Raw genomic sequence first — 72089 nt, forward strand, 5'->3', positions numbered from 1 at the left:
AGATTAAAAATTTGTTTTTGCAATAACTTGAAAACCGTGAATCCATTTTCCAATTGGTTTCAGGGGGAGATGCATATGGATGATTGTAACATGGTCATGCAATTTCAGTAAATTCTAGTGCATGGTTTCCAAGAAATCGACCTCCATCACCTTCAGCCATTGTTGCATTTTCTCAATATCTGTGCATCCATTTAAATTTTTTTTTAATGGGGAGATGCATATGGATTATGGTAACATGTACAAGAAATTTGAGCAAATTCCAGTGCATGGTTTCCAAGAAGTAGACTTCAATCACCTTCAACAATTTTTAGCTTTTCTCAAGATCCGTGCATCTATTGACCAAAATTTGTCTATGGGGAGGTGTATAATGATGATGACAACATGCTTAAAAGTTTTTAGCTCAATCTAGTGTACCGTTTGGGAGAAATGGAAAAAGCAAGTTGTTGTCCAGTAAACCTGTAGGATAGAGAACAACACCTACAAGATTAGCAGTGAGCAATTTTAAAAGATATCTAGAGGTCAAAGAAGCTCCTCCAGATTTTAATAGTAGCATCAGGACCATCATGATCACCATCCAACACCTCCACATCAACATCAAGTCAGTAGTAGCATGCATGTCTCTCCAACAACCATCAGGTAGGTACAAGCATGCAATATTCTTGACCTCTTCTCTTGAGCATATTATAGTTAGAAATTTGCTTTCAATGCATGAGAGATGAGATTTTATAAGCTAAGGATGGGTCATCAGTCTCAGTCACCTTCAACTAGTTGATTGCAGCTCACTCCTTCACTCATGCAATGTTGAAAATTCAAATTATGAAGGGTGATGATTTCAGGGAATGAGGACAACAGTTAAAAGAAGAAATTTTTGCAAAGGACAAGGTCACCACAACACTCCAAGCCCTCCATCCACTTCATATTCACTATCCAGTCATTATTCATCCATCCCATTTCATTTTTGAAAAAAAAAAGAAAAAAACAAAGAGAGCATCCTCTCCATTTTCAAGAAATTTCCATTTGCAGGTCAGCAAGAAGGGCGGTCAAAGAGCAAAGGAGGATCACAAAGAGACCCTTGTCACTCACATTTTTATTTTACCACTCATTACCATTCATTCCTCTACCATTTCTGTCATTTTTTCCACTCCTTTACTTCAGTTTACAAAGGGACTGTGTTTTCTACAGGATGATCTCGTAGGAATTACAGTGACCCAGAAATACTACAAGAGGCAGTGCTGAGGCAAATAAATGACTTTCTATGCCAATAAGGGTGTGGAAGACCTTGCCAAACTAAAAAAATATTCAAGAACTCATCTTGAATAAGGGAAAGAAAGCAAGCTAATGGTCTCAAGAAACAATGATTTTTCTTTGAACAAATATGTTTTTGGGCTTGTCCTTGCAGAGCTTACAACCAAGATTCTTAATGCACAAGAGAGAGGCCACCAGGGCCATGGATGAGGCACAATGAGGTCACTAAGTTTCTCAGAGGATGAGCAACACTTTCAGCAGGGGGTTATGATGGGCCTCTAAATTAGACATAAATTAAGGTCCATGCCTCTAACTTAAAACTTAAATTAAGGCCTACGACCATCCTTCATCACATTAAACCTCTCTTTTTGCATTATATAATTTATTTTTAACTTTAATATATTCATTGGGAAGGTTTATGAATAATTGAATATTTGTGCCTAATATTATTTATTTTTTGTGGAATATTATGAGAATATTGGGCAGATTATGAAGAGTTGGAGGAGGAGATAATTTAGGGATTTGTTCTTTACTAATGGAGGATCAATAATAAATAATAAGTCAACAAGATATTATGGAATTATGGCACAAATTTTGGAACTCCAATGATTGAGAAAATCTAGGAATGTGTTCCACTAATCAAGGGAGCAGATCCACTAATCAAGGGATTTTGGTGGTGAAAGCTTCCTCCATTCATGAGGAATGATTCCTAATAATTTTGTATAAGTACCATGTCAAATTTGCCTCTAGGGGGAGATTTTCATTAGTGTTATTGTGGAGAGAGCTTGTATTCTTGCAGCTCCATTTTATTTTCTTGCAGAGAAGTAAAATAATTCTATTGATGAAAATAATGAAGATTGGTGTCATGCTCAGCTTCTAAATCTTTTTATCCTCCATAGGTCTCTGAGTTTCCTTGGGCTTGGCCATCCCAGGAACCTTAGAGCCATTTTGTATCATTTTCTTTCCTTCTTTTCATTGCTTATTCACATGCATCTCTAGTTTTTATTTCTTTTTATTTCTGCATTTAGTATTAATGATTTCTTGTTGTAGGATTGATTTAAATGGTTGACGTAATTTATTTTATAGGATAAAAAGCATTACTTCATCCCTGGAAAATATTTGGAAGTTCATAATAATCATTGATTTTCTTGGATTAGTCTTCTTATTCCAAAATCTAGATTGTTGGACCTCCGTTTTAGCAAGGAACCATAAATTTCTGCTATTTTTTAGAGCATGCTAATGAGCTTCAATTGAATTGAATAAACTTGCATTAGATCAAAAATCATTATAGTTCATAACAAGAATTACCCCATTTCATTTTCACTTTATTTGGTTAGGCATTTTTTAGATTTACTAGCTCACTAGTTCTCGAATTTCTAGATTTTCGACTAGTAATGTTTTTTTATTTTTTTTCATGGGTTAACAGAGAAATTTTTGAGTGATTCCACTTGGAATAGGGACCTAAGACATCCTAGTTAATAAAAAAATTTGTCACATCCAATTTGGATTTGGTCTGTTTGGTCATTAAACCATCACCAATTTCATCATTTCACAGGGAAACTTCTCCAAGCGTTTTGAGCGAATCCATCCATCTCTCGACTTTGGTTTTGAGTTCTGAGTGATCCTAGGAATTTTCCCACTCTATTCCACCCATCACACACCTTTCCTATGCCTCCCATCACCTGCAACAACTCACATTTTTCTCTCAGTTGTATCCTGTAGGTTCACTGTAATTCCTACAAGATCATCCTGTAGGTTTCTAGTACATCTTGTAGGTTTTCCTAAAATGGCATGTTTTGAGGCAAAATTGAGAGAAAAACTCTAAGAAGTCACCAAAATCCTTCCAAGGGTCTCCCACACGATCCAAACATCTACTAACCCTTCCATCCAACCTCCAACATCCTTCATTCACCTGCCACATCACCAAAGGAAATTAGTTTATATACTTGATTTTGCATGAAAAGACAAAAAGTCAAAAATAGATTTATTTCAGTCCCTTTACTTGCACATTAGTGATGTTTGATGCTTCTTACTTCCATTATTAGATAGTAGCATTTGGTTCATGATAATTTAGCATTATTTCAAAGCATATTTTCTTGGGAGTTAATCAGGAAATGGTGTGATTTAACATTGAATTTCCGTCTCTTTCCGTGTGCTTTCTTTCTTTCAATAGGTTAAGGTTGCATTTCAAACATTTCATTTTCTGTAATTAGTTTAGGATTTGACTTCAGTACATGCACTCCATTACATCACGATAGCAAAGGAATGACACATTGTATGTCGCACATATAGTTCCGACACCTCTTAAGTTTGTACGAACCCCGGGTTAATAATTAAAATCGGTAGCCTTGGGAGTTGCATCAATCTTGCTGCAATATCGAGGCTCATCACATGGGACATCAATCTGTGAGTTCCAATGCTCTCCATTGAAAGTTGCAGTTGGTTTATGCATATGGATTTTTACCTCTTTTGTTTGTTTCTACAATATAAACTTGAGGCTTTCTTATTTGGAAGATGAAACATAAATCAAAATTTTGGCTCGGTATTTGATGCATTGGACTTTGATTTAGCTCGTTTCTTTGAGTTTTCAATAGTTGAAGGATGACTTGGAGATTGGGCTCTCTATTCAGTATTTTAATTTTGTATTGAGTGGGAAGTATCCCACATAAAGTAGGTAAAGCAACACGATGGTTTTTATAAATGGAAGCACTCTAATTATTGTTTGATGCATAAAGCACCCATGTCTATCATAGGTTGTTCCCCTTGGTTTGGCGCTTATGCTAGGCTTTGGATTGGTTAGTGACTTGGTACATTGAACTTCAACCCTTGGTGACTTTTAGCATGAAAAATAAGATTAAATATGGGGCCCCAAAGCCCAATATTTTAATAAAAAAAGTATGTATATTAAATATATAGTTTTATAAAATATATATAATATATATTTTTATGAAATCAAATTTAATTAAATTCAAAAGTTTGATTAAAAATGGCTCAGAAAGATGTATATGAACCATTTTTCCATTTCAATTTTCTTATGCCCGAGGGTTTAACAGGTGGACAAACTGGAAAATTTCAAACATTTCTTGGACAAGAAATTGTTACAACATCGTCTCCAAATGGGTACTTCTTCTCATTGTGGGATGCAGAGAACTCGTAGACTAGATGCCTTCTAGCTATTGGGCATGGAGTCACATCATTAAAACAAATTTTGGCTTTCCTTCGAAAACAACAAGATACAGCTTTTAATATGTAACAAGAAACCATACTGCAACTTGAAAAATGAAACATGTGCTCTCCTTAATATAAAACTTCACTGCAAACGTCCACATGTTACAATAGATTGTAAACTAATATATTTGCGAAGAAAAATAAATAAACAAAAATATCTAATTCATTTGGTTGTAAAGACATTTGAAATATACTCTTTCTTGTATTCACCTCCAAATAACTCCATCCATACCTTCTTTTGACTATTGTAGATGGTTATCTTCATTAGCTCCAAAGAACTTGGGAAAATATTGCTTCAATTTTTTATTTTTTTTTCATACTAGTCATATAATTTGGATAATCAATTGTATTTGAAAAAATTAGAGGTGAAAATATTACAAAATTTAGGGAAACAAATGAAAGTGATATTTTGAAATTAATATATGGATTCTTCTATCCATGGAGTCGCCAATAAAATTCTCTAAAATGTCGAACTCTGAAATATTCATATTCATGTCAAACTCCAAACTAAAAACTGCAAAAGATGAATTGATCTATTTGCACACCAACTTCTGAACATGATTTTATTCAAACATACTCTAAACTGGAACTGTATAAACTGCACACTAGAATCAACTGATCTATTGCACACACACCTACTTTGCTAGACTAAAACTCTACATTGTTAAGTGTGTTCATGCTTTTGGTGTAACCAAGTGAGGATTGGGTTACCTGGCAGGTCACCTTGCATGCAACTGAAAATATGACAATAATATATTCTATGAACATTAAATTTCAACAATTACTTATAGTTACAACTGAATTCTAAAGACTACATCCTCTTTAAACATCTAAAACTTTTGACCATTTCCATGAGGAAGAAAAACATGCATTTCAATGTCATTATCGTAGTAAGAGATTCACTTCTCATTTTAAACCAATGGAATTTAGAATCCAGTGTAAACACCAAATAGACCAAGTGGATCTACCAGGTGAAAGATATGAAACCAATATTAATTATCTAATTCTTGTTCACCAAGAAGGAATAGATCTATTCTGTCATCGTTCTCCTAGGGAAATATTTATTCATTATTGTGTTCCTCGAAAATGGTGACAAATGTTGTATATTGTGTTTCTCGAAGGCATTTCTTGGTTGCAAAACTGCACCAAGAAACCTACTCAGCAAACTTTAGGTTCAAGCTAGACCTCGAACCAGAGGGGGCTCCCTCAAATGTTATAAGGCTTTAATGCTGTTCAGTATCATTGAACAACATCCTATTAAGAAAAATGGCCACATCTAGGGTTTGTTATAAAGGTGGTTGATAATGAGTAATATATCCTTGCTTAATAAATAAGGCCTTCTCTTGCAGAGACTTGATCAAAGTGCCAACTTTCAACTATGACAGAAAAACACACCTTCAACGGTTTTGATGGAGGAATGGAGGAGAAATTAAAAGCTTAAATATCCTTCCTAGATGTCTAATTATCTAAATAAGAATATAAAAGTGTGTATGAATCTCTATCATGAGCAAGAATACATATAAGCATAACATAAAAGAGATAATATAGTGATTTTTGGGTGGGTAATTAAACAAATTATTCAATTAATTACTCAGTAGAGAAAATAACACTCATGAGGGACGTCGGGGACGCTGATACTCATCTCATCCCTTCAAAATTTCCTACACTACCTCAAATATATGCATAAAAAGCTATGTAATCACAAGAAAACACTCACATACACATGTTTTGTCATAAAATGGAGCCATAAACCTTTTATTAGAAACTTTGTAATAATAAACTATAAAAGAACATAAGGGTCTTTTTGGGCTCAAAGGTCATCCCTTCTATAATTAAAATGAAAACATATATAGAAAATTATAGTTCTCCAACTATTGTAAGCTTTCGGGAATAAAAATATCAACAATACTCTAAAAATAATATCTACTTTGTTACAAAAATTTTGGAAATAAAATCAATGTATATAAACCAAAAGTGGAATAAATTGATGCAAATTTCCAAAAGATCTAGATTTTTTTTTTAATATCCTCCAATATTGATTTTGAAATGTAGGTACTTCTCTTTAACTGTTTGTTGGGATTCCTTTCAAAATCGAGGATATTTTTTTGATGCCTGCATGAAATTGGGAATGAAATATTTAACAATTGATACACGCTGCTAGATGCCTTATCTAGAAATACTTAAACTACCAATTTGAATGTTCATTTATTTCCTAAAAATATGGGATTGAGCAAATCAAATCCCCTCGAAACCTAAAGTTTGTTTTACCTTCGCTTTGATGTGTTTCTACCGTCTACCTTTGAATCTATAATTCCTTGCTGATATTGTTCCTTGAAATTTGGAATGTTAATTTCCTACCACACATTCTGAAACCTTTGTTGTTAGGTGTCCAACTGTCTCTATCCTTAGGCTTCTTTGCAAATTCATAGAGCACCAAGTGCCAATATCACCTGAGAAATAGTTGGGTTCTACAAGTCTTAATCCAATGAACTTTTAGGTTACCATGTCAATTTATGAAAACCATGATTCTGAGGCACACTCAATTTCTCTTATTATCCATGCTTACACTTGACTTAGATGAATAGAATTGGGAAAAATAAGAAAAATAAGTATTGAAACTACTCTTCATAACTATTTAAGAAGCCAACTCTTCATAAATCCTAATGATGATAGATGGAGGATTCTAGGTACTCCATTTTCATACTTCCGAGGAGACTGCAAATCATTCTTGGAAACAAAATTACAGTCTTCGAACTTTTGACAAGTAGGTTCCCAAGTATTTTCCTTTGCATCTTATAATAGTGTTGTCCTTTGCATCTTATAATAGTGTTGCAGAAGACACTTGAAACAAATAATTATCTTGAATATCCTTTAGGCTATGGAAAAAAATGCATGATTTGAAATCATGCAGTTGATCAAAGTATCCACCTACTAGGACCGGTATACATCCCCACACTTTGACCATTGATTCCCATTAAAGTTATCAAACAAAAGGAAATTAGAAAGGGAATTTGCATTACCCATATTCCAAAAGTAAGAAGGATTTTCATCAAACCATCAAAGCAATGCATCTCTAATTCAAGTCATCATTTTCATGAGAAAATGATCTCGATTCAACAAATAATTGGATGATATTTTCCAAAAATTTCCTTAGGTACATCTTAGCCATTGTGTTGCACCCAGACACTGATCTTGTCAAAAATTGAAGAAATGACCATATGAGGCCTTGAATCATATAGACATTGTCTAATAGTAGACCATAACATGGTTTTCACTTCAATCTGTTTCAGATCCACCTCACCATATATAAACAAATCATAAGAGGCCCAGAGTGAAGTAGAAGCTACTAAATGATTGTGTCTTCTGCAGTGGGAAAGTAATCCTAATATTCAATTTATGTTTTTTCAAACTATATACCTTGATTTAGGACACCCCTAGAATATTGTGTTTAATAGAATTGTAAACTCTACATAATATTTGGTTGATTTGGATTTATTCCTCTCATACTTTTATAGTCATTTTACTAAACTATCTATTGCATCTGTTTCCTCAAGATCTTTCCAATCAGTGTCACTAGATTATATTGATCCACTCTGGCCATTAATTGCAATCCCGGGCTTTACTTTCTCAAGGATGTGATTCAGGGAAGTTGCACTTGACATTTCAGTAGTTGATTTGTAACAAGATAAAATTTCTACTAAGGTAATCATAAGTTCTTCCCCACCAAATTTTAGCAGTGATCCACCAAAAAGACTAGTTAACTTTACAAAAAACTCTGTTGACATGCTACGTATTTGTTCACTTTCTAATTGAAGGAGCCCTTTTAATGCATTCTTGGTCTCATTTAATAGTGGCTTTAATGTCTACAACAAAATTGATGCATGCGGATATTGGTGGCCATTTTCATATTCCACTTAGACCACCAGTGATTTTCATTAATTTCCTTGATTGTAGCAACATTTACTTTTTTAACAGTTTTTCAGGTCCTAAACTTTCGTAGTTGTTTTGATCCCCTAAACAGTGTTTTTTGAGGTCCATAGCAGGACCACAATCATAGGCAGGGGCCTATCACAAGTCTTGTAGTACTCGGAGAGATCTTTCTAATGAGGCATCGTACACATGAAACAAAGATCATATGACCAAGTTACGACCCCATGAACTTACCTTCCCAACTAACTCGAAAGAGGACCACAAAGTCTTGGAATTCCATCTCCTAGGGTTAGGATTTTTGTTGTTGAGGGTTTCCCTTTATTTTTCAATCCTAAAAAGTCCCTTGAGCCTCATTGTAACACAATTAAGAGGCATGTAGCCACCACATCTCTTCTCATAGATAAGATACCATCGCCCAAGCTAGTTTTTTTCAATTCTTCTTTTAAGCATATTTCACTTCTTTGATATTAATGAAATGAAGATTTATTTCTACTACATATTTGTGTTTATGTTTATATTTGTACTTTTTTACATTCCTACATCATTCTTGAGCATTGGTACTAGATTTCTCTACTCTTTTCTTTCTTTTCATGTCCCCAACGAGGTTAGGGTATAAGGAGATCGAGCTCGAACTAGTTTAAAATTTACAAGATCAACCTCACAAACCCCAATTACCTCCCACGATGAAAAAAATGAAAGACAAGGGAGAAGGAGATCAGTTCAAAATATTGCTCAAGGAAGACCTCGAGTGATAGAGGAACACAATGATGCTTAAATTTTCCCAGATCAAAAAGTTAAAGTCCACAAAGAAGTGATGAAGGCACTCCACAAAGAAGAATAAGAGGATAAGGTACTCCACAGTGTAATGAACCTCTAAGAAGGTCAACATGACAGATTCAAACCCTATTAGGTATAAAGATTATGATTTAATGTCTCAAGTAATGACTGTTTTTGAGCCTTTAGATTATGAACAAGCTAAAAATAATAAAGAATGGATGGGAGCTATGAAAGAAGAATATGACTCTATAATGAAAAATGAAACTTCGGAATTAACAAAATTACCGAAAAGTAAAGTCCCTATAGGATAAAAATGGTTGTACAAGAAAAAATTTAATGTAGATGGGCATTGATAAGTATAATGCAAAATTGGTTGCAAAAGGTTATTCGCAAAAGGAAGGTATAGATTATGAATATACCTTTTCTCTGGTTGCAAAAATGAACACTATCAGAATATTGATAGCATTGACCACTAAATATGATTGGAGGCTACATCAATTATATGTGTAGTCATATTTTGTACATGGCAACTTAAAAGAGGAGATTTATATTTTTCAACCAAAAGGATTTATAAAGAAGGGAAAAGAACATCTTGTATGCAAGTTAAAAAAGGCCTTATATGGACTAAAAGAGGAACCCAGATCTTGGTATGAGAAAATAGAGAAATTATTCTTTCAACAAGGATTTAACAAAAGCAAAAATGATCCTAATTTGTATGTCAAGTTAGATAGAAATGGAAATATAATATTAATCTCTATATATGTTGATGATCTAATAATAACAGGGACTACTAATAAATTGATTAAAGATATAAAAAGGAAGTTATCACAGGAATTTGAGATGAAGGATCTTGGACAAATGCACTATTGTCTAGGTCTTGAAGTATGGAGAGATGATGGAAGGAATTTAATCACACAAAGAAAATATACAAATGAGGTACTAAAGAGATTTCATATGAAAGGATGTAAAGTAGTGAGTACCTCATTGGAACAAACTATCAAATTGAGAAATGATGATGGAAAAAAATAGGTGAATGGAACATTGTATCAACAATTAGTGGGAAGTCTGAATTATCTCACTACCACTAGATCAAACATTGCTTATGAAGTAAGAATTCTTATTCAATTCATGGCTAAGCCTCATGAAAGTCATTGGATAAATGCAAAAAGGGTCCTTCGATATTTAAAGGGAACTATCAATTTTGGTATTGAATATACTAATGATTGTAAAGTCATTCTGATTTTGACTGTTCTAGAAATACAGATGACAAGAAATCCACCACTGGATAAGTGTTCAATATAGGATCAGGAGCTATATCATGGAGTAGTAAGAAAAAACCAACAATTTCCTTATCATCAACTGAAGCAAAGTATAAAGCATTATGCAGTGCCACCTGCGAAGCAATATGGCTCAAAAGGATACTTGAAGATGTTGGAGAAACTCAACAAGAACCTACAATGATCAGATGTGATAATCAAAGCACCATCAAATTGGAAAACAATCTTGTATGTCATGCAAGGTCAAAGCATATAGACACACAACATCATTTTGTAAGGGAAAAAGTCCAATAAAAGGAAATTGACTTAATATATTGTAATACAAATGAGAATGTGGCTGACATATTCACTAAGCCTCTTGGGAAGGCTAAATTTGAGATTTGTAGAAGTAAGTTATGTGTTGTAGAAAATCCAAATTATGTTGTAAGCCTAGCTGAGACTTAGACCAGTAGGCATGTCAATTCAGAGGTTGTTTTTGTCTTACGTATTGTGCTATATCACATTTTGTGTGTTTGTCTTATGGTTGGAAATAAGTGTGAGTGTTGGAAAACATTAATTCCAACAAAATAGCCTTCCACATCAATTGAGTGAGGTACGAAGTCTCGTGGAAGTCTCGTGGTTTCTGGAGAGTTCAACTAGCTTCTTTAAGATGCCATTGCCACCGACAATCCAGGTGATTTAGAAGATCCATCTCATTTTATAATACAATTTAGTGGTAATAGAGTGATCATGTTTTCTTAGTATGAAAATCTGATTTCGATAATCTGGTAACGACACCCTTATGCCTTAAACGAGTGATTGATAATGGTATGATAATGGTGCAGGAACTAAAATGTCTATGAGATCCTCTATCCATTCTTGAGTCGTTTCGGTTCCTCTCCACACTATTACAATATCCTTGTAGTTTCATGTGATTGCCTTATTGTTAGTGCTTCAAAATATATTTCTTACCAATCATTCGGAAACTCCATAACCACAACCAAATTTTCACAGACATACCCAAGTGGACCTTTGTTTTTTAAACTTATGACATTCCATAACTACAAAACTAATAAAAATATAATCTTATATTTTAGTTTCAATATAAATTGCCTATGTAGACAACTCAAGAATCACTATATTTTGACTAGAAAAGTGTGTGACATATGTAATATGGATGTAAAGAAAGTAAGTCATTCTTCCATCGGGAATAGTATAGAGTTGAAAATAATTAATATTATTTTGTATTAATGGAGAAATGGTTACATAAGTTGTAACGTATCTCCTTAGTTTAGGATTTGTTCCTAGAGTTTAGGAGTTTGTTTGCAACTACCTGATTTCTAGTGATGTACTTAATGATGTAATCTTTCATTCATGAATAGTAGAGTGTACGGAGAGTTCTCTTTGTATGAGTGTAGTCTCCAGGTGAAGTACTCACCTGTGAGATGTAACTCCTTCTTTTTAATTCAAATCTAATTTTTATCTTGGTATCAAAGCACAGAGTAGGGATAGCCTTAATTTTTTTTTAGGATGCATCATTGATTACAAAACTATACTAACGCATTTGTAGATTCAGGTGGGCTGCAGTAACACCTGAAGACAGGTCTCAGATGACTGATCATCTCTGAGCGCAAGAAAGTGTTGGCGCGGTTTTGACGCGAACAGTCACGCCATTTTTGAGCGGAAAGAAGAGCTGGCGCGGGTTTTTAAGGAACAGTCACGCCACTTGGCGCAGTTCTGAGGGTGATAAGTGCGCCAGCACGCCAGAAAGTACAATTGGCGCAGAAAATCAAGGATTAATCGTGCCAATTTCATGCCTCGCATCGATTTTGTTTCTGGCACGGGCATTTTGCTGTCGAAGGAGTGCCAACCTCTTTCTCTTTGAAAAATTTGCGATTTTTGCAGATCGGAGTTGCTCGGTGGTGGCACTTTGAATTTCTGGCTCTGTTCGGTGGTAGCAGAGCGGAGTAGCCTGGTGGTGGCGTATTGGAGTTCCTGATCTACTCGATGGTAGAAGATCGGACTTGCCCGGTGGTGGCGCGTTGAAGTTCCTGATCTACTCAGTGGTAGCAGATCGGACTTGCCCGGTGGTGGCGCATTGGAGTTCCGGATCTGTTTGGTGGCAGCAGATCGGACTTGCCCGGTGGTGGCGCATTGAAGGTACAAATTTTTTTTTTCAGCAAAACAGAGGTTCAGATCTGGTATAAGTCAATATGAATAACAGTTTAGAATCATATCTCCACGAGTCTGGCAAACTCGATGGATCAAATTTTAACAACTCGAAATTCAAGATGCAGACTTTACTTGAAAGTGCAAATGCGTGGTCAATCATGACAGGAAATGAGCTGAGATCGGGATCAGCCACACAAGAACAAGATTGGGATAAAAGGGAGACAAAAGCAAAGGTCATATTGAAGATGTCCATCAAGGACAATGTTATCCCACATATTAGAGACTGTAAATCGGTCGTTGACATTTGGACGACCATTAAAAACCTATACCAAACGTAGAATTCAAACCGTGTCTTGTCACTCAAAGGCAAGCTGTTTGCATTGAAGATGGAGGAGAATGAATCCGCTGCTGGATTCATTGCGAGAGTCAAAGACCTAAAGGACAGATTGGGAGATATCAGAGAGAAAGTTTCCGATTCAAATCTGGTCACGATCACGTTGAATGGAATGATTGATGATTACCAGGCATTTATCATAGGGCTATCAGCAAGGGAGAAAGCCCCTTCATTTGAAGAGTTGAAAGGGATTCTGATACAGGAAGAAGAGCGATGACAAAATTTGAAATCACAGAGCAATGACATTGCTCTGATGGCAAAAAGGAGACAGTTTAAAGGGAAGCAGCATCAGCAACTGTAGCAGCAACAGCAGAGAGGATCCAACACATTTTAGAAGAGACCGTTTAAAGGTATGTCTACTAATAATTTTCCCATCAAGAAATGTTTTTACTGTGGAAAACCTGGACATGAGATTAGAGATTGTTATAAGAGGCAGGCAGACGAAGGAAGAAACAAACAGAGAAAACATAAGGGTTACTTCGTTAAGGAAGAGGAGGATCATAGCCACGAACTTCGACTATTTATAGTCGATTGTGCTCTTTCAGCTTCAAAGGAAGATGAGGACGACATATGGTATGTCGACTTTGGCACATCCTCACATATGATTGGTAAGAAGGATTGGATTGAATTTCTTGAAGAAACTTCATGTGGGTTGAAAATCTATTTAGGAGATGATAGTGGAAATGAGATCAAAGGACATGGTGATATTCCTGTAAAATTACCTAGTGGAGACATTAGACACCTTAAAAATGTATTGTATGTTCCAGGAATTAAGAAAAATTTGGTCTCTGTCTCAATGATTACTGATCAGGACATGCAAGTTCAATTCTTTAAGACTAACTGTGTCATTAAGGATAGCCAGATGGAAACAGTTGCAACAGGAGTGCGCGTGGGGAATTTGTACAGACTAGATGTGAAGAGTATGCCACAGCAAGCAATGGTTGCAGCTGGATCAACAGTCGAAGATCTCTGGCATCAGAGATTCGGCCATCTTAATTTGCAAGACCTCATCCTACTTCAGAGAAAAGGTATGGTCGATGGACTCCCTGTTTTCCATAATGTTAAGCTGGATTGTGATGGATGTGCATTAGGGAAAATGCATAGAGAAGAGTTCCCTTTGCATGTTAATAGAAAGGAAAGAGATATTTTAGAACTGGTGCATACAGACATATGTGGACCCATGCAAACCAGGTCATTAGGAGGAGCATATTACTTTCTCTTATTTATGGATGATTGCATTAGATTTTCATGGGTATACTTTCTGAGCAAAAAGAGTCAAGCTTTTCAGTATTTTAACGAGTTTAAATCCATGGTAGAAAACCAGACAGGAAAAATGATAAAAATTCTCCGCTCATATCAAGGGGGAGAATACAGGTTGGGAGAGTTCATGGATTTCTGCAAGCATCATGGGATTGTGCAACAGTTTACAGTGCCTCACACTCCACAGCAGAATGGAGTGGTAGAACGAAAGAACAGAACTCTTGTGGAGTGCGCAAGGAGCATGCTTCAAGGTAAGGGTCTATCAAATGGTCTTTGGGAAGAAGCTATTAACACTATTGTATATTTAAAGAATAGGAGTCCTACTAGATGTCTAGGCTTTAAAACCCCTTTTGAAGCATTGTTTGGATTCAAACCAGCAGTGAGTCATTTAAGAATATTTGGGTCAAAATCTTATGCTCATATACCTAAGGCAGATAGGAAGAAGTTAGATCCTAAAGCCCTGAAATGTATATTTGTTGGATATGGCACTGAGTTCAAGGCATATAAGTTATTTAATCCTATGACTCACAAGGTTTTTGCAAGCAGAGATGTCATATTTCATGAATAGGTTGAAGAAGGAAAGAATGACTCTAACAGTGAATGGCACATTCCATTGCTATTGGAAGAAAACAGTGAGGAAGATGAAGAGCAGGAGGAGAAACAAGAAGAAGAAGTAACAGACAATGTAATCAATGAAGATGCAAGTCCAGAAAAGGCTGAAATAGACAGAATTGAGGTAAGTCCCCTACCAAGGAGATCAGGTAGGAAGACTCGATTATCTTCTAAATTGAAAGGCTATGCATTAATGTCAAAGATTTTAAACATTGTAGAACCTGCAAATTATGAGGAAGCAAGTAAATCTGATGCATGGAGGGCTGCAATGTATGAAGAAATAGATTCAATAAACAGAAACCATACTTGGGATTTGGTTGAATTGCCTAAAGGTAAAACCCCCATAGGATGTAAATGGCTGTATAAACCAAAAATAAATGCAGATGGGAGTATAGAGAAACTTAAAGCTAGACAGGTAGCAAAGGGTTACTCACATCAAGAGGGAATAGATTTCGATGACACCTTTGCTCCTGTAGCCAAATTAAACACCATTAAAATGCTAATTTCCTTAGCAACAAAACACAAATGGCAGCTACACCAGCTAGATGTTAAGTCTGCATTTCTGAATGGTGACTTGAAAGAAGAAATTTATTTAGCACAGCCTGAAGGTTTTGTGAAAAAGGGAGAGGAACATCTTGTGTGTAAATTGAAAAAGGCACTTTATGGTTTAAAATAGGCACCCAGGTCATGGTATGAGAAAATTGACTCATTTTTTGTTCAGCATGGCTTTCATAGGAGCTTGAATGATCAAAATCTGTATACTAAGTATAATAAACAGAGGCAAATTATTTTGATTTCTTTGTATGTACATGATATGATTATAACATGGAATGCTAACAATATGATCAAAGAAATCAAACAGCAGATGTCACAAGTGTTTGAGATGAAAGATCTTGGAAACCTTCATTATTGTTTGGGATTGGAGGTATGGAGAGACTCTGGACAAGCTTTTCTCACTCAAGGAAAGTATGCCAGAAGCTTGTTTGTAACGTTCAGAATGGAGCAGTGCAGATCAGCAGTAACACCATTACAGCAGAATTTAAAGTTGAGCAATGACGATGGCACTAAAGAGGTGGATGCCACTATGTACAGACAACTAGTTCGTAGTTTGATATATCTGACTACAACTAGACCAGATTTGACATATTCTGTTAGTGTGTTGAGCCAGTTCATGTCAAAACCACTCTAAAGTCACTGGGTCGCGGCAAGAAGTGTGTTGAAGTATCTTAGTGGTACTAGTAATTATGGAATTTTGTACACTGACACTTCTGATTGGTTTTTCAGATTCCGATTGCGCAGGTAACTTGGATGATCGAAGATCTATCACAGATTACACATTCAGCATTGGATCCGGGGTCATAGCATGGAGCAGCAAAAAGGAGCACATTGTAGCTCTATCTTCATGTGAAGTTGAGTACCAAGCATTATGTGCACCCACATGTGAAGCTATCTCGTTGAGAAGACTTCTCAACGATGTAGGAGAAAAGCAGAAAGAATCAACTATGAGTACCATCAAGCTTGCAAACAATCCAGTCTTTCATAAAAATACCAAGCATATCAAGACTCAATTTCATTTTGTTTGAGAGAAAATACAGTTAAAAGAAATATGTGTGGAATATTGTAAAACTTGTGATAACATGGTTGATATTTTTACTAAGCCTCTTGAGCGTGTAAAGTTTGAATTGTTTAGAGGGATGCTAGGAGTTCAGGGTAATCCTTTCTCCATTAAGGGGGGAGTTGAAAATAATTAATATTATTTTGTATTAATGGAGAAATGGTTACATAAGTTGTAACATACCTCCTTAGTTTAGGATTTGTTCCTAGAGTTTAGGAGTTTGTTTGCAACTCCCTGATTTCTAGTGATGTACTTAATGATGTAATCTTTCATTCATGAATAGTAGAGTGTATGGAGAGTTTTCTTTGTATGAGTGTAGTCTCCAGGGGCAGCACTCACCTGTGAGCTGTAACTCCTTTTTAATTCAAATCTGATTTTTATCTTATAGGTACACAACTCCAAATGTCACATGATCTATAATCATAGAAATTGTTTCTCTCCCCGCTCAAAAGTTAAAACCACTCCCACCCGCGATTAAGAGTAATACACACCTGGTAAAACATGTGACTACGTAATGATACAATCTTGTAACACTGTTATTTATTTACTCCACTTACAACACACGATTAAATTAATCGACGGCAAAGGCCTGCGTCATTTAAACTTATCCTTGTTATGACCAAATAAACTTCGTAACAAACGCCAAATTGAATTTCTTATCCTTGTTATGACCCAATAAACTTCGTAACAAACGCCAAATTGAATTTCGTTGGGAGTATTGGCATAGTACAATTCATATATATTTTTAAAATTTTTATATCACTAATTTAGCATGAAATGTATTTTTCATTTCAGGTGATGAGATATTTCCAACTTTGAAGTTATGGCCTTTCGTTTTTTTAACTAGGACAAGCTTATGCAAAGCTAGCTCATTTATTTGATGGAAGGAAATATACTTTTAATTGATGAGTATATATATATATATATATATATATATATATATATATATATGATAATGGTTAATATTCAGTTGAATATAGAATTTAAAATTAAAACATAAATATAATTTTATATTATTCAAAAGTTATGTATGGTTGGAATCTATATGTTTCTAAGTAATGCGCTAAAAATAAGATTGGGTTCCAAAGTAGATTTGCCTGTCCGATGTGTAAGAACATAATCAATAATTTCCTATAACTAGTTGTGATATTGCAATAGAGTCTGATATTTGCAAATGACTGGCTCTTAACAAAAAGGAATTATTGGCAAGGTTCAGAGATTCAGACCAACACAGTTCGAGAGCGTTATTGTATTGGTGGAACATAATAATTCACTCTGCGATAATGGGAAAGTGTGACGACCGAACCAAAGGTTGGTCGATCCTATGACTGCCAGCAATTTCATCGAGAATTAATTGTTCATATGTCTGCTTATTTTAAGCGTGTTGAAGGATTTATGATAATTTATTGATGCTTATAGATTTGAATGTTTCATTTGATGGCGAGGGTGCAGGCGTTAGAGTCAATTTTTCAAATCGGTCAGCGAGGTCTTCTATGCCTTCGTCAATCTCCTTTTCTTCAGGATTGAATGCATCAGTCATTACATTGATGGGTCATTTCAGAAATCCCAATATCGTGTTTTATTAATTAAACGTGGCTGAAAGCTTAAGAGCGATACCTCCTTTGGTGGGCCGACATATACAACACATATGTTTATATGCCACGCGACATATGTTACGTTATATAAAACCGTGGGAAGTGCTTACCTCCTTATCTATCAACGATAACTATAAACTGACCTTTGCCATAAACAATGGCTTATAAGCCACGGACTGTCGCTTTATAAATCTCAGCACCTCATAACGGTTTGATTCAATAGGTATATCGCCATACCTTTACGCCTTTATATTGGGTTATGACCGGTGCGTATACAAATCGGAATCGCCCAAACAAAAGTCTTGAAACGGACCCGATGCACTTAAGATCCTCGATTAAGACTTCGCCAGTTCCGCTGCGGACAAAGGTCTTTAGAACGGACCCGATGCAACTATAAACAAGGTTCTATACTTCGCTGGTTCCGTAATTCGCATTCGATGCAGTTGGTAACTTGGTTGTCCATGCGATGCCGGATTCCCCGAATTATATATACACAATTTTATATTGTTTCGGTTCCAAATTGGAACTCGCCTTTGTTATTACGCTATCCTCTGTTCGCTACAAGTTTTATGAACAGAGCATGCCACCAACAATTCCTAATCTCCTACGCCAGTATATATCATAGCCACGATGTTGAGAGCATATGGTAATAGACTCTTAATCCGCTACAGCCATTAAATATACACCGCTAGCACTCAGGGAATAGACAGAGGTATATGCGCCACCGAATCCAAGCCTGGATAGACATAAACAAAAAGAATTTCGATTTCTATAACTCATATAAAGTATGGGCAGCGCGAGGAAAACCAGTCATCGGTTCAACCATGTTAAAGCATTTTAAAATTAAACTATACAAACTTTCTACAGTACCATTAATTCAGAGACATCGAGAATAAAATTCCCACAGTGAAACTAAGGCACTCGCCCCTCTCCTCTGTCTGATGAGAGGTTTGCTGCAATTTTATTTATAATTAAAGATAGGCACTCTCGTCCTTATCCAATACAAGAAAAGCATGCTTTACAGGTGATTTAAAGCTTGAAAGCTCAGTTACAATTAGCATGATTTATTGCTAGATTTATTCTAATTTTTAACTAAAAAAACATAGAAATTGCAGGCTAAAGGACCCCACTCCCTTGCCAGTAGATTTTTTTAAATTTTTTGGAATAATTTGGGAGATTTTTCCTTCTGAGTCCTATGCTCCCGCATCATCATTATCTTTGACGATTTGTTTGGGAAGAAGGATTTTAATATTTTAATTTAATTATTAATATTTATAATAATATATAAAAATCAAATTAAAAATGAGATCTATTTTTAATATAATTATGTTTCGTTCATTTTTTAATTAAATTTATTAATAATAAGAAATTTTATATGAATAAGTGTTAGATATATAATATTAATAAGTCATAATATTATAATAAAGTTTGTTTATAAATTAAAAATTTCTATAATATAATGAGCGTAAAAGACTTGTTTAGTGTTTATATATATATATATATATATATATATATATATATATATATTTAAAATAATAATTATAATCTATAATGGAGTAGTTTTTAAGTGTGATTTTTTGGAGTTTGTTTGTGGATTTCTGGGTGAAAAAAATTGTGGTCAAATATTGATTTCTGTTGCTTAAACTAGACAAATTAGAGGGGAATGAGAAAATAAAGTTATAATTTAGTTAGTTTCTATGATTTTTTTAATTTCAGAAACATGAAATGTATAATGAAGTGTGTATTTTGATGCTCATTATGGGTTAATGACTATCTATGTTTATCAACTATTTAATTTATATGGTTCTGCTAGTTATAGTAATGCTAGATTTAATAGTATACTTATCAATTTGAGTCCAACTTTCACTACTAATACTTATTTATCAATTAAGTTTGATGACTTATGTTAATACTAATTTTAAATCTATAATATGAAAATGCATATTAAGTTTCGAGAAAAATAGAAATAAAACAATTAATGATATGTTTTTTATAATAAAATTTTTCATTATTATTATTTTGATTATATTAACTTCACAATCTACAAGATATTATATTAACCTTTTTCCGTATTCAAAATTAAAAAAAATTTAATTGTTTTATCCATAGTAAGATTACAATCTAAAGACATAACGCAGAGATTGTCATCTAGAGTTATGTTTGGCATAGGGATGAGAAAACAAATACTTCTAAAGGCTAAGGTCAAACAACATAAACTAATAACATGAGTTACCTAATACTATGGCTATGTGAATTATATGCTACCCTAATTAATTGTGGATCAAGTTAATATTAACCAAAATTTACTCGTTAAAATTTGACTTGGTATAAACATCTATCTCTTTCAAATTTATTAATAAGTATTTTAGAAATATAAAATCCCTTTTATCACCTAAGACCAAGACCAAGACCAAGACTTATCCCTGCTTATGTGACATCAGGTCCAACTTCATAAAAAATAATTACAATCTTATGCTTGAACAAGTAATACTATGAAACATCAACCATCCCTCTTGCTCTTAATACAATTACAGAGCAATTACTTCTGGACCAAATACTTTATTATTAGTGTATATCTTATTAGTTTCTTTACTAGTATCCCAACCTACTCTAAACATATTAAACCAAAACACTCATTCATTACTTATGTTTTACTTAAGTGCTTCTACATGTTAAATTCATAAATCCATTGTATATTCATATAAACGATGCAAGAAAATCTACCAATTTATTTACAATAATCTTTCATGTTCCAAATATAGTTTACCAAACCACTCATTCTATGTGTACTTCTTTAATCTAAATTGTAGAATTTATCACTATTCTCTTTTAGCACAAAAATTATTATTGTAAAACTTTCATAAAACTACATTTAACACAAACTTAAAATAATCTCACCCTATAAAAAACAAACTAAACCTTTTGGAATAAAAACATGCCCCTAAATCCAATTGGATTTCTTTATACTCAAAATAATACATATAGATTTAAACTTTATCTTAACCTTTATCTTAAAATCTTTGAAGTAAGATCAGTAAAATTTCTCTTTTTATTATTTTAATCATGTTTATTTCACCATTTACAATGAAATACAAAAACATTTATAACATTTCAAAACTCTAATTCATTTACTTAAATTATATTACAAGATATAGTGATATGAAAATATATGCTCACATCAATTATTAACATTCATCTAATTATTAAACGTTACCATAATCTGGTCAATAAGACATAATAAATCCAATAATAACAAAATCAAAATGATGTTAACTATAGATCTATAGTTAAATTAAAAATAATATAATATATAAAATTCACCTCCCTAATCCTTCCAATTAATTCACCTCCCCAACTTTTTTCGTTCCACCTGGCTAATTGGTTTTTTAAGTATCTTGCCCAACATCTTTTCAAATACACCATTTCGTATTTTCAAATACACTATTCCGTCTAGTTTATATACGTTACCTTACATATGGTGTTTCATTAGGTTTCTATATATGGAGTTACGTAGCATGCAGGTGATACAATATTTCACCTGGTCGTATTTTCCATTCTCGGTTTCCGATTCCAAATCATATATGCATTCCCTATATCGATGGAAAGAAAAGGAGATTCGTGCTAGATATAAACCCAAATATATTAACAGTTTATATAATATTAATGCTGTAATTTATTATTTATTAGCTGTATTTAAAAATTTCTTAGTTATCAATATTTTTTAATTTTATTTATAAACTTATATTATATATTGGAAATGCTGCACAAAGCATCTATTCATATTAATTAGATTTCTAGAATTTATATTCACATTAATTGGATTCCTAAAATTTATGTTATTTATTAATAATATTAATTTTTTATTAAATATATTAATATATAAAACGTTAAGTTAGTATAAATTGAAAAAAATGATATTTATAAATAATATAAATTTTGATTTGAAAATAATTTCCTAAGAAATTATATTGGTAAATTTAGGTGGACACTTTTGGAAATCATATTTTTTATCATAAATAAAAAATATTATAGTAATAGATCTCACAATTAAACCATTTCAACATTAAATCTCTAATTTTTATAACTTTCACATTATTTTCATCTCCAATTAAACTATCCCTAAACCAATTATTTATTATAATATTTATGTATTTATCCTATTAATTTTTTATTTTTAAATTCATTGAAATATTAATCATCATATAAATCATATTTATGTATTATAATATTATAATACAAAATTTTTATCAAACTAAACATTATATAAATTATTTTATTTCGTCATGCATATAAATGGTAAAATGTAAAAGTTCTTCTAACATAATGTATCTTAGACAGCCTTAGACAGCCCTGGAATGTAGTGCGCAGTCTGGAACTACACATTCAAGAAATATTTTTATGGAAGCTAAACTAGTTTTATCCCCAGTATTATAAATATGATATTTATGTATTATAATATTATAATACAAAATTTTATAAAACTAAACATTATATAAATTATCTTGTTTTTCCATACATATAAATGGTAAAATATAAAAATTCGTGTAACATATTGTAGACAGCCATGGCATGCAGTGCGCAGTCTGGAACTACACATTCAAGAAATCTTTTTATGCAAGCTAAACTAATTATATCCCAAGGCACCTCAACAATTACCCTTAGCACTTCTATAATGAAATAAATCATTCACATTTTATTAGAAAGCTTTGTACACAAGTTAATGGAATAAAAGAAAAGGGTTCGTTTATGATAGAAAGACCTAAGCAGTTTTCAACCACAATCACCTTTTTGTGCTGATCAAATGAATTGCTCAAAAAGAGCCCACGGTGATAATATAATCCAAACAAAATTCAGTTAGTGATCTTACTAGTTCACTGGGGTTTCAGAGGATCGAATCAGTCATCTTACTATTTCCTGTTCATTTCCAACTTTAATAATTTGATCTTGCTGTTTGTGTTGATGCTAGTGTTGCCACCAAAAGGGGAATGCTAGGGTCTTCAATCAATAAGCCGCAGCAACTGGAGCAGGGTCTCTCTTCCCCGAAGATTTGAAAGGTTTACCGTTTCCGATATAACCATCAATGAGATGGAGATAATTCTTTAAACTGTGGGCGTAAGCAGGATCAAGATTATGGAGCTCTTTCAGAATGGGAGAGTCGTTATTATTCAAACTAATTTTCACGCCCACGTGAAAATATGTCCAGGGAAACCAATCCAACATTTGACTCAACCATGGCCAGCAGTTCTCGTTGAAAACAAGTCCAGGAACTTTGGGAACGATATCGTTCTTGTTCACCAATCGCAACACCCTCACTCCCATCTCCTCCATTCGCCTTGCGAATGCTCTATTCCCAACGCGTGGGCTCGCGTATGCAAACACAGTCACAGGTATAGGCTGTCCCGGCAAATTTGCGTTAAGGTTTTTCATAACGTCATATGAGCTTAAGGTTGCCAGAGCAGCTCCCAAGCTGTGTCCAGTTATAGTTACGCTCAAACTTTCTTCCTCGTATTCTTCCACCAGTCTTAGAATTTCTGAAATAACAGTATCTCTAGCAGATTTTGAATTCTCTCCATGAGAGATATAACAGCTTAAAAATCCCTCCTCCACTCGGACGCCGTTGTCGTTGAAGCGAGCAGTAGACAATAATCCGGCTCCGACGCCCTTCTGGTTGAAACGAGTAATTGATAATCGGGCAGGAACTAAAATATCTCTGGCATCCTCCATCCATTCTTGAGCCGTTTGGGTTCCTCTCCACGCTACTACAACATCACGCCGCCCTAGTCTTCGTATCTCTTGAGTATCTGTGCAAACTGCAATAAAACCAATCCACACAGATTGCTCTATTTTCCTCCCTAAGATATCTGTGTCCGCATACAAATACTTGGTTACTTTATAGCCCTTAGGGCAATACTGGGAATCACCAGCCATTTCACAACTGTCAAAAAATTTGTCAGGGCTATACTTAGCCCCACCATAACCATTCATGAAAAGTTCACTATCAAACGCATGATAGCACAACTCTGAAAAATCACCATATCTGAGAATCTCAGATTTCAATACTGGATTAATGGGATTTAATAACCCATTCCACGAGTCTGCTCCTTGAATATCTTTCCACATACCTGCAAGCGCTATGTTTTCGTGTCGGCCCATCTCTTCTACTGGATGTCCTGAAGAACAGGCAATCGATTTTCGGTTTTGGCTCAGGCCCTTATGAATCTCAAATGCCCTCAAATATTAAGAGGCCTTATATGTTAAAGACGTTCCGCTTCTGCTGTTTTATGGAAGATGTTACCTTAATTTCTCTGATGTGCAATGCCAATCCCAAAGTTATATGTATCTCACAGAGCGTGCTACGGGTATATATATCGATATCATCATCAGCAAGAAGGATTGATTTACTGGATTCGAAGTTAGTAATTTTGACACGGTAGCATGAGCCCAAAAAATGGACTTTGACTATGAATTATTTACATGGTATTCGTGCGGCATCTGGTTTTAAATTTTTTTTTTTCAAACCCCTCACGTAATGGTATCTGTGCTCACGTCTCTTTCAGGCCGCCCCGCTTCCTCGTGCACGCGTCTCTGTCCGGCTGGTAGTTGAGAGGGCTGGTAGTTGAGAGGTGTTCCAAGCAAAACAATGATATAGGAACGTTAATCCACATCTTTCTCCCATTTCATCAGGCTCAGCAATTTTATGTCGTAATCTCTCTTACGTGTCGAAATATGTATTTTATCCTTCCAACGATGTCACGAACTTTGATTTTCATAACGTGAGTGCGGAGCTGAAGTGCGAAACTAATGTCGAGGCGGGACGCCGTTTGGCTTTCGTATCCTCAGAACAATAGTTTTTTATTTTATTTTTTTCAAATCACTCTGTTGAATATTTTTCTCCTCCGGGGTTTTCCTTTAAATCAATCACTCAGTTGTTCAACGGTATTCTTAATAACAGAGTTTCCTTTTTTGTTCAACGGAGAAGGTCGTTGAATTTGTCAAATCTATTTTACAATACAGTGGCGGTTGCCTGTTTTATCAATAGAACTCTTGTTCATAATCTTGATAACAGTTTCCTTACTTGTCCAACGGTGGTCTCAGTAGCCCTGTGGCCGCTGCCCATATAACAGTGGTTCCCTGTTTTGGGCTGGCCATATTTGTTATTGGAAAAAAATATCAGTCAATTATGTGACATAAAAGTGGATAAGAATCTATTTCTAATGGTTAGACATTAAGTGGATAAGAATCTAGAAACACAATTAGCATGCGAATTGACATAAAAGTGGATAAGAATCTATTTCAATTGTTAGACATTAAGTGGATAAGAATCTAGAAACACAATTAGTATGCCAAATATTAATTTTTTTTTTTATCATTTTATATCTATATTTAACTTAAAATTATTTTTCATTTTGTATAGGTTTGTTTGGGAAAGCTTAAATTTTAAAATTCTATGCTACTTGATTTTTTTTTTTTTATAAATTTAATTTTATAGATAAATCAATGTATATAATAATTTTAGTTTATATATATATATATATATATATATATATATATATATATATTTAAATTAATTATAAAAGCAAATATTGTATTAAAAATTCTATATTTGAACCTGTAGCATTATATTAGTGGAAAATAATTCTAAATTATAGGTTATCAAAGTTAAATTATTCAAAATACCTAATTCCATAAAGTAGTTTTACTAACAAAACAACTATATTGTAACCCACAGAAGTATTTTCTTGATTGGACTTCCATGCAGCCTTAGACTTGATTGGGATGATCAAAATGTAATTTATTATGAGAGTTCACAAGCTCTATAATTAGAGCAATTATATTTAAATTTGTGATGAGAAAGACAAAAGTACTAACAAATTTATTGTAGAAATGGAGGATCTCCTACCCTTATCATTGACTTGTTACAATTCTTCAATTTGACTTCTCAAATCTAGCCTTCAATCCTTTGGACTTTCATTATCTTTTGAATGAGAATATCCATGGTAGGAGTAGATTCTTCAATTTGACTTCTCAAATCTGGCCTTCAATCCTTTGGACTTTCATTATCTATTGAATGAGAATATCCATGGTAGAAGTAAATTCTTCAATTTGACTTCTCAATTGTAGCCTTCAACACTTTGGACTTCCATTATCTATTAAAAGAGAATATCCATGGTAGAAGTAATTACAACTTACTCCAAAATGCCCTTAATTTTTTACATCAAAAGTAAAATAATTGTTATTTCTAATCATATTCACTACCAAATATAGCCACACTACAAATCCACGTAATAAGACATCCCCAAGGTTCACCACAAACCAAACCAACAAAGCCTAAATCTAATGCCAATAGGAATTGACAATTGCCAAATTGGTACTAGAACCATATCATAATCTAACCCATTATACAATCATTGATCCAAATTTGTGAAATAACTTTTTAATTGTTTCTTATATGAATTTTGAGAATAACTAGCATTTGACTATAAATTTGACCTTGAACTAGCACCCTCATTGAATTTCAAACTCGTACAATAACTACCAAACCATCTTATAAAGTTTTCACAGAAACACCATGTGGAATATTTTTGTTTAAGATTGTGCTAGTATGCAAACCAACGAGAGGGGTACCTAATTGGATAACTAAGCTACAAGATTTCTTGTAACAAACATCCTATGGTAGAATTAGTCATTTATTCTCTTTCAAATTAGTCATTTATTCTCTTTCAAAATATTGTTCATTTTTTTTTTATGAAATTTGTTGGGTTTGTTAGATACAAACATCTTGAGAAAAATATAAAATAGTTATAAGTGATGATTGGTTATTTTCAAAAAAATATAAATTTATTTCACTTGAAATTTGTTGATTATATTCGTTTTATTTTGATGCATTTCTACTACAAATTGTGTTGCCAATGGATTCATGGTTTGAAAGACCTCTTGAAGTCAACTTTTGAATTTTGTAAAACATAGTTGTATATTTATAAAGTTGTTTTCTCAACCATTTCAAAACATCATGTTAGGAATCCTCTATTTCTTCACAAATACCCTTGTTTACTCTATACTTCTTTAATCTATAATTCTTTGCAATATATAGATGCGTGATTATATAGAACTCAACAATAGTTCTGAAATGTTTTAGTAGGAAAATACATCTTTCTATTCAAAATTAATACAATTTGTAAAAGATATTTCCTTTTTACCTATCTGATATTGTTCCATCCCATGACAAATATATGTGGTTGAAATATCCATATTTAATTCTCTAGTATTGACCAACTTAAAATACATTTAGAACAAATTCAAACTCCACAGTCAATTGTTATTACACCCACTATTTACCCCAACCTCTATGCCAACTTATTTTCTTGCTCAAAGGTAGTTGTGGTTGATAGACAGTCTTCTATAATAGATTATCGTACTTTCCATTATCGAAAGTAAAGGAATATTTCAACTTCCTACAATAAAAAATAGGGTTTGGAAAATTAATTCTAGTATAACTCTAAATATTTTGGCTCCCTAAACTAGCAAATATAGAAACCTATTTTTGGCTCCAATGGTGGTCTTAATGTTAGTGTTTCCTTCTTTTGGTCAATTGAGAAGGTCATTCAATTTGTCAAATGTATTCTGCAATAGTGTGGTCGCTGCCTGTATTATCTAGGGTAATCTTATTAACAATGTTTTCTCATTGGTCAGTCCAAAATCAATCACTCAGTTGTTCAATGGAAATATGAATAACATTGGTTCCATATTTTGGTCAGCCAAGAATTTTGGTTTATCAATAGCTCACTTGTTTAATGGAAATCTTTATAACAGTGGTTCCCTGTTTTGGTTTGGCCATATATGATATTGGAAAAACATATCAGTCAATTATGTGACATTAAAGTGGATAAGGATCTATTTCAATGGTTGGACATTAAGTGGATAAGAATCTAGAAAAACAATTAGCATGTGACTAATATTTTTTTTATCAATTTATATCTGTATTTAATTTAAATGTACTTTTCATTTTGTATAGGTTTGTTTTGGATCACTACAATTTATAGTACTTGATTTTTTCTTTTATAAATTTACCTTTATAAATAAACTTATCTATATAATAATTTTATTTTATTAATATTATTTTTTAAATTAATTATAACAATAAATATTGTATTAAAAACTCTATGTTTGAAGATGTAGCATTATATTCGTGATAGAGGATTCTAAATTATAGGTTATTAAATTCAAGTTATTCAAAATGCCTAATTCCATAAGGTAGTTGTAATAACAAAATAGATATACTTAAAGCTTCAGAGATATGTTCTTGATTGGACTTCCATGCAGACTTAGACTTGATTTAGATGATCATGATGTAATTTATTATGAGAGCTTACAAGATCCATAATTGGAGCAATTATATTTAAATTTGTGATGAGAAAGATAGAATTACTAACAAATTTAATTGTAGAAATGCAAGATTAGGTACCCTTATCATTGACTTGTTGCAATTCTTCAATTTGAATTCTCACATCCAGCCTTCAAACCTTTAGACTTACATTATCTATTGAATGAGAATATCCATGGTGGAAGTAATTTAGAGAGCGATTCATTATATCAAGTTTGCAATTGTAACATATACTCCTAAATGATGTTAAGTTTTTATGTCAAAGGTAAAAGAGTTTTTCTTTCTAATAATAATCACTACAAAATATAGCCACAGTAGAATTCACATAGTAAGAAGCCCCCAAGATTCACTGAAAACCAAACCACCAAAGCCTCAACCTAATGCAAAGATGAATTTACATTGCCAAATTGGTACTAGAACCAAATATGTTCATGTTGACACAAATAGAAATGACCCAACCAATATCGTTAGACCATTCTTGCAAAAGAACCCAACCACCACCAATATCATTAAAGAAAAAGTAGAAAGGAACCCTAATAATGGCGTGAGACCAACCCACTGAAGAATGTTGAACCTACAAACCATTTTCGATATAGAATGAAAGAGAACAATAATCTAGAGTGGCCCTGTAGTCAAATACTTTATTTGTATAAATAGTGTAATATTTTTTTATCATTACAAAGCTCTTAAACTTGTGAAATGAAAATAGAATATGTGGAGAATTAGATTATTTGTAACAAGATCTATCGATAATTCTTAATGCTTATCCTACATTATGAATCAATTGCATAAAATGAAATACACCGTAATTCATCAATCAAAAGAAAAATTAACCAGTCCCAACAATGTTAATGTACATGGAATTTTTCATGTTATTGAATAATGATTGTGTTCTCACTAGGTTATATCCTTGCATCATTTTCATCAATTGTTGCTCCTATTGTTAGCAAGATTTGATAAAATAAAAGACACTTACACAAACAAAGCACACCAAACTTCATCAATCCTGGAAATCCTAGAAATGTTATTATACTTGGCATCTATTGTTCTATTGAATATGGATCTTGTTGCCACCAGGTAATCTCACAAGCTTTGACAAAATAAAATTAATCTAACTAGCAAGAGGAAATCATCTATTTACAAATTTGTATAAAAGCATACTTATATAAAAACTTTCTTTAGGATTAGGATGATCTGAGTTTACAACCATTAATTACCAAGTATTAGGGATTAGGATGATCTGAATTTACAACCATTAATAGGGATCCCGTTGTCACCAGGTAAGTAAATTCATATCATCTGATGTGCTTAAAAGCATTAATTCCCAAGTAAATTTGTCTAAATATCTTTTCATGAATGTCTCCAAGATATTAGTTAAAAAAAACAAGTAATTTATTCAAAATCTACAATATGCTTTACACATCTTGGATGATTGATTAATTATTCCAAAGGCATTGCAAATATTCAGTGAATGAAAAAGAAACTTGAATTTGATATTAAGACGTAAAAATGTGCATTGTTGGTCTTAAAATATTCATGTGACCATCACCAAACTAACCTAACATTCAAAGATATGTGAAATCATGTTATGTTAGTAAAATTTAATCATATACTCATTAAAAACATTAGAATAAATGCATTAGAAAATATTGAGCCTAATTCCACTTATATGAGTGAAAATGGAGTAAAACAAGGTTATGAGGAGGCAAAAAGGGATTAAAAGTCAAGGGAAGGGTTTTCAAAGAATGGCAAAAGGATGTGAAATAATGATAATTTTAGTAACTCAACATTTTACCCAATCAAAGATGTTACATGTCCTCATGCAATCTTGCATATGATTTTCTTGAATTGTGTGATGAAGTCCTCTTTCTCTAAAAAAACATCTGAGTGGCAATCAAGTTTGTTGTGGTTGGTTATTGTGCAAAACCCACAAGTTTTCAAAGCCTTGAGTGGTAGTCGAGTTTGTTATGGTTGGTTATTGTGTGACAACCACAAGTTTTCAAAGCCTTGAGTGGTAGTTGAGTTTGTTATGGTTGGTTATTGTGCGACAACCAAAATTTTTCAAAGCCTTGGTTCATGTGTGATAACACCTATCTCTTAGACATGGTCTCTTTCTCACTATAACAAAGAATCTGCCCTCTTTAATTCAATAGAAAAAATATAAATATGAAAATGAAATCATGTGAATTATTCAAAATGACGACTGAATAGTCTGTGCATCAATCATATTTCTCACTCCTTGATCATAATCTAACCCATTATACTATCATTGAACCAAATTTGTGACTTAACTTTTAAATTTTTTCTTATAGTAATTTTGAGAATAACTAGCATGCATTTGATGATAAATTTGACATTGATGCAACACCTTCGTTGAATTTCAAACTACTACAATAACTACCAAACCATCTTATAAAGTTTTCACAGAAACACCATGTGGAATATTTTTGTTTAAGATTGTTCTAGTATGTAAACCAACGAGAGGGCTACGTGATTGGCGAACTAAGATACAAGATTTTTTGTAACAAACATCCTATAATAGAATTTTTCATCCATTTTTTCTCAAAATGCAATTCATTTTTTTATGAAATTTGTTGTGTTTGTGAGTAATACAAAAATCTTGAGAAAAATACAAAATAGTTGTAAGTGATGATTATGAATTTATCCAAAGAAATATCAATTTATTTCACTTGAAATTTATTTATTATATTCATCTTATTTTGATGCATTTCTAATACAAATTGTGTGGCCAATGGATGCACGACTTGAAATACCTATTGAAGTTAATTTTTGAATTTTGTAAAACATAGTTGTATATTTATAAAGTGGTTTTTTCAACCATTTAAAAAACTGAATCCTTTATTTCTTCATAAACACCTTAGTTTAATCTACACTCATTTGATATATATATATATATATATATATATATATATATATATATATATATATATATATATATATATATATATATATATATATATATATATATATATATATATAGAACCCAACAATAGGCCTGGAATGTTTTAGTAGAAAAAAACATCTTTCTATTGGTTATTACTACAATTTGTAAAACAATTTTCCTTTCTACCTATGTGATATTGTTCCATCGCATCACAAATATTTGTGGTTGAAATATCCGTATTTAATTCTCTATTATTTAATTAACTTAAAATTCATTTGGAACAAATTCAAAGTCCACAATCAATTCTCATTACACCCACTATTTATGCCAACCTCTATGCCAACTTATTTTCTTGCACAGAGGTAGTTGTGGTTGAAAGATAGTCTTCTTAATCAACAACAAGAGATAAAAATTTTGATCCCTTTCCAGTGATTCCATTAATTCAGCTATAATGGATTATCATACTTTCCGTTATCGAAAGTAAAGGAATATTTCAACCTTCTGCAGTCAAAATCAAGGATTGGAAAATGAATTCTAGTATAAAATCTAAAGATTTTGGCTCCCTAAACTAACAAATATAGACACCATCAACTAAGAATATTTATTATTTTAATGCATGTTGTTCAATGCTTAAGAAATGGAACTCCATCCTTTTAATAATATTTCTAATATTTTTAGAAATAATTTCACATCAAGAGAGCCAATCCTTTCTTTTTGCTTCAGTATTACGAAAACAAGTTTAAAAGGTTCCAATACCTCTATAAAGCTATTCACTTGCCCTATTGTAGTAGCTTATGTGCTACTTCTACTATTATAGGTTTCAAATAATTTAGTTCACATGGAACACACTTTTTTTTCCAAATTTATTTCATTATCTTGATAACACTTAGTAACCAAACCTAAAATATTTCCAACTAGTGACACTTTTGGTGTAAGCATTTCATGATGAAATGTACCTTCCATATAAAATAAAATTGTCTAAATGTGTATCCTCCTAAAGAGGATGTTGATGAAATCGATGATTACAAAGAAAAACCATATTTAGTTGTGGTATCATTGTTACCAATGATGTTCCAGGTCTTCATTATGTGATCACCATTCTTCCATGTTTTACTCACTTGTGATGTGTTACAATAAATATTCAATTTAATTTCAGTGTATAATTTGTAAAGGCAAAATTAAAGAGAGTGAATTAGTGAAATTTTCATGGCATCCTCCACATGATTGAACCCACAAGCCATGATATTCCAATCATTTGACCATTTCTTATGCATCAATTTTCATATTTGTTACATAGTTCTACAAAGACAATATGTTAACACCATATCTAATAGTCTTCATTTTGGTGAAGTCACATACATGCTTTTAATTAGAGTTTTGTTTAAAAACGAAGGAGAATAACAAATATATTCCATCATTGATGGATTATTCTTATAGTAGATATGATTGAAAATATGAATTTCTCCTTCTATAATTTTGTTCCATGATTTCACAACACCCTATGTATGAGATCATTCCCTCAAAACCCATTTCTACAAATTAGGAAATTATGGCATTTTCTAAGTCCATCCATGGGTTGAATATCCACTATCATTGTCTCAAATAGGTATCACTGACTTCAAGAAGGAATTGAAGGATCTCAAGGGAATGTAAAATATATTACAAGTGGTTAGTTCATCTTTCACATTGCATTGCTAGACAAACCACTGATAGTTTATAGGATTTCAATTTCCTATAACAAAAAGTTGTTAGTAATTGTAAAACATTGTTTTTACTTTGGCTAGCATTGTTGGCATCAAAACTTGAACTTCTGTCACATTTGAAAGTTGTGTATTCGTCATAGAGAAAATATAATATGCCATCTTATCCATAGTAATCTGTTGATTCCATCAGTAGCCAACTTGATCAAATTTCGATTGAAAACACATACTTTATATATTCCTTCACGTGACTTGTACAATTTCCATATTCTATGTTATGCTTCAATGATAATCCTATCTCCATTTTAATCATCTCCATTATACAATTTTGTAGCATGACTTTGAATAATATAGAGTATGTCATGTAATCGCCACTATCCACATGATTTTGAAAATGCATTCATACATTGGCATCTTTAATAGTGCAAAAAGAGACATTTTATCGTATGACCTTTGAATAGATCATAAAGCATAGTTTAGATGAACTTTAGCATGCTATTAAAATTTATATAACACCAAGGTATAAAAATATTGCATATGTTGTATTTTTTTCTCAAAGGAAGTTCTTGGCTGTGAAACTATGTCGAGAAGCCAACTCAAACCAAATTTAGGCTCAAGATAGCCCTCAAACTAGAGGGACTCCCTCAAGTGTTACGAGACTTTAATGTTACTAAGTGTCATTGAACAACATCATATGAAGCATAATGACCAGATCTAGGGATTTTTATATACGTGGTTGCTGACAAATCCTTGCTTAACAAATAAGGCCTTCTCTTGTAGAAACCTGATCAAAGTGCCAACTTTCAACTATGATAGAAAAACATGTCTTGAAATATTTTCATGGAGGAATGGAGGATAAAATTAAACACTTAAATATCCTTCATGGATGTCTAATTATCTAACTAAGAACATAAATATGTAGAAGAATCTCTATAGTGAAGAAAAATGCATCTAATCATAACATAAAAGAACAATCTAGTAATTTATGGGTGACCAATTAAACATATTGTTCAATTAATTACTCAGCAGAGAAAATAACATTTAAGAGGGATGTCAAGGAGGCTGATACTAAGACAATGCCTTCCCAATGTCATACAATACCTCAAATATATGCAAAAAATATTACATAATCGTAGGAAAACACTCACAAATACATAAATTATGTCATAAACTAGAGCCATAAACCTTTCATTAAAAACTTTGTAATAAGAAACTTTACAAAAAAGTGAGGGTCTTTCTAGGCTCAAAATCCAACCCTTCTACAGTTAAAGTGAAAGAATATATAGAAAATTATAGGCCTACAACTATTGCAAGCTTTCGAGAATAAAAATATTAACGATACTAAAAATAATATCTAATTTGTTACAAACATTCCATAAATAAAATCAATTTATATAAACCAAAACTGGAATAAATCTATGAAGAGTTGCAAAAGATTTGGAACAATTTTTGAAGATCCTCCTATATTGATTTTGAAATGTATCCACTTCTCTTTAACTATTGGTTTAGATGCCTTTCAAAACTTATCGTATTTTTTTGCTTCCTACATGAAACATGGGGATGAAATCTTTAGCAATTAATACACTTTGCCAAATGCCTTATCTAGAAATACTAATTGGAATGTTGATTTATTACTTAAAAATATGAGATTGAGAAAATAAATGCCCTCAAAACCTGATGTTTGTTTGACCTTTGCTTTAATGTGATGTCGCCATCTACCTTTGTATCTATAATTCCTTGTTGACATTGATCCTTGAAATTTGGAATGTTAATTTCGTGCCACACATTCTGGAACCTTTGCGCCTAGGTGTTCAACTGTCTACTTATTTTCTAACTGGAAATCTGAGGTTATTAAAGTTACTATTTTAAGAAATTATATTAAATGTCCAACAAGGAGGGTAAGTTTTACCACATGTTTAACTAGCTGTCAAATGTATCCATATATTTAGTTTCCTTCAAGTCAGGGACCTGGGTTTGGTTTATTATTCTCTTCCATTTTTTTTCTAATTTCTTGCAGATATTGGGACTGTATACTAGTTTTCCACCCTCAAATCTAGATATTATTGCTTAAGTAACTCATGTACTGTTGACTAGAGGGAATAAACTATATGCTTGTTACATGCCACCTTGTTATAGACATTTTTGTGCCTTACAGCTCTAAGCATGAAATGTCCATAAACCAAGGGATCCTAAGTCCCTAAAAGTGTTGTTCCGACCCCTAAAAGAACAAGGTCGACAAATTACAGCTTCTCCCAGAAGTTCTCCACCAGAAATTGCTCAGAATCAGTCAAATCAGGATCATTTCAGCTGCTCCACTAGCTAGCTGCGTTGCATAGCACCCAAGTACACTAGCTAGGTGCGTTGCAACGCACCTAAATGCACTACCAGGGTGCGTTGAGCGGGAAATGACAAATGGCAGTGTCATTCCGCGAGGTGGAAAGACAATGGAAGCTTCCAGAATCTTCTCCAATGACACTTGCCTCACTGAGTTCGACCAAGGATGAGTAAGAGGCTCTCAGTCTCCAAGTGGAAGCAAGAACTGACAGAGAGAAGCCACTAGTCAAATCATAAGCTGACTCATCCTCTTTGCATACATCTATATATGGATCCCTCATCCCAGAGATCCAGAGGCTGGAATTTTGTACATTGCAGAGAATTGATGTTGGTTTTGAGATAGATATCAGAGTATTGGGTGATTTATGCTTTGTTGGAGGTGAAGAGGGGACTCCTTTGCTGGGAGGTTGATGCTGGATCAGGAATCATTGGTTGTAACTCCTCCTGGATCTTCTTGTTATATCAATAAAACTATTTGAGTTTCTCCTACATGCTTGTGTATCATTGGTGTTTGTTACATTTGTATGTTTAGCTTAAATCTGATCCTAAGCTATTTATGAATATAAATCCATGTCTTTGTGTAGTTTTCTTCTTCTGTGATCTTACAGGAACTTGGTGAAGCTGGGCAAGTAAGGGAGCAAGTAGCTGGAAGCTATCAAAGAGGAGAGAGATTGGATCAAAGGACTAGCGCAAGACACAGGTTGGTTCATCCTATTCCTCTTCGTTTATAGTTCATAAAGAAGAATACGAAAGTAGTTTTCTCTGTTTGTTTCTAAGGTCACTGTCACACCTTAGTGGGATAAGGTCGTTCTGAGTAGACACTTTTCCCGTTAACAAAATGGTGACTCCACTGGGGGTCGTGTCTAATTAGTTTGTTTGTGTTTCTCTTGTTGTTTGTTTCATAAACTTAGAAGTAGCAATCAAACTGCATTTGCCATTAACAAATGCAAAGTAGACATCTGCTACTTCAATCCATTCACTGGATCTATTTATGATCTGAACAGATGATTCACAAATGATCTGATTGCCCTTTGTGATAGCTCTTAGACCTCCTTTAAATCTACCCTCTGATTGTGCATTACTGATTGCTTTTACTTGGCCAAAAACCATAGATTAAACTGTAAACCGTGACTCAGAACCCGGATAGAATTCTTGTTTCTGCCCCAGCGCAGGCTCTGTGAAGAGATTCTGCATTTCAACGCAGTTCCCTAGAGGGCTACCTGCGCTGCAATCCAGTTTCTCTGTGTAACAGGTGCGCTGATCAGCCTAGCCCTGTGCGGCTGAGGTTCTTTGCTTCATTTTTTCAGTTTTGTCTCTGATTTTTGCAGCCTATGATCAGTATATGTGTCTGTTTAAAAACCCCTTTTCTTTGCCTTAATTCCGCCTCCTTTGTACAAAAAGACTGTAGATGTTTTTGTTTGTTTGTTACATCATTTACAGTTTTCCATTGAAAAAGTAGAATAGTCATACTGTCATCCTTTGATTTAGATCTGTCGTAAGTGTCGATTTTGATCTTAGGAGAAAGTTTATTTGCTGTTGACAGTCGATTATGCTTTTAATTTTGCCTTTGGTTTTAATTTGTGACTTTCTAGTGTCGAAATGAGTATTTATTTCAAAATCATAAAGTGTCGTAATCATCTCTACCTTTTGATTTCGAAAAGAAGCTTGTTTGTGTTTGTCACTTGAAAGCAAATTCAGATTTGTACATCAACTTTCTTTTTAGGCATCAATATTAAGAAAGTGAAAAACAAATACATGCACATGTGCATTTGCATATTGATAGTCTGTTTGGCTTGATTTAGGAAAAGTGCATTTACAGTGTGCTCTTTGCTCTTTGAGAAAAGATTGTGTCTTTCTTTTCCCCTTGTAGCTAGGATTTTCATTGCTGAAAAGAGATAAAAGTTTGCTTATCATCTTTAGATTGCATTTTAGGAATTACATCTACATCTCGTGGTGAACCCAAAAGGCAAACTTCATAAGAAAGATCAACTTAAAATAAATTGAATGAATCTAACAACGCTTTGGAACTTAACGCACAACATTTAGAGGTCTAGGCTAGAGACGTGTTCTGGCATCGTAAAGCCTGGTAACTATTGTCCTCACTGATGGTTGGGTGATTCCTCCACTTTGAGACAATAAGTGCCAGTACGGACTTGTGCTCCCACGTACCGTCGAGTATATATTGGGAGACCCCTATAGGCTTAAAACCTTTTATCCATAGGAAGCCGTGTCGGCCGCCCTACTGATCGCAATGCACCGAACACAACATTCGGGAAGATTGACTGCCGTACCGTAAAAATTATTCTGCAGTTTTGCGATTGGTTTGGTACTCCCTCTACCTAGATCTCCAGAGCAGTCCCTTTCGTTCCTTTTCAGACTCCTTAACGAAAGAGGTCCATCTGAGCACTTGTCACTTCAGGCTCATTAAAAATCGAAGGAGACTAGAGTCATCTTTTGTTTTTTCTCGACTCTTAAAAATTGAAAAAACAAGTTGTGTCAAAGCGTCTAAAAAATTATTTTAAACGGAATATTCATACCCTTTTCCTACATTGATCTTAGGTTGAGAAAATGGAGTCTACCAACCACGAAATTCCCCTTGGTGGAAATCCTAGTCCCTTCTCCTCTTGGGGAGATGTTGGTGCACCCCATATGGCCACATTGCCGCTTCCAGGACTGACAATTGGCTTGCCAGTATGGCTCTTCTCAACCAATGTCGTTCAGACACCACCATTCCTGAACAATCGAATCAGCAATTAGACGAGTCTAGAGTTGCCTACCAACCTTCTACTTCCTCTAATTCTTCCTCTCCTCCTTCCTCTTCGCTTGATGGGGCTGGCAAAGCCAAAAGTAAAGTTCCTAAGGAGAAGAAGGAGAAGAAGAAGAAAGAGAAGAAGAAGAAGGAGCCAAAGGCGAATGGGGGAAAACGAGTGTCGTCTAACGGAAATCCACACACTGCACCGACCAGGCCTAAATCGCCATGTGTCATTTGCAAAGGAGACCACTTTCACAGAGATTGTCCTTGCATCCCTTGGATACTAAGGGACTGGTCTCCTCGTTTGCACAATCCGGTGTCAGCAACCTCTGATGATCATGTTGAAATCACACCGTCAACTAGCGAAAGTGAAGCCCCAGGACAAAAAGGGAAAGCTAGATTTCCTTGTAAATTGTGCGAAGGCAATCACGCCGTCCACCGTTGTCCCTTCTTAGAGGAAGCGAAAAGAGTTTTGGATGATCGTCTGGTTTCACCATTACGACTTCCTCCTGGATATAATTGCCGAGTCCTTCACTAGTTGAGAATTCAGCTGGCCCGCTCAAGTGGTCGGCTGAAGCGCCTATCATTGAAGATAAACCAACTGAATCCATACCAGACAAAAGTCAAAAGGTCGAGGCGGCAGTTGACCCGGTCTTGCCTTCAGAGGTTTTATCTTCGGATGATACAGTCACTGAAGAGAAAAAGGATGACACCGTCCAAATTCTCTTCATCAACACAGACTCCGACGAACATGGGGGCAATCTACCCATTCCCTTACCGCAGGAGGGAAGTTCGTCAGAGCCATACCCGGCCGTCTACTCGGTCCCACCTCCAAGCAACCTAGTTGTCTCCTTCGACTGGAATCAACTAGGCAGACCCCATTTACCAGCAAGCATACCATTCTGAATTATCGTTCAAATATATAGAATGGTCATGGCTGGTACCATCATAGATGAGGGGGCTTCTGTGAGTATCCTTTCCTCTACTGCTTGGAAAGCGCTTGGTTCGCCATCGCTTTTGCCTGAGATGAGAAATCTGACAGGCTTTGATAAAGGAACCAGTCAACCTTTAGGGATCCTTCCCGATGTGCCCATAACATTGAGAAGGAAGATAGTTCAAATGAACGTAATGGTAGTTCAAGGACCCTTGGATTATAATCTACTCCTTGGACGAGACAATATTTATTGCATGGGAGCCATCATCTCCTCACTCTTTAGAGTAATGTGTTTTCCGCACGAAGGAAGAGTGGTCAAGCTCGTGGACCAGCTTTCATTTCCTGGATCACGCATAGCAAATAGTCATATACCATCCCTAAATGGTCTCTTCACGCAAGAAATGTCTCAACCCCTAGTCCGTCCTCCCGATGAGCACGAGTAATTCGGAGGGATATGACTGAAACCCAGGGGGCATGCATCCTGGTCTGCTTCGGCAGGAAAACTTCGGGTATAGGGTAGGTTTTTGCGGGAGAATATGACTAGTCTGTACCCCGTCCGTCGGTGGAAGAGGGGTTATTCAAGAATAAGATTCTCTTGTCAAATTTATGTGAGTGGCGGACGTCGTTGCTCACCTTTGTTTATCTCGGTAGACATCGTCGAAGAAGTGTTTTGTTTGCACCGCGAATAGAACAATATTTGGGTAACCTGTAAGAGGTAGGCCTCTCCTGATAGAACAAATGTTTTGTCTGCAAATTGAGGGGTAACCTTGAAACCATATTTTATACCTGGGGGCATGCAAACCTTTTGGAGTGCAAGCAAAGAGCGATTATTTATCTGTTTTTTGGATTAGTCGTTTCCTAACTTACATAAAGAAAGGATGGGGGGCAAAACTCTAAAAATTGCCAATTTTATATGAGACATTCTTATCATATGACTGGATTAATCGAGCAGTTTTAGCACATAGTTCAAGCTCGTTAAAAAATAAACATAAGGCATGAGCAAATGTTTCCACCCGTGTTTAAGCTCGTTAAAAAATGAACTATTCCTCAGTAAATAACCACCGTGAATGTAGCATTTCAGCCATTAAAGCCTTGGTCGTGTTTGCACCGTCACCTCCACTTTTTCATTGGCCGATCATTCACCTCCATTTGATTGTTTACCCATTTTGAGGAACAACTGCGAAGAGTGATTTCACTAGCCATCCTTGTGACATTGCCGTGATTGGAAAATTCCAAACCTTACCTGGAATCAGCTGCTACCCATTTTATCACTCGTTCCTCAAAAGACGAGTCTTCTTTAAGCTCTTTTCAACTGACTCGTAAAATATGAAAAGATTGCCGAGTTTTGGCCTTCCAGCTCGTTAAAGAGACCGGAAGTGCTATCCCTCCTCTAGATTTTAATCTTTTTGGACTTGAGGGATTATTGCACAAAAAGATCAAGCGCTTGTTTTGTTCGGCTCGTTAAAACTATCGAAAATTCATCCCTTCTATATTGTTTTATACTTTTTCGGACTTAAGGGATTAGATGACAAAAAAGGAACTTTGGAGTTAACTTTGCGTACCTTTTCAGACTCTCTAAAAATGAAAAGGACCGAGTTATCTTTGTCGTTAGACTCGTTAAAAAGATTAATAGCGACAAACTTGTCTTTAGACGAGAACGAGTTTCACTATCCCTAGGCTTGTTAAAACATAGCGATGGGTTTGCCCGAAGGGAAAATTATAGAACAAGCATATGTTATCCTCCTCAAGCTTGACAAAAATAAAGAGGTACTGGTCAGCAATGACTGGGGAAAAAATTGGGAAGAAAACTCAAAGAATCTTTATTGGTAGCAAGTCGCTCTTGAACATGACACTTCCACTCCGTGCCTGAGTCGGGTTGGGTTGTTTCATTCACTGGTCACATCACCATGGTCACGCCATACCATCCACATTTGGGGTAAATGCTACCAATCCATCACATAAGTGTCGCCGACATGTTCAAGAGAAGTCATCCAGAGAAGTCACCTGTGTCCCATCCACTACCATACATTATACTTCATTCTTTCATGACCGCCATCCTGAACCATATATCATCAGATCGTTTTCACCTCCATCAAAATCATTTTCTCCGTTCCGTGTCATTGATGTGGGATTCATTAAGGCCCTCCTTTGACGGATCACTTCTTGTCGACATCAGCTCATTATCCAAGAAGTTGATCTAGGAACACCCCCTTCAGTACTTTGAAGCTTGCATGCCTCAATGGCAAGTTTCTCACTTCCGGCGACATGTATACATCAATGACTTTCGACCGAAAGATTTTGCATGGTGTTCGATGCCAAGTCCTTTATTCACACCACGTGAATTGTACTGCAGTACCTTGAGGGTCATCATCATTATCCGTGATTCCTCTCGCGCTTGTTAACAGTTTACATCATTGACTGGTAATCAAGTGATGTCTTTCCATGTTCGACTTCAAAACATTTCTCACATGGATCGACTTGTACTTCGAGTGAATATCGGACGAGATTGAAGACCCCGGATCTAGTTTCATCCATCCAGGCTGCAATATATATTCAGGAAAATAAAGACATTGAAATGTACAACATTGCAGCACAGATAATCATCCTACCAAAAGGATGATGGCTCTATCAGAATCATCAGTCTACCATCAGACGATTGTCTGTCCTATGTACATAAAAATGAATTTATAATCTGAGCATGGGAATGTCCGCCTCAGCTAGATCATGAAAACAGTATGAAGATAATGTATTGTATTGTATCTTATTACAAGTCTCCTCCCAGCATTGAAAGAACTTCAGATCCTCCTAATAAAGCATTTCACTCGATAAACGGCCTCATACTTTAGGGGGCAACTGTTATAGACATTTTTGTGCCTTACAGCTCTAAGCATGAAATTTCCATAAACCAAGGGATCCTAAGTCCCTAAAACTGTTGTTCCGGCCCCTAAAAGAACAAGGTCGACAAATTACAGCTTCTCCCAGAAGTTCTCCACCAGAAATTGCTCAAAATCAGTCAAATCAGGATCATTTCAGCTGCTCCACTAGCTAGCTGTGTTGCATAGCACCCAAGTACACTAGCTAGGTGCATTGCAACGCTCCTAAATGCACTACCAGGGTGCGTTTAACGGGAAATGACAAATGGCAGTGTCATTCCGTGAGGTGGAAAGACAATGGAAGCTTCCAGAATCTTCTCCAATGACACTTGCCTCACTGAGTTCGACCAAGGATGAGTAAGAGGCTCTCAGTCTCCAAGTGGAAGCAAGAACTGACAGAGAGAAGCCACTAGTCAAATCATAAGCTGACTCATCCTCTTTGCATACATCTTTATATGGATCCCTCATCCCAGAGATCCAGAGGCTGGAATTTTGTACATTGCAGAGAATTTCTCTTGGTTTTGAGATAGATATCAGAGTATTGGGTGATTTATGCTTTGTTGGAGGTGAAGAGGGGACTCGTTTGCTGGGAGGTTGATGCTGGATCAGGAATCATCGGTTGTAACTCCTCCTGGATCTTCTTGTTATATCAATAAAACTATTTGAGTTTCTCCTACATGCTTGTGTATCATTGGTGTTTGTTACATTTGTATGTTTAGCTTAAATCTGATCCTAAGCTATTTATGAATATAAATCCATGTCTTTGTGTAGTTTTCTTCTTCTGTGATCTTACAGGAACTTGGTGAAGCTGGGAAAGTAAGGGAGCAGGTAGCTGGAAGCTATCAAAGAGGAGAGAGATTGGATCAAAGGACTAGCGCAAGACACAGGTTGGTTCATCCTATTCCTCTTCGTTTATAGTTTATAAAGAAGAATACGAAAGTAGTTTTCTCTGTTTGTTTCTAAGGTCGCCGTCACACCTTAGTGGGATAGGATCGTTCTGAGTAGACACTTTTCCCGTTATCACACCTCACATACCAACATTTCTCAATTGTATAATTGATCCTCAAATATTTGAATTGACCCTTTGAAAATGACCTTTTTCCATTATGGGAGGCTTTATTCTAAATCTACTAATGGTGAATAATGATGCTTTGTGTCTATTCTTTCAACCACTATTTATCAAAATTCTCACATTTGATTTGGCCTTGCATCAAATATTCACAGAGCGCCATGTGCCAATATTACATGAGAATTATTTAGTGTATGAAAATCTAATACAGTGAACTTGCAGGTTGCTTTGTAGAGTTATGAAAACCCTAATTCTAAGGCACATTCAATTGATCTTTTTTTTTTCCGTGCATACACTTGACCTAGATGAAAAAAATAGGAAAAAGAAGCAAAAAAGTACTTAAACTACTCTTGATCACTAATTAAGAAGTCAAGTCCTCATAAATTGTAATGATGAGAGATGAAGGTTGTTAGATACTCCATTTGCATAGTTCTAAGGAGGCTATAAAAAATTATTGGAAACAAAATTATTGTCATTGAGCTTTGGACAAGTGCATTCCCAAGTCTTTTGCTTTTCATGTTACAACAATGTTGCACAAGACACTTGAAACAAATGATTATCCTAAATATCCTTTAGGCTATAGCCAAAAATTTATTATTTGAAATTCTGTAGTTTCACTTTTTAATTAATGTTTTAGCTTAATTCAAGGTTACCTCCATCAGCTTCACTACAACATCTATCCCATCATAAATTGTTCTATAAACAAACCCAAATGTGCTTTGGGAATATCAACGTTACTTTTTGCACTTGATGATTTCATTGGCATCTGGAGTTCATTAATTATCTAAGGTTTGAATAATATGGAACTTGGCTTCAAAGGAGTAATTGTTTTATCCAAACCTTGAATAATTTCTATTATCCTTAAATTTGTAAAACAATTACCTAGGAACATAGATCTATACCATGGTGATGCCATTTCACTTTTAATGTGCACTTTTTTGGATTTTGTTGCTTGTTGGAATAATATGATGCCATAAGGAATTAAGAGTATATTAGCTTCTCCAATGAAGGCCAACATGAAATAATGTATGGATTTTGGAATCTACTACTGCAAGTTGTGAAATGTAATGCATGTCTTTCAACTGAAACCTACATACTCTGCTTTATTGATTTGTTTCCTAAAAATTGCTTACTTTATGTCTCTCATTTCCATCCATTTAAAATATTTCAAATTGGTTGTTACTCTTCTCTGTAAAATGCATTGGATAATTGTCTTGAGAAGAAGAGATGCCACACATCCTAGACAAGACCACACCCCCATCAGTTCTCAACAATCGTCATCAATATGACATAAAATCCATCTCAAAATTTGTTTGGAAAACCATATATACTGAAGCAAGGCATGTTGTATGCCACATACTATCATGCACCAAGAGCAAGGCTATTGTCAGCAACCAATTTTTGAAATTTCCTAATTGATGCTCGAGTCTTTTTTTATTCACATTCAACCTTCTCAATAGGAATTTGAATGTAGATTTGTTTGACATTCTGAGCGAAGACTGAATTTTGAAATAATTTTGCAAAGGACCAAAGGGAAGGAGATAATATTAAATGATTTCCTTTCCAATCTTGTATATCATTCCAACAACAAATTATCTCGTGTGGTGTGCCAAGAACATGACTTGATACATTTGATCTTCAAACTCTAATTTCACTATTAGAGTGGAATCTAATAGTGTGGGACAAAATTTCTAGCCCATTATGCTTATGTAAAGTCGAACTATACATTTCCAATCTTGAAAAGCTTTCCAAAGACACCAAGCTTACTACCATCGAAATATCACCAGATACAAGATTTCCATTATTATAGGTTCATAAAGCTATAGTTTTCAATTAATATTGTAACCACTCATGCCGAAATGGATCCAAAGTTGAGTTAGAAAAAGATGTGTTTGTGAAGAAACATATTTGAAAGGTGAATAAACAAGAAACAGGACAAAGCTACAAATAGGTTCTCTCTTAGATATATCAGGGATTTCTCGTGTAGGTTGATTCCCAATTTCCTACTGGACATGAAGTTGACCACTTATGAACTGTCCTTCTTGTAATTTTAAAGGACAATGAGATAGGTCTTAAGAGTGATAATTTATTGATGGATATAGTTGAATCGAGATTCACTTCACAATGTATGGAAAGTCAACCTAAAATATCTCAAAGATCAAGACATATAATAGGATGCTTATTTATATGAAAGTTCCTAATCATAGTATCCACCTAATGGACTGAATATACATCCCCACATTTTGACCATTGGTTCCTATCAGTGTAATAAAAAAAAGAAAATCAGAAAGGAAATTTTAAATGCCCATATTTGAAAAGTAAGAATGTTGATCACTAAGCCATCAAAGAAATGCATTAGCAGTGCAAGAAACCTCCATAACATGCATCTCTAAGTCAAGTGGAAATTTTTCATAAGCAGGTGATCTCCATTAAACCAATTATTGAATGATTCCTTCCAAAAAATGCCTTAGATACAAGCCAGCCATTACATCGCACCTAAGCACTGATGTTGCCAAAGATTGAAGAAATAAAAAAGCTTCCACTCTAACAATATGGGGCCTTGAATCATCTAGACATTGTCTAATAGTAGACCATAACATGTTTTTATTTTCAATATGTTTCAGAGCCACCACATGACATAGATCCAAAGCACAAGACGCCTAGAGAGAAGTATAAGGTACTAAAGCATTGTGGGTTCTACATTGGCAAAGTAATCCTAATATTAAATCTCTTTTATTTCCAACTATATACCTTGATTTAGGCCACCACCAGAGTATTGTATTAAGTATACTTGCAATATCTACATAATATTCTGTCGATTTGGCTTTACTCCTCTCATACTTCTATAATCCTTTTACTAAACTATCTACTACATTTGTTTCCTCAAGAGACTTCCAAACAATATCACCAGATGATATTGGTCCACTCTGGCCATTCAATACATCCTTGGGATTTACTTTCTGAAGGATGTGTTTTAGGGTAGTTTCACTTGACGTTGTAGTATTTGATTTATAACAAGATGGAATTTGTTCTAACGAAATCATAAGATATTCCCACCAAATTTGAATAGTGATCCAACAAAAATACTAGTTAACTTTACAACAACCTTTGTTGACATGCTACATATTTGTTTTCCTTTTGATTGAAGAACTCATTCTAATGCACTCATGGTCTCATTCAATGATGCCTTTAATGCCTGCAACAAAATGTTTATGGACACTTGGAAGACAACTGATCAAAACATGATCTCCATTATGAAGTCCAAAATATCCTTGTATTTCAAGGTTTCGTCCTTCCATGACAAATCAATGACTTAGATTGAATTCAAAATTAGAATCCCAAATCGGATTCATGCCTACTACAAGTTTTTGAATGAGCCTATTCAACATATCTTCAAAGAAGTATTGATGCCCCATCCTTTAACTGTTATGTGAAGAACGCTCTTACAGAAGCAGTTGTTGATGACATTAAAATGGTGCTACTGCATTCTCTTTTGTAAACAGTTATCGACGATTAAGAGATGCTTGGAGTAATGAATTTCATGGAGAAAATGAGATTTCCTACATCTGAGACATGGAAACATATTAAATCCATTATCATCTGCAAATTTGTCTGGTAAGCTAGATTGTGTGTTGTCGTCAAAACTGAAACAGATTTTGGGGGTGTCATAGGTTGTAAGAGGTTTTGATGAGGGGGCCTGCGCAATAGTTTTGGAGCTTCCAAGTGTAAAATATGGTTTCAGAAATTTGGGAATTATAGACCCCTTCCCCTTTTTTAAAATTCAGATGGGAAATGGGTCTTGTAATTGAACATGGTAATGGGCCTCTAAATTAGACGTAAATTAAGGTCCATGCCTCTAATTTAAAACATAAATTAAGGCCTACGAGCATCCTTCATCACATTAAACCTCCCTTTTTGCATTATATAATATATTTTTAACTTTAATATAGTCATTAGGAACACTTATGAATAATTGAATATTTGTGCCTAATATTATTTATTTTTTGTGGAATATTATAAGAATATTGGGCAGATTATGAAGAGTTGGAGGAGGAGATAATTTAGGGACTTGTTACCTACTACTGGAGGATCAATAATAAATAATAAGTCAACAAGATATTATGGAATTATGGCACAAATTGTGGAACTCCAATGATTGAGAAAATCTAGGAATGTGTTTGACTAATCAAGGGAGCAAATCCACCAGTCAAGGGAGCAGATCAACTAATCAAGGGATTTCAGTGGGGAAAGATTCCTCCATTCATGAGGAATGATTCCTAATCATTTCTTATAAGTACCATGTTGAATTTTCCTCTAGGGGGGATATTTTCATTAGTTTTATTGTGGAGAGAGCTTGTATTATTGCAGCTCCATTGTATTTTCTTGTAGGGATGTAATTCTATTGACGAAAATAATGAAGATTGGTGTCATGTTCAGCTTCTAAATCTTGTACTCCTCTATATTTCTCTGGTTTTACTTGGGCTTGGCCATCCTAGGAACCTCAGAGCCCTTTTGTATCATTTTCTTTCCTTCTTTTCATTTCTTATTCACATGCATCTATAGCTTTTATTTATTTCTATTTCTGCATTTATTATTAATGATTTCTTGTTGTAGGATTGACTTAAATGGTTGATGTAAGTTTTCTTGCAGGATCGTAAGCATTATTTCATCCTTGGAAAAGATTTGGAAGTTCATAATAATCATTGAGTTTCTAGGATTACTTTTCTTATTCCCAAATCTAGATTGTTGAACCTCCTTTTTAGCAAACAACAATAATTTCTGCTATTTTTTAGAGCATGCTAACAAGATTCAATATAATTTATTCCACTTGAATTACATCATAGAATCATTCTAGTTCATAACAAAAATTATCCCATTGCATTTTCGCTTGATTTGGTTAGGCATTTTTTAGATTTACTAGCTCACTAGTTCTCGAATTTCTAGATTTTCGACTAGTAATGTTTTTTATTTTTTTGGCATGGGTTAACAAAGGTATTTTTAAGTGATTCCACTTGGAATATGGGCCTAAGGAATCCTAGTTAATAATAAAAATTGTCCCATCCAATTTGGATTTGATCTGCTTGGTCATTAAACCCTCACCAATTTCATCATTTCACAAGGAAACTTCTCCAAGATTTTTTATCAAATCCATCCATCTGCCGACTTTGGTTTTGATTTCTGAGTGATCCTAGGAATTTTCCCACTCCATTCCACCCATCACACACCTTTCCTAGACCTCCCATCACCTCCAACACCTCACATTTTTCTCTCAACTGTATCCTATAGGTTCACTGTAATTCCTACAGGATTGTCATGTAGGTTTCTACCACATCTTGTAGGTTTTCCTGAAATGGCCTGTTTTGAAGCTGAATTGAGAGAAAACCTCTAGGAAGTCACCAAAATCCTCCCAAGGGTCTCCCATACCATCCAAGAATCTCCTAACCCTTCCATCCAGCCTCCAACATCCTTAATTCACCTGCCACATCACCAAAGGAAATTAGCTTTCATACTTGATTTTGCATGAAAAGAAAAAAAGACAAAAATATGTTTATTTCAATCCCTTTACTTGCACATTAGTGATGTTTGATACTTATTACTTCCATGATTAGGTAGTAGCATTCGGTTCATGTTAATTTAGAATTATTTCAAAGCATAGTTTCTTGGAAGTTAATTAGGAAATGGTGTGATTTAGCATTGAATTTCCGTCTCTTTCCTTGTACTTTCTTTCTTTCCATTTCGAACATTTCATTTTTTGAAATTAATTTAGAATTTGACTTCAATACATGCACTCCATTACATCATGACAGAAAAGGAAGGACACATTGTATGCCGCACATGTAGTGCTGACACCTCTTAAGTTTGTACGAACCACAGGTTGATAATTAAAGTCAGTAGCCTTGGGAGTTGAATCATTCTTGTTGCAATACTGAGGCTCATCACTTTTTGGCACCATTATTAGGGAGGTGTCAAAGTATGCATCACTTTCTTCCCTAGTTGATTCATTTATTTTCACTTTTTGCAAAAACAAAATATTCGCATTAGGCATATTTAATTTCAAAAGTAGAAAATTGCATTGGATTATAGTTTCTGTATTCAAGCTTCTGTGATCCATAATGAATTAAACAAAGTCTTTCGGTAGAAATCACATGAGAGATTTTTTTTTTGGCCGACGCATTTCGAACCAACAAGTGTGGTTCATCATCTAGTCCTGATGATGAACCACACTTGTTGGTTTGAAACGCATCGACCAAAAAAATTCTCTCTTGTGATTTCTACCGAAAGACTTTGTTTAATGGATTATAGTTTTCATTCAATCATAAAAACAAAAACAAACAAATCTCCAACACCAACCCACCTCCCCATTTGATCACATGGTGCTGTAAGAGCCACATCACGATTCACTTTTGTAGGTAGAAGAATAAGATGGAAAAGAACGTAGAAAAAATGGATGGAGATGATGACAATGAGGAAGATCCTCTTGGATTTCCCATTCAATATACTGATATCAATGTGCACATGAAGAACATCCCTCCATCTTTTCTTCAAAAATTTCATGGTCTAAGGTCAGAAGACCCGAAAACCTTTCTCTTTGACTTTGAAATTGTTTTTAGATCTTATGGTTACTTATTAAAAACTCAAAAATTGAGATTGTTTCTGGCAACATTGAAGGATAGAGCTCTTAAATGGTTCATGAGTTTAGGGACGAATTCAATAAGATAATGCAATGATATGCAAAATATATTCCTAGAAAAATATAAACATCGTGATCTTAAGGAAGAAATATTTAGAATGAATCAAAGAGAATATGAGAGCCTTGAGGATCTAATAGAGGTGTTCATGTATAATGTTAAGAGGGAAAAAATACATCATTTAGGATCCGACACACTAAAAACCCTCTTACTTAAAACAATTAGGGATGAATGGAACGATCTTCTTAATCTCATGAGTAGAGGTGATGTATACCAATTATCATTTGAGGAAATTTGTGAAACATGTAAACACATATCAAGAGGAAAAGCAAGAGTAGGTAAATCAACATCAAGTTCAGTAAGTCAAGCTAAACTTGGAAGTTTGTTTGATGATTTTAAAACAGAAATTCTTAGCAATCTAACTAAGAAAGTAGAAATGTTAAGAATAAAAAATGAGAAAAAAGAAGATGTTTATGTTGTCCATGTAGAATCACATGATGTTAAATACTACTCCTCATTCCCAAGGTTGAAGGAAGTTCACCAAGAGAACAATGGAGCAATTCAATTGCCAATGTAGCAATGTTATGTAGCTCCAAGAGGACCATGGTAGCCTATTCAGCCTGATATGATGTAAGAGCCTAATTCACAATTTCAGGCTTATGCACATCCACCTCAAAGTAATTAGAACACACCCTTTCCCTGGCAACATTGGCCATCTCAACCCCAAAACCAATCTTGGCAACAGGGTTGGCAAGGAACTTATGGGAGCCATCCACAATATCCTTAATATTTTCCTCAATATCCTCCATACCAAACTCCATGTTATCCTTACCATTCACCTCCACCATAACCACAACCCCATCCACATCCATCTCAAATATACACTCCCACTCAACTACCTATACCACCACTTCCACACCCACACGTTGAAGTAGCTCTGTCCACTTACAATGCTGAGGTACAACACTTCTAAACAAATCTTCTTGAGCTCAATCATATTCACCATATCTCAAGAAGATTATTGCAAAAAAGATACTATATTAATATCATTGAAGGACCACATCCAGAAGAAGAAGATTCAAAAGAGAAGATCAAAGAACCATGGGCTGCATTTGATGAAGAGCAGGCAACAAATTCGGAGAGTGAGAAAGCTCCCTCATGATTACCATCAAATCCCCCATGTATTCAAGAGATCAATCAACAAAAAGATGAAGAATTGAAGGTCATGGTAGAAGAAGACATGCAGGATGATCTAAATCAACAATTGGACCAGAGGCATCACAACTATATTGAAATATGGTTCCAGACAGTCACTAAGATGCAACATCACTCTCTTCCTCAACTATGCTTGATCCTTTTAAAGTCAAATAATTTGGTCTCTGAAATCTAGGTACATGTCAAAGCATACATTTCAAGCCTCCACATAGTTTTATCTATCATCTTGATGTGCACATGGCTCCATTGGAAGTATTCTTATACTTGAAAGTGATTTTCATTTCAAGTAGGGTAGGGCAACAATTTTTTTTCTTGAAAAATAAGAGAAAAAAAATGTAAGGTGAAAGCCTCCTTGGAGGTGCCTCAAATTGGCTCATTGATTGAAAATCTCCATGAGACGGTCAATGGGTTGAGAAAAGAAAAAAGAAAAAAAAAAGAGAAAAAAAGAAGATCCTAGGCGAAAACCTCCTTTGAGGCGTCTAGGCAGACCTACTAGTTAATGCGGCTAGTAGGCCTAGAAGAAAAAAGAGAGAAAAACAAAAAATAATCCTTGCTCCATTCATGCATGTACTCTCCAACATCCACAAGAAACAAGAATAAGTTGGTACCAAAAGAAAAATTGATCAAGCTTAGTCAAAACAAGTCAAATTGTGACTTTCTCCTACTTCACTCAAATGCTCCAACAAGGCCAAGGCCATTCCAATCCATCACCCTCATCTATTTCCACCATCCATCCATCATTCTCAAGCTTATACCATTCAATTTTCTTGTTGTCCTAAAAAACTACAGGATGCTCTGTTTTACTACAGGATACAAAAATACATAGATCAGAAATTTGTTTTTGCAATAAATTGAAAACCGTGAATCAATTTTCCAATTGGTTTCAGGGGGAGATGCATATGGATGATTGTAACATGGTCATGCAATTTCAGTAAATTCCAGTGCATGTTTTGCAAGAAACCGGCCTCCATCACCTTCAGCCATTGTTTCATTTTCTCAATATCTGTGCATCCATTTAAAAAGTTTTTTAATGGGGAGATGCATATGGATTATGGTAACATGCACAAGAAATTTGAGAAAATTCCAGTGCATGGATTCCAAGAAATAGACCTCAATCACATTTATCAATTTTTAGCTTTTCTCAAGATTCGTGCATCTATTGACCCAAATTTGTCTACGGGGAGGTGTATAATGATGATGACAACATGCTTAAAAGTTTTTAGCTCAATCTAGTGTACCGTTTGGGAGATATGGACAAAACAAGTCACTGTCTAGTAAACCTACAGGATACAGAGAAACACCTATAGGATTGGCAGTGAGCAATTTTAAAAGAGATCCAGAGGTCAAAGAAGGTCCTCCAGATTTAACAGTAGCATCAGGATCATCATGATCACCATCCAACACTTGCACATCAACATCAAGTCAGCAGTCGCATGCATGTCTCTCCAACAACCATCAGGTAGGTACAGGTATGCAATATTCTTGACCTCTTCTCTTGAGCATATTATAGTTAGAAATTTGTTTTCAATGCATGAGAGATGAGATTTTATAAGCTAAGGATGGGTCATCAGTCTCAGTCACCTTTAACTAGTTCATTGCAGCTCACTCCTTCACTCATGCAATGCTGAAAAGTCAGATTATGAAGGGTGATGATTTCAAGGAATGAGGACAACAGTTAAAAGAAGAAATTTTTGCAAAGGACAAGGTCACCACAACACTCCAAGCCCTCCATCCACTTCATATTCACTATCCAGTCATTATTCATCTATCCCATTTCATTTTCGTAAAAAAAAAAAAAAACAAAGAGAGCATCCTCTCCATTTTCAAGAAATTTCCATTTGCAGGTCAGCAAGAAGGACGATCAAAGAGCAAAGGAGGATCACAAAGAGATCCCTGTCACTCACATTTTTATTTTACCACTCATTACCATTCATTCCTCTACCATTTCTGTCATTTTTTCCACTCCTTTACTTCAGTTTACAAAGGGATTGTGTTTTCTACAGGATGATCCCGTAGGAATTACAATGACCCGGAAAAGAACTCATCCTGAATAAGGGAAAGAAAGCAAGCTAATGGTCTCAAGAAACATTGATTTTTCTTTGAACAAATATGTTTTTTGGCTTGTCCTTGTAGAGCTTACAACCAAGATTCTTAATGCACAAGAGAGTGGACACCAGGGCAATGGATGAGGCACAATGAGGTCACTAAGTTTCTTGGAGGATGAGCAACACTTTGAGCAGGGGGGTATGATGGGCCTCTAAATTAGACATAAATTAAGGTCCATGCCTCTAATTTAAAACTTAAATTAAGGCCTATGATCATCCTTCATCACGTTAAACCTCTCTTTTTTCATTATATAATTTATTTTTAGCTTTAATATATTCATTAGGAAGGCTTATGGATAATTGAATATTTGTGCCTAATATTATTTATTTTTTGTGGAATATTATGAGAATATTGGGCAAAATATGAAGAGTTGGAGGAGGAGATAATTTAGGGACTTTTTCCTTACTAATGGAGGATCAATAATAAATAATAAGTCAACAAGATATTATGGAATTATGGCACAAATTTTGGAACTCCAATGATTGAGAAAATCTAGGAATGTGTTCCACTAATCAAGGGAGCAGATCCACTAATCAAGGGATTTTGGTGGGGAAAGCTTCCTCCATTCATGAGGAATGATTCCTAATCATTCTGTATAAGTACCATGTCAAATTTTCCTCTAGGGGGGAGATTTTCATTAGTGTTATTGTGGAGAGAGCTTGTATTCTTGCAGCTTCATTGTATTTTCTTGTAGGGATGTAATTCTATTGATGAAAATAATGAAGATTGGTGTCATGTTCAACTTCTAAATCTTGTTATCCTCCATAGGTCTCTGAGTTTCCTTGGGCTTGGCCATCCCAGGAACCTTAGAGCCCTTTTGTATCATTTTCTTTCCTTCTTTTCATTGCTTATTCACATGCATCTCTAGTTTCTATTTCTTTCTATTTCTGCATTTAGTATTAATGATTTCTTGTTGTAGGATTGAGTTAAATGGTTGATGTAAGTTATTTTATAGGATCACAAGCATTAATTCATCCTTGGAAAATATTTTTAAGTTCATAATAATCATTGATTTTCTTGGATTAGTCTTCTTATTCCCAAATCTAGATTGTTGGACCTCCTTTTTAGCAAGAACAATAAATTTCTGCTATTTTTTAGAGCATGCTAATGAGCTTCAATTGAATTGAATCCACTTGCATTAGATCAAAAAAACATTCTAGTTCATAACAAGAACCACCCCATTTCATTTGCACTTGATTTGGTTAGGCATTTTTTAGAATTACTAGCTCAGTAGTTCTCGAATTTCTAGATTTTCGACTAGTAAAGTTTTTTATTTTTTTGCATGGGTTAACAGAGATATTTTTGAGTGATTCCAATTGGAATAGGGACCTAAGACATCCTAGTTAATAAAAAAAATTGTAACATCCAATTTAGATTTGGTCTGTTTGGTCATTAAACCCTCACCAATTTCATCATTTCACAGGGAAACTTCTCCAAGCTTTTTGAGCGAATCCATCCATCTCCCGACTTTGGTTTTGAGTTCTGAGTGGTCCTAGGAATTTTCCCACTCCATTCCACCCATCACACACGTTTCCTATGCCTCCCATCACCTGCAACACCTCACATTTTTCTCTCGGTTGTATCCTGTAGGTTCACTGTAATTCCTATAGGATCATCCTGTAGGTTTCTAGTACATCCTGTAGGTTTTCCTGAAATGGCCTGTTTTGAGGCCAAATTGAGAGAAAAACTCTAGGAAGTCACCAAAATCCTTCCAAGGGGATCCCACACCATCCAAAAATCTCCTAACCCTTCCATCCAACCTCCAACATCCTTCATTCACCTGCCACATCACCAAAGGAAATTAGTTTATATACTTGATTTTGCATGAAAAGACAAAAAGTCAAAAACAGATTTATTTCAGTCCCTTTACTTGCACACTAGTGATGTTTGATGCTTCTTACTTCCATTATTAGATAGTAGCATTTGGTTCATGATAATTTAGCATTATTGCAAAGCATATTTCTTGGCAGTTAATTAGGAAATGGTGTGATTTAACATTGAATTTCTGTCTCTTTCCTTGTACTTTCTTTCTTTCAATAGGTTAAGGTTGCATTTCGAACATTTCATTTTCTGTAATTAGTTTAGGATTTGACTTCAGTACATGCACTCCATTACATCATGACAACAAAGGAATGACACATTGTATGTCGCACATATAGTTCCGACACCTCTTAAGTTTGTACGAACCCCGGGTTGATAATTAAAATCGGTATCCTTGGGAGTTGCATCATTCTTGTTGCAATAATGAGGCTCATCACATGGGCCATAAATCTGTGAGTTCAAATGCTCTCCATTGAAAGTTGCAGTTGGTTTATGCATGTGGGATTTTACCTCTTTTGTTTGTTTCTACAATATAAACTTGAGGCTTTCTCATTTGGAAGATGAAACATAAATCAAAACATTGGCTCGATATTTGATGCATTGGACTTTGATTTAGCTTTTTTCTTTGACTTTTCGATAGTTGAAGGATGACTTGGAGACTAGGCTCTCTATTCAGTATTTTAATTTTGTATTTAGTGGGAAGTATCCCACACAAAGTAGGTAAAGCAACACGATGGCTTTTATAAATGGAAGCACTCTAATTATTGTTTGATGCATAAAGCACCCATGTCTATCATAGGTTGTTCCCCTTGGTTTGGCACTTACACTAGGCTTGAGATTGGTTGGTGACTTGGTACATTGAAATTCAACCCTTGGTGACTTGTAGCATGAAAAATAAGATTAAATATGGGGCCCCAAAGCCCAATATTTTAATAAAAAAAGTAAATATATTGAATATATAATTTTATAAAATATATATAATATATATTTTTATGAAATACTATTTAATTAAATTCAAAAGTTTTATTAAAAATGGATTAGAAAGATGTAAATGAACCATTTTTCCATTTCAATTTTCTTATGCCCGAGGGTTTAATAGGTGGACAAACTGGAAAATTTCAAACATTTTTGTAACATTTCCTGGACAAGAAATTGTTACAACATCGTCTCCAAATGGGGATTGCTTCCCATTGTGGGATGCAGAGAACTCGTAGACTAGATGCCTTCTAGCTATTGGGCATGGAGTCACATCATTAAAACAAATTTTGGCTTTCCTTCGAAAACAACAAGATACAACTTTTAATATGTAACAAGAAACCATACTGCAACTTGAAAAATGAAACTCGTGCTCTCCTTAATATAAAAATTCACTGCAAACGTCCACATGTTACAATAGATTGTAAACTGATATATTTGCGAAGAAAAATAAATCAACAACAATATCTAATTCATTTGGCTGTAGAAACATTTTAAATATACTCTTTCTTGCATTCACCTCCAAATAACTCCATCCAGACCTTCTTTTGACTATTGTAGATGGTTATCTTCATTAGCTCCAATGAACTTGGGAAAATATTGCTTCAATTTTTTTTTATTTTTTTTCATACTAGTCATATAATTTGGATAACCAATTGTATTTGAAAAAATTAGAGGTGAAAATATTACAAAAGTTAGGGAAACAAATGAAAGTGATATTTTGAAATTAATATATGGATTCTTCTAGCCATGGATTCGCCAATAAAATTCTCTAAAATATTGAACTCTGAAATATTCATATTCATATCAAACTCCAAACTAAAAACTGAAAAAGATGAATTGATCTATTTGCACACCAACTTCTGAACATGATTTTATTCAAACATACTTTAAACTGGGACTGTATAAACTGCACACTAGAATCAACTAATCTATTGCACACACACCTACTTTACTGGACTAAAAATCTACATTGTTAGGTGTGTTCATGCTTTCGGTGTAACCAGGTGAGGACTGGGTTACCTGGCAGATCACCTTGCATGCAACTGAAAATATGACAATAATATATTCTATGAACATTAAATTTCAACAATTACTTATAGTTACAACTGAATTCTAAAGACTACATCCTCTTTAAACATCTAAAACTTTTGACCATTTCCATGAGGAAGGAAAACATGCATTTCAATGTCATTATCGTAGTAAGAGATTCACTTCTCATTTTAAACCAATGGAATTTAGAATCCAGTGTAAACACCAAATAGACCAAGTGGATCTACCAGGTGAAAGATATGAAACCAATATTCATTGTCTAATTCTTGTTCACCAAGAAGGAATAGATCTATTCTGTCATCGTTCTCCTGGGGAAATATTTATTCATTATTGCATTCCTCGAAAATGGTGACAAATGTTGTATATTGTGTTTCTCGAAGGAATTTCTTGGTTGCAAAAATGCACCAAGAAACCTACTTAGCAAACTTTAGGTTCAAGCTAGACCTCGAACCAGAGGGGGCTCCCTCAAATGTTACAAGGCTTTAATATTGTTCAGAATCATTGAACAACATCCTATTAAGAAAAATGGCCACATCTAGGGTTTGTTATATAGGTGGTTAATAATGAGTAATGGATCCTTGCTTAATAAATAAGGCGTTCTCTTGCAGAGACTTTATCAAAGTGTCAAATTTCAACTATGACAGAAAAACACAGCTTCAACGGTTTTGATGGAGGAATGGAGGAGAAATTAAAAAATTAAATATCCTTCCTGGATGTATAATTATCTAACTAAGAATATAAAAGTGTGTATGAATCTCTATCATGAACAAGAATACATATAAGCATAACATAAAAGAGATAATCTAGTGATTTTTCGGTGGGTAATTAAACAAATTATTCAATTAATTACTCAGTAGAGAAAATAACACTCAAGAGGGACATCGGGGACGCTGATGCTCATCTCATCCCTTCAAAATTTCCTACACTACCTAAAATATATGCATAAAAAGCTATGTAATCACAAGAAAACACTCACAAATACACATGTTTTGTCATAAAATGGAGCCATAAACCTTTGAATAAAAACTTTGTAATAATAAACTATAAAAAAACATAAGGGTATTTTTGGGCTCAAAAGTCATCCCTTCTATAATTAAAATGAAAACATATATAGAAAATTATAGTTCTCCAGCTATTGTAAGCTTTCGGGAATAAAAATATCAATGATACTCTAAAAATAATATCTATTTTGTTACAAAATTTTGGAAATAAAATCAATGTATATAAACCAAAAGTGGAATAAATTGATGCAAATTTGCAAAAGATCTAGAATTTTTTTTGAATATCCTCCAATATTGATTTTGAAATGTAGGTACTTCTCTTTAACTATTTGTTGGGATTCCTTTCAAAATTGAGGATATTTTTTTGATGCCTGCATGAAACTTGGGAATGAAATCTTTAACAATTGATACACTCTGCCAGATGCCTTATCTAGAAATACTGAAACTACCAATTTGAATGTTCATTTATTTCCTAAAAATATGGGATTGAGAAAATCAAATCCCCTCGAAACCTAAAGTTCGTTTTACCTTCGATTTGATGTGTTGCTACCGTCTACCTTTGAATCTATAATTCCTTGCTGATATTGTTCCTTGAAATTTGGAATGTTAATTTCCTGCCACACATTCTGAAACCTTTGTTGTTAGTTGTCCAACTGTCTCTATCCTTAGGATTCTTTGCAAATTCATAAAGCACCAAGTGCCAATATCACCTGAGAAATATTTGGGTTCTACAAGTCTTAATCCAATGAACTTGTAGGTTACCATGTCAATTAATGAAAACCATGAGTCTGAGGCACACTCAATTTCTCTTATTATCCATGCTTACACTTGACTTAGATGAATAGAATTGGGAAAAATAAGAAAAATAAGTATTGAAACTACTCTTGATAACTATTTAAGAAGCCAACTCCTCGTAAATCCTAATGATGATAGATGGAGGATTCTAGGTACTCCATTTTCATACTTCCGAGGAGGCTGTAAATCATTCTTGGAAACAAAATTACAGTCTTCAAACTTTTGACAAGTAGGTTCCCAAGTATTTTCCTTTGCATCTTATAATAGTGGTGCAGAAAACACTTGAAACAAATAATTATCTTGAATATCCTTTAGGCTATGGAAAAAAATGCATGATTTGAAATCATGTAGTTGATCAAAGTATCGACCTACTAGAACCGGTATACATCCCCACACTTTGACCATTGATTCCCATTAAAGTTATCAAAAAAAAGGAAATTAGAAAGGGAATTTGCATTACCCATATTCCAAAAGTAAGAATAATTTTCATCAAACCATCAAAGCAATGCATCTCTAATTCAAGTCATCATTTTCATGAGGAAATGATCTCGATTCAACAAATAATTGGATGATTCTTTCCAAAAAATTCCTTAGATACATCCTAGCCATTGTGTTGCACCTAGACACTGATCTTGTCAAAGATTGAAGAAATAAAAAATCTTCCACTTTAACCATATGAGGCCTTGAATCATATAGACATTGTCTAATAGTATACCATAACATAGTTTTATCTTCAATTTGTTTCAGATCCACCTCACCATATATAAACAAATCATAAGAGGCCCAGTGTGAAGTAGAAGCTACTAAATGATTGTGTCTTCTACAGTGGGAAAGTAATCCTAATATTCAATTTATGTTTTTTCAAACTATATACCTTGATTTAGGACACCACTAGAATATTGTGTTCAATAGACTTGTAAACTCTACATAATATTTTGTTGATTTGGATTTATTCCTCTCATACTTCTATAATCATTTTACTAAACTATATATTGCATCTGTTTCCTCAAGATCTTTCTAATCAGTGTCACCAGATTATATTGATCCACTCTGGCCATTAATTGCACTCCTGGGCTTTACTTTCTCAAGGATGTGATTTAGGGAAGTTGCACTTGACATTTCAGTAGTTGATTATAACAAGATAAAATTTCTGCTAAAGTAATCATAAGTTCTTCCACACCAAATTTTAGCAGTGACCCACCAAAAATACCAGTTAACTTTACAAAAAACTCTACTGACATGCTACATATTTTTTCACTTTCTAATTGAAGGAGCCTTTTTAATGCATTCTTGGTCTCATTTAACAATGCCTTTAGTGTCTACAACAAAATTGATACATGTGGATATTGGTGGCCATTTGCGTATTCCACTTAGACCACCAGTCATTTTCATTAATTTCCTTGATTATAGCAACATTTACTTTTTTTAACAGTTTTTCAGGTCCTAAACTTTCGTAGTTGTTTTGACCCCCTAAACGGTGTTTCTTGAGGTCCACAGTAGGACCACAATCATAGGGAGGGGCCTATCACAAGTATTGTAGTACTTGGAGAGATCTTTCTAATGAGGTATGGTACGCATGAAACAAAGATCATATGACCAAGTTATGACCCCAGGAACTTAGCTTCCCAACTAACTCCAACGAGGACCAAAAACTCTTGGAATTCCATCTCCTAGGGTTAGGATTTTTGTTGTTGAGGGTTTCCCTTTATTTTTCAATCCTAAAAAGGCCCTTGATCCTCATTGTAACACAATTCAGAGGCATGTAGCCACCACATCTCTTCTCATAGATAAGATACCATCGCCCAAGCTAGTTTTTTTCAATTCTGCTTTTAAGCATATTTCAGTTCTTTGATATTAATGAAGTGAAGATTTATTTCTACTACATCTTTGTGTTTATGTTTATATTTGTATTTTTTTACATTCCTACATCAATCTTGAGCATTGGTATTAGAGTTCTCTACTCTTTTCTTTCTTTTCATGTCCCCAACGAGGTTAGGGTATAAGGAGACTGAGCTCGAACTAGTTGAAAATTTACAAGATCAAACTCACAACCCCAATTACCTCCCACGACGAAAAAAATGAAAGACAAGGGAGAAGGAGATTAGTTCAAAATATTGCTCAAGGAAGCCCTCGAGTGATAGAGGAACACAATGATGCATAACTTTTCCCAAATCCTTTGGTGACTACCCACAAGTGATACATCTTCACCCAGTAGCCACTCTGGAGACGTCACTCATTTTAAGGTAGAATTCAGCTTTGACATTCCCATATTTGACAGCTAGATAAATTGTGACGTCGTAGATAGATGGTTAAATATATTGGAAGGGTATTTTTTAGTTCATGACTTTTCCAATCAATAAAATATTACTTTTTCACTCCTCAAATCTACCCCCCATGTCAAGGACTGGTGAGGAACCTACTATGAACAAAAGGACTAGAGGGAACCCTCACTGTTTTTAGTCACCCACACTTGTAATTATTTTTCAGATGCCATCAAGGAACAATATTACCCTTTCGAGAGCTATGAATATAAATACATAAAGTGGACCACGTTGCAAGAAGGAAAATACCAAGATGTACCAGAGTTCATGAATATTTTTCATACCCTTTGCACAAAGTTGGGTATCAAAGATTCTAAGTGGCATTTGGTACTCGAGTACCGCGATTATCTACACAAGTACATCCAGGTCTGATCCATTATTAAATGTTAGTTTGTTGTACTAATTTCAATTATAGATATATAAATGCATTCTTGTTCATTTCTTATTGTGCATAAGTTTCCTTAGGTTGTTTAGTGATTGAAACAGGTAAATTACATCAAGTTTAATGAGACATTCATGAGAAAAATAGCTTAAAAGAACAATGTTGAAAAACAGCAATAAAAAGTATAGAAAACCATCAATTGAACACTTTAACACAATGTTTTGATGAACGAGTTCACCCCTCCTGGTCTACATCTCCTTGGTCCAGCTTCCATTGCTTAAGCCTCCGTATTAGCTCAATATGGAAAAAAATGTCTTTTTGCAAAGCTCTACTTCTCCTAATACCTGCCCCAATGTGTTCAGAATGTCAAAATTAGCTAGGAACACCTTTTCCTAAGCTCCATTTGGTCGAAAATTGCTCCAGTTATGCCTCAAACATATTTTCCCCACAATTTCTCCTCTAAATCTGGAAGAACTCTAGTTAGGGCTTCTAAATTGGGGGGCATGCCCGAAAATAGTGGAATCTTCCAAAATGACACCAACTACTAATCCACGTTTAATTAAATTTAAGTGGAGTTAATTAGTTGTTAACTGCGGATTAGTGCGCAATTATTGCTCAGTTAACTAACCATGACCCTACGGTTTTGGAGGAGTGGACACATGGCTTAATAAATGCTAATGGTTTCCTTTTCGTTGGAGCCCCGATAGTTGCGGTAACCTTAAATGTCGTCGTTGCATGTTCACATGGCACGTAAGTGTTAGGGTTAATTTTTGTGGAGTCGCCTGCATAACGTTTTGGTGTAACCGTGGTTGTGTTCACATGTTTTTGTACTTAACCATTGGGGTAATGGTCTTGTTGGAGCCACTAGGTCAACTGACTTTAACATTAACCGCAACTGCCAGATGTTAGGTGTTCACATGTGGAGGGTTGTCCTGTGGGTTGGCCCTTCTAACCTCCATCCCAAAAACCATTACAATTTAAATATAAACGGTCCACTATAGTGGTTAAGAACCAATGTAGCAGAGACGGTAGAGAGTCTTGGTCTACAAGTAGAAGGTCACGGGGTCAAACCCTGACACCTCCATAATATGTTTGTTGAAATGTGCTCTACCTAGGCCATTGGTAGGTGCCACGTTGTGGCATCCAAGCTTGCCACATGGCATTCTCTCATTGGTCCAAAACAAACCAATATAAATGCGCCACATCACCAATCTGAAACCCAATAAGAACATGACACTTGTCACATTATGATTAGATGTTGACCATTTGATGACCTACCTAGTCACTTGCTACGTTAGCAGTATGGACTATTGACTGTACAGTGACTTGGAATTTTTTTTGAAAATTTCACCTCTTTAGAAAAGCGAACAGAACTCAATAACTTCCTCATATGAACTCGGTTTTTAGTGAAACGAGTTGCGTTAGGATCATTTTTCCAAGAAAGATGCAGTTGTTCAAGTTTTCATCCATTCTAAGAACTTTGATTTTTGATCTAAATACTAAGCGCCTAATCAAGGACGATATGGAGTTCCTGGACATCTCCTCACTTGACATTGCCTATTAATACACTGTCAAGGTCAAGTAGAAATTTAAAAATAAGAAGTGATACTTTGAATCTGTGAATTTGAAGCAAGGGATATCAGCCCCCAAACCACATAAAAACTGACAAAGAGAAGGCGAGGCGACCCAATAAAAATCATTGAAGTCGCATGTAAAGAAAAACACCACGAAGACAAAGAAGGAAAGAGGGAAATAGTGTGATTTCCATAAGATCCCCACTCACAGCACAAGTGAGTGTTGAGCCAAGTAGTGACTAGTGGCCAAGCTGAAGGCTTCCAAATCAGGTGGATGTTTTGATTCTGATTCAGAACTCGACAAGGGGAATGGCAAAGGGAAACATATTATTGATGTGGAGCCCAGTGTCACTGTTGACACCACCATGGATCCAAAATATTGAGCCTAAAGATCCAGAGGATGGGGAGAAACTCTTCCATTCACAGATGTGGGTGAATGGTTCTCCGTTGCAGTTCATTGTTGATAGCGGAAGCCAAAATAACCTCATTTCAATAGAGGTCATGAAGCGATAGGGCCTACCAACCACACCACACCCACATATGTACACTATTGGGTGGCTTCACCAATGAAGAGATCTCCACGTCAATCAATAGTTTCACCTTCCCTACAACATCAAGCCCTTCACGGATGAGCCATTATGTGATGTTGCTCCTTGTGAATTTTGTGATGTGTTATTAGTCCTACCATTCTTGTGGAAGCATCATACTATGTATGAGTTTAGGCCTCACACTGTTACTATTTCTTTTGGAAATAAGTTATATAGGATACCATAGGTAGCATCGCCTACCACCATCTCTTTGATATATGTGAAGCAATGCAGTAAGATCATTTCCCAGATCGGGAAATTTGTCTTCCTTATGATTTGGTCTCAGGGAAAGAATAAGAATGTGGCCACATCAATAACTCTAGATAAGGCTCCTCCACATGGTAGCAATAGATGGATAAGGCCATGGAGGAGTACAGGGACATCTTCACCTCTCCCGTAACAATACCCCTCAATTGTCCAATCAATCACTCCATCGATCTAACCCTAGGCGCATCAGGAGTTTTTATAGAAATGGAACATTAGGCCAAGTTCACCACCCCATGAGAGCCTGATCATGTTGGTACATAAGAAAGATGACACCTAGAGACTTTGCATTGACTATTGAGTGTTGAATAAGCTCACTGTCTAGAATAGGTATCCAATCCCATGGATTAATGACCTTTTAGACCAGATTAAGGGGGCCAAATATTTTAGCAATATTGATTTGAAGTCTGGTTATCACCAAGTGCCAATCGAACCCTCCGATGTGTGGAAGACTACCTTTAAATCCAAGGAGGGACTTTTTGAATGGATGGCCACATCTTTCGGGTTGATGAATGCCATCACAACCTTCATGAGGTTGATGGCCAGCATCTTGTGTCCCTTCAACAACTCATTTGTGGTAGTGTATTTGGATGACATCCTAATCTTCAGAAAGAGTTGGAAAGATCACCCACACCATATTCGGAAGGTCCTCCAAACCCTATGCGAACACAAGTTCTTTGCCAATTTGGAGAAATGCACTTTTGGTATGACCCAAGTTTAGTATCTTGGTGACATCATTGATGAGTGGGTTGTGCATGTGGACCTATCCGAGATACAATTTATTCGAGATTGGAAAGCCTCAACCACTCTAATAGAGCTACACAAATTTCTGGGTCTTGCCTATTTATACCACAGGATTGTGCTATGTTTCTCTCATATCACTTTTCCTTTGAGTCAAGTCAACAAGGGCAAAGCGAAAGAAAATTTCTTCTGGTTTGAATCCTAATAGAAGGTGTTTATGAGTTGAAGCATCTTCTCTCCTATGCATCACTGACCGCATTACCAGACCTACAACAACCATTTTGGATTGAGACAAATTCCTCTGACTATGCTATTGGGGCAGTTATTACTCTCCAAGGGCATCTGGTGGCATATCATTGTGAGACACTTTCAAACAGAGTTTGAAATTACCCCACCTATGACAAAGAGATGCATTCCATTAAGCAAGCTTACTGATAATGGAAGCATTACATTATGGGGAAGGAAACAATCATCCAAAAAGACCATCGACCCCTGTAGTTCATATAGACATAAGGAAAGTTGCAAAATGATTGCCATTAGAAATGGTACACATACCCACAAAAGTTCCATTTGAAGATCTAGTATAATAATGGAAACACCATTAATGTTGCAAACTGCCTCAGCCGACCACCGATCATAGTGCTGACCACTGTGCTTGACTTTTGCGGACACGAGACTTCATAATGGCCAGATGTTTACAAGAGTGATCCAGAATTCGGTACCATATACCAAATGCTCCTGGAAGGTAAGAGAGTTCTAGACTTTCACCTCCAGGACACATTGTTACATCACCTGGTACACCATTTTGTTCCTTCAAGCGAGCATGCCAAGATGATTTGGGAGGCGCACTACAGTCAGGTCATTGAACATTTTAGGGTAGAGAAGATAGTGGAGGTGTTGCAGAAGTATTTTTATTGGCCAAACCTTTGACATGGTGTTGAGAAGTACATTAATTCCTACACTTCTTGTTCCATTTCCAAACGTACAATCAAGATGCAAGGCATGTGTACTTCCATTCCTACTCCTAGCCAACCCTGGGAATCCATCTCCATGGATTTCCTGTTGGGCCTTCCTTCTGCCAAGCATGGAAATGACTATGTTTTCATGGTAGTCGGCATATTCTCTAGGATGGCTATTCTCATGGAATGAAAGAAGAGTATCATAGTAGAAACCATTGCCAAAATCTTCTTTGAACAAGTATGGGTACACTTTGGGATCCCACAATCTATTATCTCATATCAGGACAGTGAGGTCCTTAGTGCATTCTAGTCTTTGTTTGATGCCAAGCTCACTAAGTCCATGACCTTCCACCACCAAATTGATGGCCAAAAAAAGGTTGTCAACAGAATGATCGTACACATCTTGTGCATGTATAACTCAAATCACACATGCACATGGGATGAGAGCCTTCCTTACATCCATCATAGCTACAATAGAGCTCTTCATAGCTAAACTGGCCACAACCCCTTTCATGTGGGAATGGGATTCAAACCTCTATGTCCGACTGATTTTTCCATACCATTTGCAACTACTCCATGTTGCACATCCTCTTCCCCATGCTGCATTACCAAAGTATTATTAATGTGGGCCACTCCCACTAGCCCATGCAATTGAAATATCAATAGGATTTTAATGTTGAAATGAATGGCCATTAATGTGGGGTATGTGTTTTATTCTTTTCATGAATATCCCCATGCCATGGATTTGCCCATGGTGGTTTTTCCCATGATTTTGTAGATCCGGGCTAGAAGGATATATGATTATGTTCTGATCCAGGGTTAATGGATTCTTTGGAATGTATATAACGTATTATAACATTAAAAGGAATATAAAGAAATATAAATATGGTTTTCCTATTTTTGTGTTCCAAGAGAAAAATCTCTCCATATATTTTATGTTCTCACCATTGTATATTTTTTATTTTATTTTTTAAATTTGTTTGGAGGTATTATTTGTATAGGGTTAAAACCTTAAATTAATTCAATGAGCAATCCCACTAGTGATAGTTTATTATCCCTACAATTGGATTTATTCCTAGGTTATTTTATCATTCACATTAGTTATTACGAGCAGTGGAGGAGACTTAGTATGTGTATCAAGGAGGTTTCGCAAAAGGTGAAGAGTAAATTCAGGTTTGGGCTTTTATACAATCAGGAATGAAGGTCACTCATGGCATTTGGCTCTGACACCTAGTATTAATCACAAGAAGGTGGTAAGTTTTTATTTAAACACATGCTTTTTTGTTGTTTCTTTCTAGGGTAGAAATCCTCTTTGGCTTTTTGGTTGACTCTCCTTCATGATGGACAATTCCATTCACTTCTTTTTCCTCCCCTCTGATCTCTCTCCTAATTTATGGGATCCACACTTAGCTATAGCTTCACCTCAAAAATTCATTTTTCCCTCTTACCATACCCCTCTCTTGCAACACCCACAATATTTGTTCAAGCCTATTTGTTATAGTTTTTTCCTACATGTTTTGTCACTCCTCCCTAGTATTTGACTTTGGCCATGCCATACATATTTTATTATTATATACCAATACCTTCTTGAGACACTTGATCCCAGAAAACATAGCAATAAATGACTAGGTGTTACATATTACAAAGAAATGGGAAGCACCTTGTCCTAGTAGAGGATGGAGTCTTTAACTGAGCTATTAAGCCATACACACTTCATCTAATTCAAGAATAAGTTATAATTCAAAATGGAAAATTGGAGGGGAATGGGGTTTCCCATCATAACTGGAAATAACTAGTAAAATAATAGACTAGGTTGTGTATCTAGGACACACAAGGGGTAGATTCAATAAATATATGTACACCATAAACATATACTAGCACAAAAAAAAATATACTAGGATGAGTTTTATTGGATCATAATAATACAAGAGCTAAAATCCTATTGATACTCGATAAAATTAAACTCATAACATGTGGAATGTTCCAAACATTAGGATTAATCATGGCACATTTGAGTCTCCCTCCAGATCCAGGATGCTAACTATGGAGAAGCGAATAACTTGTTGTTTTCGAGGAATCAATCTCCCCTAAAACTAGTTAATGGTTTGTGCTCAAAATCTTTTTGTTTAGTTTCCTTACTAGTTTTCTACTTATCAAGTCATGGTGGCGCTAGTAAACCATAAGCTTGATGAAATATGCTTCGTACTTTTGAGCTTTCAAGGTAATTACAAAATTTGGATGCTTAAAGAACATCTATTTTTCCACTGGCTTGGTTTCCCTGATGGTAAACAAGGGAAAACCAATATGTATATTTTTATCAGGATCTATGAAACAAAATTAATTTTGCTTACCAAAAGTAAATACTCATTTCTAGATTATATGACTTGAATTTGAGAAAAACTAAAGTTGTTTGATAATTTTATAGAAAATATTTTATATTGTCTCTTCATTATATATATTTTGACAAAAAAATATATTAACTCATAACTTTAATTTCTTAAATTCAAGTATTTTGTTATTTGTTTGAGAATAACTTGATCGTTTATTTTCTTCCTGCTTCAAATGTGTTCTCCCTCCTGTAGATCATCCTGCCAATGGATTAGTAAAAGGAGTGGCTCTTACTGTACCACAAATGGTTATTCAAAATTCTATTTTCGCATCGTGGGATTTATTCACAGATATAGTACCAACATGAAGCTTCTTTACGTAACCTCCAATAATATTACCTTAAAATTATCTTTAACTACATGAATTTTTTCTGAATTTTAGCTTAGACTTTACCAATTTATCTCATTGCATCATTTTCCATTAACCATTGATCATATTATTAGGAAGGTTTCAATAAAACAAAATACACTTGCATAAAGTAAACACACCACACTTCATCAATCAAAATAAAGCTTAATCAGTCTTCAAATGTTAAATATTCTTGAAATCTATTGTGCTATTGACTAGTGATATTGCTATCATTAGGCTATCTCCTTGCATCATTTTCCATTAACCAATTATCATATTATTAGCAAGCTTTGATAAAATAAAACAAATCTATATTACAAAAGGAAAATACTATTTATGGAATTAAATAAAAATATATCAAATAATAAGCCACCATTATCTATTTGGATTGAGCTCAGTTCTCTTAAAATCAAGGTTGAAAAATACCCTATGATATCATAACTAAAATAAAAAGAAAATACATCTAAAGCTAAAGAATGATAATTTATGTGAAGAAAATATTAAGAATTTTTAGTCTACTCCATTAAAAGTTCATCATATTGTCCAATAGTCCTCTCTTTGAATTGGATAAGTCACTCCTATTCATATAAATGAAATGGGAACTAAGATAAGTAATAATAAATTTAGATCCACATATTTCTTATGTGGTTACAATCATTTTCTAATAATTAGAAGGTAAATATCTTTAAATATCTTCTTATGAATATCTTGAAAATATTTGCTAACAACTCTCAACCAATCTCTTAAGAAACTAAGGCATTATTTCCATATGTTAGTTTATTGAATAATGATCCCAAATTCGTGAAAAATATTTCAGGATTGAGGAAGAAATTTGAATTTGAGATGAAGTGGTAAAAATATGCATTGTTGGAATCTCAAAATGTTCCTATAACCATCACTAAACTCGTCAAACTTTCAAAAATAAGAGAAAACATGTTATTTTTCTAATATGTAATCATAACTTAGTTAAAATACTAAAATAAATGCATTGAAAAATATTAATCCTAATCTCACATATAAGCATCAAAATAGAGTAAAAAAAGGTTGCGAGGAGGAAAAAGATTAAAGGTCAAGGGAGAGGTTATTAAAAGATGGTAAAAGAATGTGAAGTAATGGTAATTTTCAGAACTCAACACCTATCAACTTACAAAACATTTAGAACTTGAACTATCTCAACTTATCCCTTATTTATTGCTCCCATAAGGGTTGAATCCATCATTTGCAATGTGTGACCCCTAAGATTTCACAAATCCACCTTATCCATCGATAAATTCCTACACACAACATGTATGTTTTAACCTTGTATAATTAATTTTTGGCAAAAAAATCTTAATAAAACAAGAAAGATACAATGGAAAACACAAAAAATTACACAAATATTTTATTTTGGAAACTGAAATCTAGGAAAACCAACATTCTTTCTCTTCTTCATTATAATTATTCTATGCAATATTACAACAAAATATATAACCTACAACATAAATCAACCACCAATATAACCATAGTTATTTAAGCAAAACTACAAAACCATGGGGAAATCACTTTTTGCAAAACTATGGGCAAAATCCACCAAAAAATAGATGAAAAAAAAAACCCAATTATTTGTTTATTTATTTAAATTCTTATTTGTTTATTTGTTTATTTTTTAAATTATTTTTTTTCGGCGTTGCTCCCAACCCTGTGTAGGAGAGCTCCTCCACCCCTACTCCCCCCTGACCTAGGAGATGGGATTGAACCTCCCTATGGGACCCCCGATATTTGTAGAAGATATAAGTCATACAAAGAATAGAAAACATACCCAACATTCTCCCACTTGTTTATTTCATTCATACAGGGGCCACAAGAGTGCATGATAAAATATCTAAGGTGGTGATGCCCATTGTTTCTCTACACCAACATAATGTTTTAGTGCTCATAGATCTTGTTAATGTATCTGCAACATTCTTCAAGGTGTCCACCTTTAATAGCAACAACGCATTTTCTTCAATCATATCCTTCCTAAGGTGATACAACACATTGATATTCTTTGTCCCCAAATGATAAGCAAGGATATTTGACATGAAAATTTTAGTTTGTCTATTAGAACCTATCCTTACAGTTTTCTATACGAACCCCATACTTGAACACAACCTCTATATCTAAATTTATTCTTTACTTGCATGAGTGGCTTCCATGTATTTAGGTTTTGTAGTTGAAAATGGCACTAGATATTGTATCTTGATCATCTAACTAATTTCTCCTCCAAATATGTTAAACACCTAGCCACATGTAGATCTTCTACAATCTAGATCTCTAGACCATTTTCAATAACCAAGCCATGAATTTCCAACACGTGGTCTACTCCTAGTCTTTCTTGATAGAACAATCCATATCCAATAGTTCCAAGTAAATACCTCAAAACTCTCATCACTGATGTCAAATAGTCCCTCCCCGCATTGTACATATACCTCCTTAATACTTTCACTACATATGAAACATTTAGTCTAGTACATACCATTGCATGTATCAAATTTCCAACCACACTAGCTTATGGAACACAGGACATTACCTCTTCCTCTTCATGTGTATTGTGACATTGATTTGCAAATACATTTACTTCTATAGGAATAAGGGCCTTCACTATTTTACTTTGCTACATAATTAACCTATACAATATCATCCTAGCATACTTCCTTTGACTTAACCAAAAATTATTGTTTTCTTGATCTATTTTAATTTCCATGCCCAATATAAAACTTGCAATGCCAAGATCCTTCATTTCAAATTTAGAGGAAAACTATTTTTTTACTTCCTTGATGATTTTCTTCTCATTTCTAATCAACAACACATCATCTACATACAAAAATAAATAAACAATATGATCACCAACTATTTTAAAATACACACAATGATCTTCCTTGCTTCCTATTAAGTGAAGTCCCTGTATACATGTATCAATTTTTTTATACCACATCCTTGGTGATTCCTTCGACCCATAAAAGGAGTTCTTTCAGCATGCATACCATCACATTCTTACATTTCACTATAAAGCCTTCAGGATTCTTCATGTAGATCTATTCTTCTAGATCCCCATGAAGGAATGTTGTATTCACATCTATTTGTTCTACCTCAAAATAAAAAGTAACATCAATAGATAAAATAAATCTAATAGAAGTCAACATTTCAACAACAAGTAAAGAATCATGAAAGTTAATTCCCTACACATGGGAGTAACCTTTTACTACTAAATAAGATTTGTGGTTATACACTTTTCCTTCTCCATTCAACCTCTTCTTAAACACCCATTTCATAACAATGTGATTCCTTCCATTTGATAATTCCACTAGATACCAAGACTCAATCTTGTCCAAGGACACCATTTATTAAATTGTGGCCTTCTTCTAATATTTTCCATCACCTAAATGCATTTCCTACATAACAGTTCTGGGATAATTGTCAGTAACAAACGAAGAAAAAATGAACAAAAATTGGGTTGGGTAGACCTTTCTGGCAACCTTCTTTCCTGAATGATATTCTCAAAACCAGAGTATGTGGTTCCTATTATTTTGAAGACTCAAAATCATCATCCTTCAGTGCAAACTATATTTTCTCTAGTTCTTTATCCCTTGGTAGGACTTCGCTTTTGGTAACATCTTTCACTTCTCTAAATACCACATGTTGACTATACCCAACCCTCTTTATTTCTAGGTTCCAAAGCTTGTAACCTTTTAAACAATATTTATAACTAATAAATATGCACCTTTTAGATTTGATATCTAACTTAGTTATGTTTTCCTTTGGAACATGTACATATGCATCACAACTAAATACCCTGAGATGTGTGAGATATGGTTTCTTA

General features: G+C 34.6%; 1 pseudogene; it reads right to left on the bottom strand.

Moving 5' to 3' along the window:
• Window positions 1-23085: 23085 nt before the first annotated feature.
• Window positions 23086-24237, bottom strand: LOC149143097 (phospholipase A1-Igamma2, chloroplastic pseudogene; annotated as a pseudogene).
• Between the last annotated feature and the right edge of the window lie 47852 nt (window positions 24238-72089).

Source organism: Pinus tabuliformis, chromosome X, assembly GCF_031772625.1.
Source record: "Pinus tabuliformis cultivar Carrire ecotype Pingquan chromosome X, CPIR1, whole genome shotgun sequence".
NCBI classification, from domain to species: Eukaryota; Viridiplantae; Streptophyta; class Pinopsida; order Pinales; family Pinaceae; genus Pinus; species Pinus tabuliformis.